This window comes from Carassius carassius, chromosome 40, assembly GCF_963082965.1.
Source record: "Carassius carassius chromosome 40, fCarCar2.1, whole genome shotgun sequence".
Lineage (NCBI taxonomy): Eukaryota > Metazoa > Chordata > Actinopteri > Cypriniformes > Cyprinidae > Carassius > Carassius carassius.
Window position 1 is genome coordinate 22,367,250 of NC_081794.1, and position 72,089 is coordinate 22,439,338.

The following is a 72,089-nucleotide window of genomic DNA, read 5'->3' on the forward strand; positions in this document are numbered from 1 at the left end:
AAGAACAGGGCATTTACTTTTTCACTGAAATAAAGTGTTATTATGGTATTTTGGTGATGGATTAAAGAAAAAACACTTGATGGATTTGTTACATTTCTCTAAATCTATTTGGATAATGAAACAAACTTGTCTACATCTTGGATGGCTAAAGGGTGAATGTATTTCAGTACTTGAGTCTCCAAATAATTTCTGTAAAACAAGGTTGCTATGCTTTACTGATACAAGTCTTTATAAGCTTCTGCTTCAGTTGTTGAATGCCAGTAACATTTTTTGCAATTGTGCTAAATTGCCTGGATCCAGGGATTTTATTCTCACTCATTCGAGCTCATATTTTACTAATAAAGCTCCCAAATTAATGTTTGCATTATGTAAGTGATTTATTTTAATAAACCCATATTTTTATAAAATATTTTGAGCTGCCAAAAATGACTCGCCTTTTTCTGTAATCATCTGAACCAGAGCTGAACGATGCTCTCGCTGAACATCTCCCTAAACGATGCTCTTACTGTAAGCGCAGAGCCATAAACACACATGACTAGTCTATCACATCTGCTCTCAGAATTGAGAGAAGCATCAGCAATATAAACAGGGAGGAAGTCAAACTAGCTTCCTGTGGCACCCTGCAGTGCCTGATGATTTCAAGACGAGAACCATTATTACCAAATCTTCATTAAAACAGAATGTGCTGATGTGGATAAACAGCAGCAGAAATCACATCTAATTAAACACTGACAAAATGAGAATGGATTTCCATATCAGCCATAATATGCACATAAAATTAAGAGCCAATAAACAGAGAGTGTAAGACAGTTTCTAATTAGCATGGCCAAGAGTCTAGACGGGAACAAACTGACTTTTTTTTTATCTTACATTTGTCGGTTGATTTAGAACAAACAGTCTGTACTATCCAGGAAGGAACTACTTATTATTTTATACAGCACTGTGTGAGCAACAAATCACAGCCTGGTGAATAGATGCACTGATATTCTGAAAGTATTCTGAGTAGTTTCCTAATCTTACTTATCAGCTTGTTTGGACTCTCATTATTAATTTTTAATTTCTTTATTGTTGGGTGAATGATTACTTTAAAAGCACCATCTTATGAGAGAAAGAATGAAGTACAGTCCATGTGAAATTCTAATATTCCTTCAACATTGCATCCATATTTGTCTGTGATAACCAATCCAAAAAATAGAGGACATGCCAAAACATAAAAGACAATACAAGTAAGTAACAAGGCAGATGCCACAATTTTAACCGTGCATTTACATTCCAAACTTCACTGTGTTAAAACACTTGCCATGCGCTCCTTATTACCACAGTGACAAATGCTGGGGTTCATTAGCTGATTCCTTTAAGGAAACCTTTATTCAAGTCATATGTCTTCAGGCTACATAGTGAGAGGACACTCTCAGATACAGGCTTTGAGATGCATTTTGGTGTCGGGGTAAAGAGCAAGCCAGCTATGTCTCAAAAATGACTGTGTGTGTATTTTTGAAGATCAAAGCAAAATTATCCTGCCTGTGATACTTAAGTTGCTTTGGGATTTCTTGCAGGGGTCTCAGGAAATGAGCTCTGGTTGTACTCAGCATTATTATTCTGTTTTATTATTTTTTTTCTGCTCATGCATGTGTTCATAGAAGAACAAAAGAAATAAAATCCCATTTAAATGAGAGACTGATGCATGGTCAGAATTACTGAGCGCTGTATTATTCTTACATAAATCTATCCAGATTTCTTTTTTTTTTTTTCACCTTATCCTTTTACCTTAAGATTGCCCATTTTAATCACAGAAATAGCTGGGGGGAAGTTCTCTATTATCCTATCAATTTCATGGGAGGAAAATGGTGAAGCGCAATAACTTCAGTCCCATAAGACTCTGACATTACAATTATTCCAGGTGAGTAATGCCTTCAGTCTTCCAGTTTTTGAATGTCATTCAGAGAACTGCAGAGCCAACTGTTTGAACTTGAACTTTGTTTATCTGTATTGTAACCCATCAGTCTGCAGACAAAAGCTGAAATTGCCTGAGATTAGGTACACGCAATTAAAAAAAAAAAAAAAAAAAAAAATAATAATATATATATATATATATATATATATATATATATATATATATATATATATATATATATATACACACACACAAATGTAAAATATTTTGTTAAATTTAACAAAAATAACTTACAGAATTTGACTTCTCTCTTGCTCACCTAATTCCTCCCTAAGGTAGATTGCTAATTGTCTGTCAGTGCTTGAGGCTATTGGGTTTATGAATATTAATCACGTTGTCAGAGTTTGCTAAAAGTGATATGCTGAAATCAAAACACATACAGTGAAAGGTGAGCACTAACCAATGAGATTAGTGCATGTGCATTAGTCCCGCCCACTGCCGAAGCAATCAGCATGTGGAGGCTTCTACTGCTTACTCTTCTTTGAAAGTGAACAGCTATAGTTATTTCCTTTGTGCTGTGTGGTAATTATTGTAAAAATTGTGCTTGTATGAGCAAGGTTACTTTTATCTCAATTTCGTCAATTCCTTTTTCCACAGACAATTTAACTTTAATTATAACACAAAATTCAGTATACACCTTACTGATGATGCATACTTTGTACAGGCAAGCAGATGAACCCAGAATATAAACACAACGTTTATACATTAAATGGTTTCCCATAGAAAACCATGTAGTGCATTATGATCATATTATGGGCTTATCTGCTTGCCTGTATAAATTAACCATAATCAATAAGGTGTGTACTGAAATTGTTTTTTAATATCACTGTTTTGAATACATTAAGGCACTTTAAGGGTTTTTCACTACGTTTTGCTGCGCTGTTTAGTGATTAAAATATTGCAGCATTGCATATAATATGGTTTGCAAATGGCCAAAACTTGCAATTTATTCACATATCTTTGTTTTTTTCTTTTGAGGGGTGATTTAAATATTTGGGGCTTGGAAACAGATGGAAAACTGAGAGCCTTATGCTCGTTCTAGGGATGTTTTGCCCTCTGTGTATTTGAGTCAGTCACGTGACTGAAAGCAATGAATTGTAGGCTACTGTATGTTCATCAATGAATGCATTTCAGAAGTTTCTGTTGACTTTTTTTTTCTCTCTTTCTGCGGGAAATACATTAACTGATATGTTTGATTTTATAACAGCAGAGGTTTACTGAGTTAACCATTGCATTCATTGGGTCAAACTTACTGCACAGGAGGAAATATGAAGCGGATCCGATCAGAAGTGTCCGGCTTCTGGCCAGGGAACTGACGAGACCACAGATACCTCCAAACACCAGCATCACCAGACTCAAGGGCAGCAAGATGGCAATCACGCTATGCATGACTTAATGAAGTAAATCATAGCTGTTAAGCTACACAGAAATGGCTTATAAAAAACCACCTAACATCTTATCCATACAAATGTACAAAACGATGTCTCAGAGAAACATTTATAGACAGATGTATTTCATAATTAAACACGTCAGCACAATAAGCTGTTTTTTATAGGGAGTTAAGGTTGTTGTATTTATGAAAAGGGTTTACAACACTCACTTTCCATCTGCCTTTCTGATTCTGAATATCCAGTGTCTTCTGTGTGACTTTGGACATCTACAAAAACACAAGCAAATCACCAGGGTGTAAATTATGACTGCACTTCTTTTTAACCTCGAACCCTTGTTTTCAAATACGTTTCCGTGACCAAGAATAAGGTCGAGCCAAAATTAAATTTCTGCGCAGAACTCACAAAATTCGATTTAGCGTGAGGAGATAACTAGCCTATAGCAACAGCTGCTCGATCAGTGACTGGTACATCGATAAAAAAAAATGCTCACATATAAATGAAAAGTAGATAGTGTGTTGCCTAAAAGGTGTTTCAGATAGCTGAGGCGCCAAATTACAATTTGGGATGCACTTGCATAAGACGACGAACCTTCAGTGCGCCAAGAAAGTTTTAGAGATTTAAATACAGAATTTATTTTCTATGTAATTTAAATGGTCAGTTTTTAACGTATTAGTGGGCTAGATGTTGTACTGTGGGTGCAACCTCTATTAAATTATTTGTAATACTTATCCAACTAGCCTATGCCAAGAAAAGTCCTGGTAATCCATTGGTCAAACGAACAGTAGGCTACGCACACCAGTAAAAGCTCAAGATATTACCAATGAATGAAATGATAGGACTATATGATCAGAGGCAACTCACAGATCCTCACGAGTAAAGACTTAAAATTAAAGACTTAATTAAAGAATTAAAATTAAGCGTCTTACCTTCTGTAACTCCCCAAAGTCCAGAGTTAGTGCGCCCCGGGTCGGTGTGATTCATGCGCTTGTCTTCGATGATGTACCAGTATTCGGTTCCAATGGCAAGCGCTAAAGAGATGAAACTGAGAACACCCGTTAACCCCCCGCCGACGACCACGGAACCGAATGTAATTTTCATATCGGTCCAAATATATGCGATTCTGCTTCAGGACAACCCAAAACCTAAGCTGAAAACCATACCATGTGGCTGCGCGACGCGATCAGATACTGAACAGAAGGGGGCCAGGAGCTCAAGGAATAAATCGCGCGCTGCCCAGCAGCTGGAATAAGTGATGCTGGCTGTCCATCCAATATGCATCCAACATGAAAGAGGTTATTACTAGAAAACTTTGTGCTGTTAAGAAAAAAGATTGGTTGCTTGGACATTTATTCCTCACCGGTGTGTGCAGTCCGTGTCCAACCAGCACTGAGCGCAAGATTACGCATGACTGGTACAGAGGAAACATGACGTATAGTGTATAACCAACACCCTTCATGGCATTATTCAATCATCCATCCTTTTTGTAATAATAAAAAAAAAATACATGAAAATATGAAAAGCAACTGCAACAAAACATATCAAAGTATGTATCTATTTGTAAATACAAGTCATTTCACACTGATTTCCCAAGATTTGTAGTCTCACAAAGAGCAATTTAGACAATGTAATATTTTAGAGCTGAGCTGCGATTATCTTAATAACTACTATTGACTTCTCCTGACCTGAAAAGGTTGTTACAGCTACAAGATCTTTTTATATTTTTTTTTTATTTCAGCTTTTATAATTAACAGACAAACAAAGAAAAAGACATAAGTCACAAGACTTTTAACGTCCCTTAAACACTTTAAAGGGGCCATAGGAGAGTATTGAATTAAGATAATTTTCAAATAAATAGTATAAAGAATGTGTATATGGTCAATTTCAACAGGTGGCTTGACATACAAATTTCATCAAGGTAACATTTATAAAACATACAACATTGCATGACGTACAAAAGAAAGAAAAGCAGGGAGCTCCACAAAAAAATCAGACCACAGCAAAATTAAACTCTTTACTCGTCCCCCATCGCTGTCTGGATGATCTGAGCCCTCTTGACCTTCACCGCCTCTTCAAATTTATCAGTCGCCTGTTTACATGATTTTTTCTGAAAGAATACAAAATATGTTACTTCATTCATACTCTTAGTCAAGTCAAGTCACCTTTATTTATATAGCACTTTTAACAATACAGATTGTGACAAAGCAACTGAACAGCATTAAATAGGAAAATAGTGTCAATAATGCAAAAATTGAGCTCATCATTTAGTTCAGTGAATTCTCTAAGCATGTAAATGACAAAATTAAGTAAAATATACTAATATTTAGCAATGGAAATTTGGAAGATGCAGTTTTATTGCAAAAAAATAAGACTTGAGACTCCAAATAAGATATATTTCATCAAAAAAAAGAAAATCTCAAACACAATTATCTATTTTACTCGTTCATTTACTATAGAGGAAAATTAAGAGATATGTTGAGTGGCATTTAAAACAATTTCTAAAAACTATTTACAACTGTTAATAATCAAGGAAATACAGGGAAATATAAAATTTTAAAGTATAATAAATTAAGTGTCCTGTAAGAGGGGTACGTTTATAAAACTAAAGCATAGAATATAAATAAGTAAATATATATATAAACACAAATACATATAAAATATTGTCCACTACCATCACCTGATAGATGACAGACTTTATTCATTGCCCATGTCACGTTTGGCGTGCTGAGTTGTGGTTTTAAGATAAATTAATATTAATTGATTTAACTGCACTGATATTACCTGATGATAACAACATTTGAACTGGATAATTACACTAACATTGAAATACTGAATTGAATTAACATTGAGATGAATGACAATTATTGCCCTGCAAATGACACCATTGCTTTCTGTAAAGCTGCTTATAGCTGAATTTAACTAGTTTCAATTGATGAATTTTGCAAAATTGGCACAGGGTTATTTTAGTAGAATTTAAATACCATAATAGTTTTATTGATATTTTGAATTAGTTTTATTAATTTTGTTGTGTGATTGTCAATTTCTTATTTAGTGTATAGTCTAAGACCTATTAAATATTATTTTAGTACATCAAGAAAAACTTAAAAATGAGAAATGTTGCCTTGACAACTTTAATTTCAGTTAAAACATATTTAAATTTCAAGTAACACATTTTTTATGATTATAGTTTTCTATAAAAACCTTAACCTGAAACATGTTGAACTGAAACAATGAATAATGCCAGTATTATTATTATTAATTTTTTTTTGTAGAGCTGCTAAAATTTTTATTTGTTTCATAGCTGGTGAATTTTAGAAGATGAACTTGTGTTGCTGTTTACTATGAAGCTGCTTTGAAACTGAATGTACTGCATAAAGCTCTATATAAATTAAAGTGACTACATTATCTGTCAGTGAGCCCCTACTTACGATGATAAACTTCTGTCTCTCTTTCTGAAGTTTAAGAAACTCCTCCACAGTCAGACTATCCACAGTCTTCTTCAGCAAGATAAAATCACAAGTAGGAGAATGTGTCTTATGCTCTTTCCTGATAATGCAAGAAAACCACAGCGCATTAGGAACAAAATACATAATAACAAGAGAACTGATGACATTTAATAAATCTAATATCCCTGACTTTAAATCCGAGTCTTATTCCATTAAGTTACATAGACAAAGCCTCTCTCAGCTCTCTAATGCAATAGAAAGCTGAAGAGACACGGACTCACTCAGGGTCATCCTCGGGTTCCCATCCTTCCAGCTCTTTCAGACAGAAGAAACACTGCGCTGTATCTGGACTATTCTCCCACGGGGTGTGAATAAATCCAGCTTTGGCCATCTAAAGAACAATAACAACAACAACAAAAAATAAACCGTGAAAGGTGTAAACACTGTATTGCACCACCTACAAAACCAGTTTTTCCATTTTGACGGATCAAAGGGTTTCCTCACGTTTTGTGGAGTGCAAATGCAGCCCTCTTCAAACGGCCATCCAACGAATGTTTGAAGTCTGTTCTCATAAAAGTACATTTTAGTCTGGTCGTCACAACTAAGATACATTTTCTGAATATGGAGAGTAAAATAATAAGACAGAGGACCGAGACACACGCTTGGCTCGCCTGTTGTTGTTGTTGTCTGTGTTCTACCGGTAGTTTGAAATTTAGAGCGCGCGTTTTGATTGGCTACAGCGTGGTGCTTCCACGCATGCGCAGAACTAAAATATCATACATAACTGCATATACATTAGAACTATTATATGTAGGCCTAACATTATAATGTTATAAAAAATTAACTTTCAGTAACTTTAAAATGAAAAGTAACTTTCATTTTATGGAACACGTAATTTACTCTCTCTCTTTTTTACACAGAGACTGTACTGTGGTTTATTAGATCTCTTTGGTGAATTGTTTTTGTCTCGCTCATAAGTGTTAAATGTTTATAAGGCACATGAGACCTTTTCGTGTTTATTTTTTAGTAACTTTTCACAATAATGAATAGATTTTCAGTAGGATTATGTTGTATCTTTACCAAAACCGTCATTGTATATAGTCACATAGAGAACATTGAACTGTTGCAAACTTTGAGAAAACTTAACAGCTATATGGATGACATGTCAGTCACATTATTTAAATTTAAACTAATGTGTTCTCAGTAAGGCTGCTGTTCTGAAACTAGTTGACAATAGTATACAAGCAGTGTTGGGGAGTAACTAGTTACATTTAACGGCGTTACGTAATTTAATTACAAAATAAATGTAACAGTAATCAGTTACAGTTACTAAGAAAAAATGAGTAATTAAATTACAGTTACTTATGAAAATTGTAACGATTACAAAGAGGATTACATTTGAATATTTACACACATCCACATACAGCTTATTTCTTTCCCAAATTGCACTAAGACATATGGCCCATAATCTCCGAGACGCGGAAAACACATTCGTAGAATCCAGTCATAAAAATGGAATTCAGCCAAACGCGGAAGCAATATGCCACATTTTGGACGAATAAATCAAAAGTAGGTCAGTACACTTGAATCAAAACCCGATATGGACTGATGTCTGTGAATATTAAGCCGCAAAAAGACTGAATATGAATCCTGCAAGTTCTGCGTGTCTGTGGAAATCAGGCGCTGACTGGACACCGGGAGAACCAGGACTATTCCCGGTGGCCTGACAGACGATTTGGACTTCTACTTTTATATTGTTATTGTATAAATGCAGGCCGAATATACTAAAGCGATTATTTCCGAATCCGCGATTCGATAATTAAATCTCTAATAAATCATGAATCGGTTAGTCGTGACTGGCAATGGTTGGGCTCGCGCCCTCCGCGCCTCCGCCGAACGGTTTGGATCAGACTCCGAGTAATCAATGCGAGAGAGAGAGACCGGAGTGAACTGTGTAAGCGCACAGCTGGAGCAGAGAAGCGACACTTCTGTTCAGGGTTTCAGGTGCAGGTCAGTTTCATCTGTAAATATGCTAATGTAGTTTTGTCTTTGTTTACTTAGTCAAGCAGCAGCAACAGCACATTGCTCACACTCACTCAAAATACTGTATAAACGACGTCTTTATTATCTATTGTAATGTTACAGTAGTAAGTTAGCAGACAAATCATCATATTTTATCATAGGTTTAGGGGGAGCTAGTGCATACAAAAACACAACCCTGAGGAAAATTTATATAGCCCATGGTATGGCACTAACAGTGGTTTAACTATGGAATTTGTAGTAAAAATAAATACAAGTGGTAATTCATTTGCCAAAAAAAAAAAAAATTGCACTTACAAAACATGGTAAAAGTCAAATAAAAATCTTCAGTATTAAAGTCATGAGAGAGATGGGTGGATAATGGAAGTGAAGGGGCAGTTCAGGAGAGAACTCTTAATTACGTTGCAAGTCCCCCAACCTAAGGATTCAAATCTTTTTCATGTCAGGTCCAAAAAAAAAAATAGGGTTGTCCATGTTTCAGAATGGGTTGTGGGTGTATGAGTGTGAGATTTCCCAGCCTATTTTTTTCCCCATTTCTCATGGAAATTAATCTCTAGAACAGTCACTTCATGAGCATTTTTTACTTATTTTGAGAAACTATCATCATATCATATACAAAGAGACAGCATTGTTTCAAAAAGACACCAATGTTTCAGGAGTTTAGTACACAAAATAGGACACATGCTTATTAGATAACCGTATTTGAGTTGATGTATATGCTTTTATTTTTTTATTAACTATTTCTCCCCAAACCATTGTTAGAAGCAGTTAGATGCCGGTAGTTATGCAAAGATTTGGTTTCAAAAACAGTATCTATAAACTGTTTCTTTTGATTTTAAATCTGCATTGAACTTCAGATCAATCTCTAAGTAAAAGGCAGTACTAAAGTCTGATTGTGTGGTGGATGTGTTCAAATGTGATCATCTTAATTCAGGTGATGAAGAATGATGAAAGTCTGACAGTATTGAGCACTACTGTAAGGTTAAACCTGCATGGTGTAAAATGGTTGAAGATGATTAACAGTTGCAAATTAACATTCATTAGAAATTTATAAAAGTAATCAAAATGTACTCAAAAGTAATTAGTTACATTACTTTATTAAAGTAATTAAAAAAGTTACACTACTATTACATTTTAAATAGGGTAACTTGTAATCTGTAACCTATTACATTTCCAAAGTAACCTTCCCAACACTGTATACAAGTAGCCTATATAGAGAATAATTGGGTTTCAAATGGTTATCTTATTGACTAGCAACCAGCAGTTTATTTCTATAGCAAGACAGGCAAGTCTTTACAAACAATGCTGGTTCTCTCTGTCGGTAGTAATGCAAACTGTGCACACAGCAACAGCAAATGCTGCTTGCCAAGGACTCAGTTCTGATGCCTCGGCGGCCAGTTAAATACAAAACAGAACCAATCCATTTGTTTCACCTAAAACCAGGTTACAGTAAATGAGATTCATTCCTCCAAAATTAAGAGACAGGATTTTATTGTAATAACTGTAAAACCTTTCCAAATGGTCTTAAGAAAGAGAAAGCAAATAAATAAATAAATAAAGGGAATAAAATGAATTTAATCCTAGTACCTTTCATTTCGGTGAGACAGAGTAATTACTGTGTATCCTGCTCTATTCTAGGTTGCTTGGCTTTCCTGTCAGTGGCTAGTTAGCTTAAAGAAACAACAAGAAGAGTTAATTTACCCAGCCTAAATATATTTAAATGCCATGTATGTCCACATATGACAAACACAGCAGTCTGTAACCCCAGATAATGAAACAAACTTCACTGGAACTGACAAACAATAACACGGTAATAAATAATAGCATGAAAGACAAGACAATAATGGGTCGTTAAAAAAAGAAGAAGTAATAAACAAAAACAGCAGTAATGAAATGTGTCAATTTGAAAATCAACAGAGATAATAAAAGTGATTTGACACAGTTATAGCATGCTTTGCAAGTTTTATGTTAACATTATTAACTCACACATTTTTCCTTACAGTGTGCAATACTGAGCTGATATAATAAAGGTTCTTGACATGTTTGTATTCTGTTTATACAGGCTCATTTTGTATAGGAGTATAAACCAGAAATGGTAAATAATACATGTGTACTGCTGAATACTGACTCTACATTAAATGCTGACTGATAGGAAAACAGATATTAAACCGTAATTGTACCCATTTATTTTCTCACATGTGTAAATCCAAGAGTTTAACACAAGTAAGTGACAGTTCCTTATATGTCCACATGGTGTCAGTATTCCCAGAGGGAAGAGCTGTCTGCATTCTCTCCATCTCCTTTCAGATTGCCTCCTTGGTCTCCACGCAGATATTTGCCATTTTTGCCTCTTATAGCTATCCGTCCATGCTCTAAGAACTCAAAGCAGAAATCTTCAGGTGTGTCTCCATCAGTGCACACCAAGCCACTGTTGGACGCATACCAGAATTTTCCACCAACACCTATAGGAAATCAATACCAGTCAGCTTCATAACATAAATGTCTCCAACTCTGGTTAATTTCATTAGCACAAGAAAAAATGACAAAGTGCTAAAAATTATAGGTGCTGGTCATATAATTAGAATATCATCAAAAAGTTGATTTATTTCACTAATTCCATTCAAAAAGTGAAACTTGTATATTATATTCGTTCATTACACACAGACTGATATATTTCAAATGTATTTTCTTTTAATTTTGATGTTTATAACTGACAACTAAGGAAAATCCCAAATTCAGTATCTCAGAAAATTAGAATATTGTGAAAAGGTTCAAAACTGAAGACACCTGGTGCCACACTCTAATCAGCTAATTAACTCAAAACAACTGCAAAGGCCTTTAAATGGTCTCTCAGTCTAGTTCTGTAGGCTACACAATCATTGGGAACACTGCTGACTTGACAGTTGTCCAAAAGACAACCATTGACACCTTGCACAAGGAGGGCAAGACACAAAAGGTCATTGCAAAAGAGGCTGGCTGTTTACAGAGCTCTGTGTCCGAGCACATTAATAGAGAGGCGAAGGGAAGGAAAAGATGTGGTAGAAAAAAAGTGTACAAACAATAGGGATAACCACACCCTGAGGAGGATTGTGAAATAAAACCCATTCAAAAATGTGGGGGAGATTCACAAAGAGTGGACTGCAGCTGGAGTCAGTGCTTCAAGAACCACTACACACAGACGTATGCAAGACATAGGTTTCAGCTGTCGCATTCCTTGTGTCAAGCCACTCTTGAACAACAGACAGCATCAGAAGCGTCTTGCTTCAAAAAGGACTGGACTGCTGCTGAGTGGTCCAAAGTTATATTCTCTGATGCAAATAAATTTTGCATTTCCATTGGAAATCAGGGTCCCAGAGTCTGGAGGAAGAGAGGAGAGGCACACAATCCACATTGACTGAAGTCCAGTGTAAAGTTTCCACAGTCAGTGATGGTTTGGGGTGCCATGTCATCTGCTGGTGTTGGTCCACTGTGTTTTCTGAGGTCCAAGGTCAACGCAGCGTATACCAGGAAGTTTTAGAGCACTTCATGCTTCCTGCAGCTGACCAACTTTATGGAGATGCAGGTTTCATTTTCCAAAAAGGACTTGGCACCTGCACAAAGTGCTAAAGCTTCCAGTTCCGTGGTTTAAGGACCATGGTATCCCTGTTCATTATTGGCCAGCAAACTCGCCTGACCTTAACCCCATAGAAAATCTATGGGGTATTGTGAAGAGGAAGATGCGATATGCCAGACCCAACAATGCAGAAGAGCTGAAGGCCACTATCAGAGCAACCTGGGCTCTCATAACACCGGAGCAGTGTCACAGACTGATCGACTCCATGCCACGCCGCATTGCTGCAGTAATTCAGGCAAAGGGAGCTCCAACTAAGTATTGAGTGCTGTACATGCTCATACTTTTCATTTTCATACTTTTTATTTGGTCAAGATTTCTAAAAATCCTTTCTTTGTATTGGTCTTAGGGGTGCTCCGATCACGATCGGCAGATCGTTAATGCGCATCTCGTCAGTAACGCCGGTTCTCTAATCAGCGGTAAATTCCATCAGGTGCTTGATTTCACATAGAGCAGCTGTTACTACACAGAGCCGTTGTTAACTGAGAAAATGCGCAAATAAACGCTGAAAATGAACGTGGATTTGCGCAGCTTCTCAGTTAACAATGGCTCTGTGTAGTTACAGCTAGAACACTTGAATCCTTAAAGCAAATGTAATCAACAAGCTTTCGGTCAAACGACCATCCTCAGGGCGTTGTTTGACCGAAAGCTTGGTGATTAAATTTGCTTTAAGGATTCAAGTGTGCAGACAGTCTATTTTTTTAGATTTTCAGTCTTGTTTGTCTGGCACCTTGGTGATCATGAGTGCGGTGTAACTCCTACTAAATATGAAAAAAAAAAAAAAAAAAAAAAAATATATATATATATATATATATATATATTCACTTTTTTGTCACCTAAAATTTCGTATATAATATTGTATTATTCTTTTATGGCTATAAACAAAATACTGCATGTAGATAAATCGGTTCACACAAAAACCATTTCCATCTGGTAAATTAATTAAATACATTTAGACATTTCTGACACAGATTATATTTAATAATAACTTTATTTGAGCCATATTTAATTAAGCTAACCTTCACAATCATTGTATAGCTATCAAATTGCCTGAAAAAGCTCTATATTCCTATTTTTCCATCATCTAACATTTGGTGTATTTCATGATGTTGTATTTGAAGGGTGTAAAACCTTTTTTGTCTATGATCTAACATTTGGAGTAGCTCCTAATGTATTCCAAAATAGGCCTACTGTATGCCCTCTTACAACTAGTCTTCTTGAAAATCAATTTCAGCAGATTAATTGTTTTGACACTTCTGACAACCGATTACAACATAAATCAATTCCACGTAATAAAAGCTGTTATTTGCTTTCCAGAAACCTGCTTTAGGATTTATTACAGGGCATACAGAATAAAAATGATTGACAGTGTGATCAGATTAAAACTCACCTTTAATGTGGTATGTGCCGTCATTGAACTGCAGTGTAAATATGTCATAGACTGAACGATTGGCGTCGAGTGTATTAGAGTTCTTGTGGTGGCAAACATAACCATTCTCTCCCCTCAGGATCAAAATGGGCCTATTAATCAGCTTCAGAATCAACTGCTCGTCCTCACCTGGATGAAAAAAAACAGGGTGACTTATTGTATTCTTGTACGTTTCTCAAATAGATTTGATTTAGATATTTTGATTTTGTTTGTGGGTAGTATCAGTATGAACTCACCCAAAGAGTCACTGACTGCAGCAAGCTGGCCATTTTTCTTAGTGCATATGTATTTTCCATTGCTAGCTCGCAGTGCCACCCGTCGACCGAGCCACACTATGTCAAACATGGTGTTGGCACCACTGCACACAGAGGGAGATTGTATATATAAGCGTTAATAAAACATAAACAGAGAACAGGACTAAATGAAATGGCTTTGCAGTTTCTGTTATATTACTGCTGTGTTATGGATGTTGTGTATGAATTTAATCATAGTTACATAATAGTAACGTTGCTTGTCCTCATGTCATATCTTATATAAGTGTAAAATATTGATTTGTTTTGACATTTTTGAAAGTAAAGCTAAACCTTACGCTTCTTTGGCTGTTGATTGGATGCCTCCGTGAGCGACAAGCGTCCAGTAATTCCCTTCATTAGTTCTGAATTTGCACTTTCTTGTGTCTTTATCAATTTCCATTTGAAATGTCTCCATGTCTGTCTCATCATCCTGATTGGCAGAGACACTTACTCCTTTTGAAAAAAAAAAAAAAAAAAAAGACATAAGACAAAACTGTTATTCATTGCTTTTAATTTAAAACAGGCATATAAGGGAGATTTTTTATTTATTTATTTAAATAATGTTCAGAATAAAGCTTGTACCTCGAAATTGTACCTCGAAAATATTAACAGTCTTATTAGATATTTTATAAGTTTCACAATTAATTTAAAAAATAACTTAAGTCAGATTCAATTTAACTACAAGTTCATGAAGACTGTATAACGATAATCAACACCTGAAAAAGACCTTCGAATTATATATTTTATCTGAACAATCACTACTGTTCAATAGTCTGGTCCCAGTAAGATTTTTAAAAGATTTTTAATGATTTTGAAAGAACCTCACTGATGCTACATTTATATTAAAAACAGTAATATTATGAAACATCACAATAATAAAAAAAAAAAGATTTCTATTGAATATATTTTAAAATGTATTTTATTCCTGTGATGGTATAGCTGAATTTTTATCAATCATTTTTCCAGTCTTCAGTGTCACATTCAAAAATCAATATAATATGCTGGAAAAACAAAAACAAATATATATATATAATTTGTACACTTTTTAAGACTCTTTGATGAATAAAATGTTCAAAACAACAGCATATAATGGAACCCAGCCTTAACAGTGACATTATGTGAATACACAGAAGAAGGGGACAAAAATTATTATATATATATATATATATATATATATATATATATATATATATATATATATATATATATATATATATATATATATATATTTTTTTTTTTTATTATTATTATTATTATTTTAATCTCTAAGATAATAAAGTTTAAACCCACCTAAAATTGCTAAAGTCACTTATTACTATGCCCCAATACAATTGACACTGACTGTTAGAACAATATGTAACATGCTTTTCTGAGGACGCTTCAAATGCATCTGCTTAAACAAGATAGCGTGTGTTTGTCCTGAACTCTTCCCTAGTTTGGAATATTGAAGGGAGACAAAGCACCAGCATGATTAACTTCACTGCCACGCACGACAGGCATCAACCTGACTCTGAGCCCTATTCTGGCACAATGTCTACAGCGGACCGTGTTTATTTAAGACTCACATCTATAGTTAATGGAGCCCAAACATTTCACTCTGCTGTCTATAAACATCCTTTATTTCAATGCAAGATCACTGATGTTTTGAAATGAGGAGGTTTACTCATTCAGTCACAATGACAGATTCATTCCAAATCACTGTATTATTTGTAACATTAACATTTACACAACAAGACCACTGGCTGCGGTCTGAAACATTATTTATATCCTAACCATTCATCTTGATTAAACTATTGTGTTGTTTAACAGATGTAGACTTTGTGTGCTTCTATAAAAAACAAAAAAACTTGTGTATTTTTCTCTATGCATCTACATTACCATTCAGTGCAGTAGGGCAAAACCACTTGTGATTGTATCTTTCCCACTGCACGATAAAACCTTGGCATATAAAATGCAACCTTGGCAGGGTCAGAGGCCTCGCTGCATCCCGCTGGGTTTCTATGCCAATTAGTTCTGGGACTTTGTCATGGCATTCATTAGTCCAGAATTTAAGACATAGCTAGCTGTGTTCAAGAAACATCTAAAAAACAGGACACAATCGAACCAAGAAAGTGCTTTACTTGCAAGTGGCAAAAGTACGGTCAATCAATTCAAAATTTTGTTTAGGTTTAGAGAGTGTTTAATAGATTTAAGTTGAGTTTTCAAATGTTATTTGCTATTTATTAAAATTATTATTTAAAACGAAGCATGTATTTACATTACTATTCAAATGTTTGGAATAATTATGATTTTATAATGTTTTTGAAATAAGAAATGTAAAAAGTACTATTCTTAAATATTTTTAGAATTTTCTATTTGAATATACTTGAAAATGTAATTTATTCCTGTGATGTAAAGCTAAATGTTCAGCATCATAACTCGTCTTCAGTGTCAAATAATCCTTCAGAAATCTTTCTAATATGCTGATTTGGTGTTCAAAAAAACATCTTATACTTATTACCAATGTTTAAACAACTTTTGCTTTATATTTGTTTCGTGATACACTACCATTCAAATGTTTGAGGCAAGTAAGAGTTTAAAAAAGAAGAGATTAATAATTTTGTACACTAAGGACGCATTGAGTTGATCAAAATGGCAGTAAAACGTTTATAATATATCTTTTTTAAATAAATGCTGTTATTTTGAACATTCAAAGAATCCTGAAAAATGTGTCATGGTTACCACAAAATTATTAAGCTGCAAAAAACAGTTTTTAACCAATGCAATATATTGGTTTAATATGGTACAATTTAATATTCTGGTTTAATTTCAAAATATTACTTTAATCTATTTTTGATCAAATAAATGTAGTCTTGCTGAGAATAAGAGACTTCTTTCAAAAACATTTAGAAAGCGTAATTATTTAAAACTTCTGGTAGTGCTTTTAGTCCTTTTAAAATTATAAGGCATATTTAAAAATATCTAAATTACCTTAAAAGTGGTAAATAAATTAATAAAACTAATGTATATTTGAGCTTTTTCAAAGGACCTTTATGAGGTCTTCAAATGCTTTTGTATATTAAAAGAAACATAATTTCAGTCAAGTATGTCCAAACTTTTGGGCAAAAAAATGATTGAACTGCATAATCAAACAAAACCAACAGCATAGTGCAAGATGCATCAAACAGATTGTCGTGACTAAGGCTCAAAGTGGATGTATCCGAAAATATCCCTTGGTCATTTTCTTAAGCCTTTAACAGGCCAGATCCTGCACCTTACCCTCTTCTCCCTTCTCCCTCCACGCTGTCAGCCTTCCTACCCCTCCTCTTCTAATGCTGTAACCTCTCCTAATTCTCAGCATGCAAAGAGACACAAAGCTGCACCGTGGGGCCTGGTAAGCAGCTTTTTGGAGTAGCGTTTGTACAATCCTCCAGCTTCGAGGAAAACCAGTCGGGAGGCTGAAGTAATACTATTGTTTCAACGGGACTCTGCAGGGTGTCTGAGACATGCTGGGAAAGAAACCAGGCCTATCAGCAGAATCTGCTGCCATCGATCACTCCATGGTGGAATTTTTTTTTTTTTTTTAGGTTATCTGTGTGCTTTGTGTTTCTCCCTCTGCCTTTCATTTTCTCTCACACTGCATTGGACTATTTTTACAAATCATCTTGGCCTATAAATAGACACTACCTGGTCTTAATTTGGAATTGGGCTCTATAATCTGATTCCTAATTGCTTTAAGTAATAGAAACATGGTATGCAGGGTTAAGACAACACAGTGTTTAATGCATTGTTTTTGTTGGAACCAGAGTACAACTACCAGCCAAAGTCGCCAAAAACAAAGTCTTGTTTCTAATCAAGACAAAATCAGCGATAACAGAAAAGAAACAGCTTCAGATGTTTCTCTTTCTCAGATCAGACATCACTCTGCTGCAGCGGTTTTCATTTCTGCAGCCCGTTACACTTTATTTTCCAATTTCACGTCTGACTCTGCTTTAGTTTTGCACCAAAGATAGAAGAAGGGAGGCCAGCTGGGGCAGGACACTCTATCTCCTCTGTTGATCATTCCTCATCCACGGCATTGTGATTACTGAGCTCAATCCTGGACTCCTGCGAATGACCTCACTCCCATCACAGAATGCTCCCTCTCAATTTACCAACCCATTTCTGTGGTATGGTAACAGTACCCAGAGACAGAGACAGTGAGAGGGCCTTCTCAAAACTGGGGCAAGTAGATCGCTGCATGCGTACCAGGTCAAATACCTATCGGAGAACACAAGCAGTATATGGGAGAACAATACAAAAGGTGACTACAGTATGCATTTAGGTTTTGGTTTAACATGCATGTAATCCATGGGGTTTAAAAGTCTGGGGCTCCATTGGAAATCTGGAAAAATAAATAAAAGAAAAACATTTGGAGTGCATGCTGCTTGAGTGCTTCTGTCAACAAAGCAGAAAGGGGACAAAGACATTCTGAAACTCATTTAAATTTTTCAATTCAGCTTTCACTTATGTTGATATTACAATTTGTCATTAAAAAACTGATTAAATTATAAAAATGCTAAGTATAAGCATTTCCACTTGTGGTCTTGGAAGTTTGGATCCCATTCTATTTGAAGATGTCTACTTAAAGCTGTGTCTACTTAAAGACAGTCTGAGATCAATTTTGGTAAAGTGATGCCACAATCTACTGTCTCTCATTTTGTTAGCTTTCTTTCTTTTCTTTTCTTTCTGTCTCTCTATATCTCTTCCTTTGTGCTCATCTCCTTTTCACCTTCCGGGCCAGATTAGAATGCTCCAGGGAACACTGTGGAGGTGATGAGGAACATGGTAACAGATCCACATGTCTGAGTGCATGCCTTTCCGACTCAGTATGTGTGCCACACAACATGCGCCATAGTTGCTGCAGAAAATTACACCACAACAAAAGCAAGCAAATAAACGTCATATCTCAGCCAATAATAGCGATATTTCTGAAAAACGACCATGCAGTGTCACTACTCATTATTGATTAAAAGATCTTCTGTGAGTTTGTGTTGCATCCTGGGGCGAGAGGCCTGGGGCTTAATGAACGTCAGACCTGCAGAGCTGATTGGCAGTCCTGTCTGAAGTCATCTCTGGTTCCCTTCGTCATGAAGAGACTATCTAAAAGAAATGAATTGCTTAATCCATTAGCAAAATTACTTTACCTAATTGCTTTTTGCACAGAATGAATGTGCAATAGATGGGGAGAGATGCTTCTCGTTCATTAAGAACAAATGTTCCATCTGGTCTGTGTCATTTTCCCTGTCTTTTTTCACCCATAATGAAATGCCTTGATTTTTTTGGTAATATGTTGATACTTGATATTTCCTAATGTTGAATCGACACTGAACCATTTGAAGTAAGAGGAAAAACACCATGTAGGAGTCATAATGTGTGACTGAAACATCTCGCATCTTAATTTTGATTACAATCCAGAGCTTTCGACTATGGCTTCAGCTGCTAGCATTGAAGGCTTCCCAATTTATTGGAGGATTTGTATAATATCTGCCCTGCAACCTACTTAGCTGGTCAAATTAACTCAAATTCTTTGTGCTGGTGCACATGCTTTTCTACCACAAACTAACTTTTTGAATGGCATTAAATGACTTTATCCCATGAGTAAACTAAATTTACAATACAACATCATGTCCTCCTAAGGGAACTGCTGCTAACGTCTTTGATTTATGATCTTTTAACAGTGACAATGAAAAAAAAAAGCCATACCATCCACCTGTCCACACCTATAATGCATTATGTCTCTATTCATTGTGAACTTGTGCCTGATCTTTCCTTTTCATCTTGCCTGTCTTGTTCTCTTTTCAGCTGTATACTTTCACACTTTCCATTGTCTCTTTTCCCCCAGTTTTTTTTTTTTTTTTTGCCTGTCGGGCCAAAACCCAACTGCTCCCGAAGGACTCTCTGATTTGTGTCCCCATTGTAGCCCAGCACATTGCATGGTCCCCAGATAAAGAAATGTGGCGGCAGGCTTGTGTTTCTGAAAGCAGACTCCACCATCATTGAAATGCCCCGTCCACTCAATTATTTATCACACCTTGCCAGTGCCACTAGTGTGTGCATGCATGTAGACATGTGCATGTGAGTATATCAGAGCATATTTTGTTATATAAAAATACTAACTATAAGTGTATCACTGCGAAATATTCTTCACAGATACGTGCACATCTGTGAGAATGACTGAGAGAGAGGGAGATAGAGATGGATGAGTGTACTGGAGAGGACAGGATCTGTTACTGACCCAGCTTCCTATGGCGGATATTCAAAGCCATTCAGTTTCTCCAGTAATTTATCTATTGCAGGTGGCTCAAAATGCTTACCAAGAGCTCTGCACTGGAGATAATGGATAATGTTACAGCATGCAAGATTTACATTATAGAACTTAGTAGCTCAGTCAAGACAGGAAGCTACAATTTTGCAGTGTGTTTGTTAGCAGAGCACATGGCCAGCGAATAAAAATCGGCCACGTCTGGCAGATTAATATTGGCCTATTCAGCTGAAAAGGCAGCTGCTGTATATTATTTCTGTGAGGTCATGCTCATGGGCGTGACTCAGTGTTCACCTGCTCTCCATGCTAGTTTTCATAGATTTGACTATGTATGCATAGTTTGCAATGCAGCTGCAATTTTGCATGAAGGCTATTTTCATGCACTGGTGTGCTTGCGTATAGAAACACTAATGAGAACCGAAATGGACAACAAAACAGTGCAAATTATTCTCAGACTAAAATCATATTGTTAAGCATATTATTCAGTCTGAAAATTAAATATCCATTACAATCAACATTTACATGCTTTAATTCCATACTTTAGATTTCTGGTTTTAGATCTGGTTACCCAACAGGCATTAGAGGTACATAATAGATCTAATGAGGACTAACATCTGTTACACAAGATGCCACAGGAGCGCTAAGGCACAGAGACAAACCGTCTTTTTAGGGGTTCCCTTGAATCTTCTTCTAAGGGATAGGTCAGTCAAAAAATTAGAATTCTGCCATGAATAGCCCCACTTACCTTGTCGGATGGAAACAAATCTGTTGTTGGCGGCCTGAAACACCACTTGCGGATGGCTTTCCTCAAGATCAAACAGCTCGTCTTTGCCAGGTTTGGAGCAGCGTCCAGAGCGCAGAGTTCCAGTGGGCCCCATGGGGGTCAAGTACTTCCCCTCACAGTCCTTGAAGGCCAACTTGCCTGATTTCAGTTCCAAAGTGTAGCCTGTCCCACGGCCATTTTCAGAGGACAGTTTCCCATCATTGCTCAGAAAGCGGCTGTCACTAGTTTTAAGACAATATTTGCCATCCATGTACACAAGAGTTAGAAGAGCATCCACACCCCAAGGGATGTTACTGTCCACAGCAATCTCTCCCTCTGGAGATGCTAGGTGGGCGTAGCGTTTGCGGGCCACGCTAAGCAGATTGGCCTGTGGATGCAGTGCCAGGTGCATGGCCCATAGTTCTGCCTCGCCAATGGTCTGAGCAAAGCAGGATAAGTAGTCCTCTGAACCACCGAAGAAGCGCAGATATGGCTCGGACTGCATGGCCCAGCGCCCGTCTGACTGTGCCACAATCAGAAACCGGCAGTCATTCTCTTTGGTTTCAGCTTCACAGCTTACCTTGCCATCTTTATCAGAAGCCAGGTAGCGCCCCAGGTGACTGCGGAGATAAACCACCTGACCGTCCTGCTCATCTTGCTCCAGTGTCCAGATCTGCTTCTTCTTTAGACTCTGAGCTGAAGCGTTCAACTTGAAGCCAAAGGCCTCCGCTGTTAGATAGCGATTCTCATAATTAATAAGCCCGAATTGTAGCTTGAGGGCTTTACTGCCATTGGAGGGCATCCTGGCTTACAACCCAGATGGAAACCAGAGAGTAGCCTGCAGACTTACAATGTTAGCTCCACTACTTTGCCTGATTAATTTGCTTCCTATTGGAGAAGAGCAAAGTGAAGTCCACTTAGTGTAGCTGGCTCTTTTCAGATACAGGCCTTAACTTTCTTTAGCAGACTGCTCCTAAGTTCTTATTTTGGTTTTGTTCTTGGTCCTTGGCCTTTCTGCTTGGTACAAACGGCGCCTTGCTCCCCGGAGAGCTTGCAGAGGCTCTGGAGATTTTTTTTTCTCCCTGTGTTTCCTAATCAGATCAGATTATAATCAGGAGGACTCAACACCTCAATCCAGAGAGCCGCTGACGTCACCCTGATCCCAACGGTTCATTTTCCTCTGTGCCTCTTTCACTCTCTCCCCGTCTCATTCCCTTTCCTTCTCAATTTACCTGTGTTTTTCTGTCCTCTCCAGTGGCTGCCTTTGGGATTGTGGGACTGTTGGTCTCTAAAAGAGATGCTCAAGACTGAGTCGCACTGTTTTGCTTCTCAATGCTTTACTCGTCTCAATCCTTTAGGTTTACATCTCATTAGCTTGTCACCTCCTTGTCCTCTTCTAAGTCACTTTACTTGAGTCACATCCTCAGAACTTGTGTGTCCCTTAAACAGACCAAACTTTCTCCTTCGAGAACTCGAGAAATAGCAGCATTTCACTGTGCAAGGTGCCCACTATTTGCCAGACCAGCTTGTGCCATGTCAACAAATGCCACCTGAAGTACAGTGCAGCTTTTCAGCTGTACTTCAACACCTTTTCTACTTCCCTTTCACCTGTTGTCCTATCCTCTTATCTTTCTTTTTCTACGTCCTTTCTCTCGTCTCGCTATACTGGACGTATTCTTACACTAGAGACCCTTTATGGAGGCCCAGTAATCCACCTGTTCTATAGTGCTCCTGCTTTTGTCCTCCTCCCCAGTCTCTAACTCGTTGCTGATGGTGATTTGACACAAAACTGGGTAACCAGAGCCCTCCCCCAGCACCCGTGGTAGTGGCCTGAGAGGGGGATCGGCTTTCCAGTGTACACTCAGGATACAGTTACATGACTTCTCTGATTCCGAGCTCGGTGGGTCATCTTTATTACGGCAATGTGTGCATGGGTGTGAGAGTGTACTTGGAGGTAACAAACAGATGCTTATTCAAAGATGCCTGACATGTAGCCATTGAGGACCAATTTACTGTGACTGAAAAACATCTCTCTAGCTCATTTCCAGTCACATAAGTTGTTTGCTTAGCATTTCACCGGCCATGTTGCTTCATGTTTGCATAATGCTACACATATTGTCGATCAATTTCAAATTCCAAGCATGTTTGTTCGAAAAACCGTCTCCTCCACAGGCCCCTAATCTGCCTTTCAATGATCCAACTCTTTTATTGGACCAATCTAATCCACAGCAGCACCAAACCCCTCCTCCTCTCCTTGGGCGCGTCTTGGACACAGAACCTTCCATCTGTCGGGGGCTGACCGCGTGTGGGACGGGTAAGCCTGAACCACACACACACATATACACAACTCTTCTAAGCACAGGAACAATAAGACATCCATTAACCGTTATTGGCTTTCACAAATCTTTTCTTTGTTTACATTCGTTCAAGATCCTCTAAGCAGAGATGTTAACCTTAGACATGCACTATGACCCTTAAATTTTAATTTACACTTTTACATTGTTGTTAGATGCTTTGACATGATAAAACAAAAAGTAGAAGAAATTTTATGTTACAGTGAGTAGCTAGGGATTTAACTGCAAAATCCAGTCAAGCAGATCACAGTACCTCGTTGCAACTGATGTGCCGTCAATGGAGTACTACAAAGACTGAGTCAAAAATAACATCCCATTGGGTTCAGAATAAAAGCTAAATTATCACACACTAAAACAAGTGTTTCTATATTATCAAAATTCAGTAATGGTGGGAAGCCTCTTTAACCTTGTCACCATAATTAAATCTCTCTTCACTTAGGCTTTCTTCAGTGGGCTGAGAGGTTGTCAATAGCAAGCAATCCCCTTAACAGCCTGACTGACATTTGGGAGCTTTGCACTTTCAAAGAGAAAAGCTATCATGACCTGTGAGCCAGGTTAATTCTCCTGACTGCAAATACAGTGACGCAGAAACTCCCATTGCATCACTGACGATATCTTTTTCCATTTCTAAATGAATGTATGAAATATGGCTGAAGAGATAGGAGATTTCCAGATATATTAACTTTTCTTCGGTGGAATAAAAATACAAATGAATGGTTGACAATATGCCTAATATGGAAAGCACGTTCCAGAGTATCTATCCCAAATTTTCAGAATGAAAGGAAAGTACTAGAGTGTGCCACCAGAGGGAGGCAGAGTAGCAGAAATTTCCCAGAGACATGAGGAAAGTTTAACATAATAGAGTTTTATACATTAAAAAAAAATTATTTTTCAAACAATATGAACAGGAAGTAAACAACATTAAAGGTAAATTACACATCACAGACACTGTCTGGTTACCAATACCCTGAAGTCATTGTTTGGGCCCCTTAATGTCATTTTTATATTTAATTACTACAAAATTTGTCTGACAGTATTATTTCAGCCCCCAGTCCCCATTCAAAACATCAACTCTAAGCACAACCACACAATTACCACCTTTTATTTTTGTTGGTATTCAGCTCACAAGTGTATTCCCGTGGTCCATTACCCAAGTCAGGCATGACTATGCAACACAGTATTGTGCATGTCCACGCATGAGTGTGTGCATGAGTGTGCTTACGTGTGTGTAGTGTCTGGTGCGGTGGTACCTCTTGATAGGCAAGCAGATGTTTTTGGGAGGCCAGTGCTGCCAGGTTGAGTCTGAAATGGTTCTTTAGAGACCATTACCCAGCTCCTCTGATGGCAGTCAAATAGCTATCATTACTACGCAGCCTGGGGAGGGAGCACGATTGTCAGAGAGAGAGACAGAGAAAGAGAGAGAGAGAAAGAAAAGGAGGGGAGGGGGTGGAAGAAGAAAAAAGCTTGAGTTTAAAAATGAACATTTCAGAGTTAACAGCCCCCCAGCTTTTTCTACCCTATTAACCGCAATGCTGCTATTCCCCTTCTCTGTCGGGAGCAACCCTGCCATCCCCAATCCCACCAATATATGTAACACCCTTCTTTCTTGCTCTCCTTCTTCTTTTCTCTCACTCTACCCCGGCCTCTTCATCATCCCTTTCATTTTTATCCCATCTCCCGCACTCCCCTTAACCTGTGATCTTCTCTTCCCCTTCTTCTCTCCTCCATCGCACCCTTTCCACACCCCATGCTCAATTTTTTCTCACCCTCAAATGCTCAACTCTGAATTCTGCGCCTTTGGCTCTGTAGCCTTGTTTTATCCTGTCATCAGAGCAACAATACCATGTTTTAGTTCAAATGTGGCTGAGGTTGTTTGTTCCCTTTTATTTATTTTTTTAGTTCTCCCTTGAAATGAGGTATTTTAGAATGACTTGCATTTGTTTTTCCTCAATTGAATTAATTGCTTCTGCTTATATTACTGTTATGCTTTTGATAAAAAAAAATCTCTTAAATGAATAAATGTAAATTTAATGTCATTATTCTTTATCTACACTAGTGTAGCGTTATTTCAATTGTTTTATTGTATCTACTTAAATTAGTTTTCTCTCTTGCATTAAGCTCTTCTGTTTTATTATTCTCTTTTATAATTCGCCTTGGATAAAATGTGTGCTAAACGGATAAATGTAAATTTAATGTATTTTATTTCTTCTTTTAGCAAGAGTCATCTGAACAAAGATGGAGAAATCCAGACCAGATCAGCACAAGGTGGATGGCTGAAAATGCCACCAGAGCTTTAGTGTACAGCTGCAGTAGCCATGCGTCTGTGGGTGACCTCCTTGTCCACCACGGGAGCAGCTAAATTGTATGTCTGCTGCATAATTCATAAGGGGTAAACGGGAAAGAGCACCTTCCATCAAACACAGTCCTCGAGCTGGCCTCTAGGTGTCACTATTGTTTTACACGTTGATTTGAAGTGCTCACCATAGTCCCTTTTTAAGAAAATAAGAGATTAATGCTTGGTTTGTCAGACTTGGTGCCTCTGTGACTGTGAGCCTAATGGAATTATACTCACTTGACTATTTTTAATCTTTGTTCTATAGCCCCCTCTCCAAACGGGACCTCCCAGTCAAAGAAAGGCGTGAAACCAGAGTCAAGCAGTTTATACGTCTTAACAGCAATTAAAGTTGCACTAAGTTTTACATATAAATAAATACCATTAAAATGATGCACACCCATATGTGAAGACTTCAGTCATGTCAGTCATTTAGAAAAAAGCTGTTTTATTCTGCATGGAGTGGGTTGCTTCTTCATGGGCGCCACACCACCATACTGTGTCAAACAAACTTTATGCATCCAGGCCAGTAGGTGTCAGTATAAAGTTCTGAAGCTCTCAATATTTTTTAATTTTTGGGTGTGATGCTAAAAGTTAATCTTAACTAACTGAATGCACCTTTAAACGTCATCAGTGTAGGCTACTACACGATTATTATCAATGGTCATCTTCCCACGACTCTGTTGAATTTATAGTCAAAAACGCTAGGGAGGCTTGGCGCTAAATATTGCCCTCAACAATTTGGTCTGTTGCCTTATTATTGCAACCTAGAATAGACCTATGCTTCCCCCTCAGTAGTGAGGTATTTTTAGATCTCACATCCGTCTATTCAATCAGACAGTTTATTTAAGAACATTTCATTTTGTGCGTGGGCTAATTGACACATCCATATCAACAGGACCCATGTAAATTTCATCCTAATGTAATCAAGCTAATGGTTTATGGCCTAATGGATGCAGATTATAAAAAGAGGATGGATGTTTTATATACAATTTGCACCTAAACTTCGGGCCATTTATTTTGCTGACAAGAAAATGCTTCCCAAAAAGGGACTTGGATGAGAAATGCTTCACGGGGCAGTCATAGCAAAAAAAAAAGGGAAAAAAGTGTGGCAGGAATGAGTTAACAACTGAGATGAATAAAGAACTGTTAGAAACTGCCAGCCAATCCGTATTGAGATTAACACTTCGGACGCATATGATTGGCTAGAGCGGATTCAATGCATGTTCGTTGATAAGTACAAGATTCTAGGCCCACGTGGGTCGCATTACCATTGAGTAGATGCCATTGGCTGAGGACTTCGCGTAGCCCCTCCCCCGCCACGTGATTGGCTTCACACTTCTCTCCCTCTCTCATTCTCCGTCTGCGGAAATAACCCTGCGCGAGTTGAGAGTCAGCGCGAGCGCCTTCGGCTCGTCGCTTCGCATCTATCAGAGAGCGCGTGAAACTAACACGGTTCTGACATTTGGTGCCGCACCTCTTAACAACCTTAATATGATTTTCTTTAAAAACATGATTATTAGATATGATATTTAACTCTATATTTTCAGCCTTTGCCTGTCTGGAAACACCATACGTGTAGCCCGGGGTGTTTTATTTCATTCTGCTTGTGCGGCACGGAATTACTGGAGTCAGATTCTCTCTCTGTGTTGCTCTTCTGCATCCAGTTCATTCTCGGCCAGTTACAGCCAGGTTATATTTTGCTGGCAACATACAAATTAGATGGGACATTGTAGAATGCATCAAACAGACGTGCGCCTGCAATTACACTTTGGCCATATAAAATAGCTTGATCAGACCAGAAACAGAAAAGTGCATAACTCTAGGGAGTATTTATAAATGGTTACCGCATGCGGTTTTTACTGACTTGACAAACCAGAGTAAATCCCCTAAAATGCACTGGATACTGATAGCAATCTGATCACTGATCAATTTGAGACAAAATAATAATAATAATAACCGCCAAGTGTAATTATGCATTTAGACTTAGACTTTCAGTAGAAAACCTATCATTTGATATTCCCGTGCATCTCAATGGCACTTGCTCGACTGGTGCAAGACTCTGTGAGCATGCAATTCTTTTGAGAATTATTTTTTTTTTTTTTACATAAATCATCTGAATTTGCCATGTGACTAACAAATACAGAGCAAAAACATTGGATGATGGCACTGTCCAAAAGCAACAAACAAGAAAAATGTAATTTCACATTTCAATTCATTAAAAAACAAAACATACATGGACATATTTGAATTACTTTTTCCGGTGGTACAAGAGGATGAACCTCAAAAGGTTTTAGACCTGTATTTATTTTTATTCCATTTCTAAGAGATGCAAACAAGGCCTTAGGTTTTTAACGACATGCCTGTCCATTATAGTGTCCACTTAAGCTTCCAGAAAAATTAGAATATTATACTTACATTGCTGGTGGGATGCATGACCTAAGGTCCACAGTCCTGCGATGGTTACTGTGGTGATTGTGTTCTTTTCTCACCAGTTTTTACTTGGTACCAGGCTTTACATCATGTCCGCACAGTGGAAATGGACCTTGCTGCATGCAGATGCAGAACACTTGATTATATCAAATACTCATAGCATTGATGCATTCTCTTTCTCAGTTTGCCCACTGTCCTATGCAAGTATACAAGCAATAAGGGATGGTTTTGCTATTCATCATAGTCGAATGTCCTGAATTGTATTCTTTTTCACTCACATGCATGATCCTGTGACTTGCACAGCGTAACACACTGGTGTAATTTACATTTAAACACACCGATTAAGAGATACACATGACTTAAGATGCTTGGTCTTCCTCATTCTGAGTCAGACTAGTGCATGCACACACACACACACACACACACACACACATAAACACATACACAGTCTTTGCCCATGCATTATCCATATCCTGGCTCAGACACTCTCATCACACACACACTCGCGCACACACTCCCAGATGCTGCCCTGCTGTGATGCCTGAAGCTAAGCAAGCCAGCAAGATTAATAACGACCCCTGCCTCCCGAAAGGCAGGGCAAAAAATACACTGTTTGCAGAGGGTTGAGAAGGAGAGGGAGAGAGAACGAGAGAGAGAGAGACTCTTTTTGTTGGCAGGTTAGTGCCATTCACTACCTCTAACACTCACAGACCCTCCCCCTGGGGCCGCCGACATGGATTAATGTGTTTAGTACAATTATTTCATTTATTACTGTCTGGGGCTTTTTTCAGATAAGAACATTTTTCAGGTTGCTAACCATTATTACCTCTAGGACTTGCCAAGCGCAGGGGCTCGCGGTCAGAAGCTCCGCTCTTTTGTTAATGCTTCTACTAGCATCTGTTCCACAGCTTCGCTACTAGATTGAGAGGATGAGAGCTCCATCTTTCTCCTCGTACATTTCTTCCTCTTGCATTTGCTTTATGCCAAATCTTTACAATTTTGGTGTTTGTTAAATGTCATACATAATTCTCTGGACGTTCCATTTCGTCTGACAAACTCTTTCTGCTATTCTCCATGTATTTTATTCTTTTCTTTGGCTGTTTTAGCGGTGTAATGAAGATTATGATTATGTGGAGCAGCTGTATTACTGCAGGATCCTCAGCAGGTAGTCCTATAGTGCTCACCGAACGGCTGCCACTCTGAATGATGATACCTGCTTCAAAGGGTGGCACAGTGCTTAATCTATCACCATATCTAGTCAGCGCTAGCCCACAAATATTCTCCTTCTCCTATGCCTGTTTGTGTGTGTTTTCTGCCTCAAACCATTTCCACTATTTGGCCCTTGTTCCACTTATTGTACACTGCTAATATAAGCTCCCTTAATATTAATTTATGTTTAGCCAAGCGAAAAGTTCTCTAGAAAAATCTGACTATGAATCAACTGCCTATCAGCGTTAATGTGCCCGATTGAGGCTGGTGATGACATCTGAGAAGGTCTCTGGCCTGCTACCCTTCCTCCATCAACATTTGTCTCATCCTCATCTTGGTTTATTAAAACAGGGGTTTTCAAGCTTTTTGGTGCCAGGACATATACACACACACACACACACACACACACACAGAGAGAGAGAGAGAGAGAGAGAGAGAGAGAGAGAGAGAGAGAGAGAGAAAGAGTGAGTAATTATATACCTATTTATCTTCTGTCTGAGATAAATGTTAAGCATGATATAAGGATCCTTATTAAATAGTTGGCTTTTATGTTGTCACTGTTCTGTAGCCAAAGCAAACATTGTATCCATATTAACATATTATCTGGAGAATATTTATTTTGTATTAAGCTGACAGTGTAATTTTTCTACCAACTGTAAGAGTAATGTTACATGTATTCACCTTAATTTTTTTTTTGTCAGTAGAATAATTGTAAGGATAATAATGAAAAGTTTTTTTGCAAGCAGAGTCTTCAAAAAGCTATATAATAATAATAATAGACAAAATATCTTATTATTATTACTACTATAATTTTCTATTAAATTAATATACATATATATCTTAAATATAATCCATCTTGCAGTCCCCTGCAAAAAAAAAAAAATTATATGATCAATTAGTAACAAGGTTTTCCATAACTTTAACTCATCAATTTAATTTAACCAATTTCATTTTTTAAAGTTATATGAGAATTCACTTGATATTTTAAGTCTGTTTAATATAATTTTAAATAATTTGTACAGCCAATTAGATTCTACTTTAAAATATAAGGCTGCAACTGAAATTTTTTCACAGTGCATTCTTAAAGCACAGTACAGTAAAAGTATTGTTACATATGCTGTAAGGGGCTTGATTATGTATAAAAGTTGTAAAAAAAAATGTAAATACGGTAGGAATTAAAGCAATAGGAATTATTTTGAATGCTAATGGAAAGAGGCAGCTGGTGATTATGGGAAAACTGGTGGGATGCTCCTCCCACCGGGTTAATGACATCACCAGCATCATCGTTCATGAGACTCGACCTGCCACGACAGTGTTACCATGGCACCTGCATGGATGGCGCCCTTTCTTTGGGTCCTGAGGGGTAAGAGGGCACATCCAGTCTGGGGTCAGAACCCTCACATCTCATCAATGTGTGTGGGGTCGTTTGAGGGGTAGAGGCGAGTGTTTGAGAAGATATATCTGTGTGTGCGCGTATGTGTTAAGAGAGGGGGACTTGAGTGATGATGGGATGATACTTTGTCCTGTAGCCCAGTTCTCTGGACTGTGGCCGTCTTTCTCTGGCGTTGATTGAACAGCGGGTCACTGATAATGAAAGACACACACTGCCACCATCTATCTGCCAGTGTTGTTTTGAAGAACCCCCAAACGATTTGTCACGATCACCCTTCCCCCATTCCCTCACCTTCTATCTCTCCATCTCTTGTCCTCCCCATCCTTTTCATTAATCACCCTGAAAAAGCCTCATCATGTAACATTAGCCACTAAAGGGTCATTCTGGGCCTGTAGAAACAGTTCCACTCCTGTGCCAGGGGTATCATGGTCATTGGCATACTGTAGTATAATCACAATGCTATAATTAGAGTTCTTGTTTTCATGCTCGAAAACAATAAAAACTGCTTACCCAGATGGCAGGAAGTCATGGCTTTTGCTCTGAATGAGGAAAACGGATTGCAGAACATGAAAAACAGGTATTTCCCAACAATGGAAACAATGACATGACACTCTTTCACCATCCTCCCTGCATGATTAATATTCTTTTGCAACACACATTGCAAGAGCTGACTTGCTCAGAATGTAGCATGACTTCCAATGCTGTCCTGTTGACAAAGCATCAAAACTCAAGGAACGTTCCGGGTACAGTACAAGTTACAAGTGACAGCCATTGTGGCATGATGTTGATTACCACAAAAATTCAATTCCTTTTCTTTAACACATGAATACATTAAACTATTTGCTCTTTCAAAAGTATATTCACAAGATATGAACAATATGTGTGGTAACGTTATTTTAATATGACAAATTGCTTACTACCTATCTTTTGTAAAGATACAGTATACAATTGTAATTTTATCTGCAATTCCCCGACAAGGTAATGCCCTAAAATCACTGTAAAAATTTGGTACTAAATCGTTTTGCAGCTCAAATAAAACTCAAGTTTTAACAAAAGTAAGTCCTTTTATAAAATTGCAATACTTCACATTCATGCTTTTAAATCCTCTAAATGACTGGTGCCATTTACTTCGTTTATAAGTACCTCAATGTAACCTTGATTTTTGGTTTAAAAAAAAGAAAACATTTGAGCAGAATCTATTTTTTGATAACCAACATTATACCATGTATGCTGTTGACTGAACCTAGCCTGAAAAATTCTTAATTCAACCCGAAATTCTTAATAAAGAAAGTGATGTACAAGTTGAAACGATTTTTTTGTGATACTGAACATTATACTTTAGGCATGTGTGTTGCAAAATCACATCTGTGCTCCCTGATTTCCAGAATGTATAAGTGTTCACTAATCCATTTAACAGGATTTCAAATCCAACTCAAATACGGTTTCAAAACAAGGAAAGGCTAAGATTACATGGCAATGGAAAAAAGGGCATTCTTATTGTCACTAGCCCGTTTGCGTACTCCCACATGTACATCTGGCTCGCTGTGCAACAGCAGCTTGGGATAATGACAAGAAAACAAGCGTGCCTTCAGCAGGACAACACATTTGTTTGGACCTACTAGGGTTTTTCTGCTTTCCCCCTCCTCCGTTTTCATCCTTTCCGACTTGCTTCCTTTTTTCTTTTCCTCTCTCTCCAGGCTCAACGTCTGTCACCGTGAGGTAGATAGACTGCACTCGTATCTTCTCGGGGGTCTAAATGCCACCTGGCATCATCCACGGATGGGCCAATCTATTCTCATTTTCCCGGCATATGTAGGGGGGCAGGTGGGTACAGCAGGAGGGACGCTCCCTAAGAATTCAACAGATAATAGTGAGGAAAAAGGGTGATAAAAGATGAAATAATGCACAGAAATGAACAGCTGTTTTTTTCTTCTTCATGTGCACACATGAGTTTTTAACATCACTGGAAAAGATTTTATTGGTTAAAGAAACTTGTAATTATATCAGAAAAAAGTAATTGTAGCTCTATTTCTCATAACTGTGACTTAATATCTCTCAAATGTAAGTTAATGTCTAATTTTAAACTCACTATTATTCTGAGACAGCTTACATAGCATATGACTGTACATAATGTACATGCTGTTTTTTATAAATACACTTTTTTAGATTTTCTCAAATTCTTACGATTTATTATCTCACATCTTTATATGTTTTACAAAAACATCTGCTCATTGGATACGCATCTCAGGTGCTCTGTGTGGAAATCAGACATTCAATATTTTATTAAAAAGAACTGAAATTTTAAGGATTTAGAACCACCTTTTAGCAAAATGACAGGAATCAGAGAATTGCATGCATGCAATTTCCATACTTAGACATTTTCCATCTGTTGTCCAGCGCAAGATGCGTGAATGCGGAGAAGCTTGAATGAATTCCAGCACTTGCCACAGCTGACATGCTCGTGCCATTCAAGACCACAAGCATATGGGTGATGATAGCCTATGAACACGCTTAAAATGTTCTCCATGCTTTTGGCTCTGGCACAAAAAATAGTGGAGGCGAGATCCACTCCACTTCCATTGAAAACAGAACTACAGTGCTGAAAAGCAGCATCTACAGAAAGTTTACTGACAGCGAATAGCCGCCAGCTACAGTCCCTCAATAGGCACCACCACCATGCAAAAACAAACGCTCTTACACACACTCAGCATTCATGCACCTTTCAAGGGGCTCCCTGCTCCTTACCCAAATATTTGTCTTTCTTTCTTCCTATGTACATGTATTTATTTTGCTGATCAATGCCTATATACATTCATCTTTGTAGAACACCACCCAACCCAACACACACACATACACTTCCAGCTTTAAAAGATTTATCACATGGTGTAATGGGGTACCTGGTGAACAGCGTGAGCTGGTAATTAAATACAGGTCTGTAAATGTCACCGTTTTTAATACCATGGCAGCAGTGACGCTATTTTTATTTTTGTTTGGTCTTAATTGTCACCCTCGTTCCACTCGTTACGGCCATCCCTACATTACACCGCCTTGTCCTCACTGGCTTTGAATGACGGAGTATTTCACATTTAAGAACCTCGTTCAAAGGCCTTTGTCACTCCGACACACAAGACGGTGGGAAAGCGCAAGAGAAAAAGAGCGGAAATTAGGAGTCAGAAGACTGACTGAATTAGAATGTTGGATGGCCATTAAAAGCGGGACGTTTTGACAGGGCTGGAGCACACTAGACTACCTGGTGGGGAAGGCGAACAGGTTGTGGTGGCGGCTGCTTGTAGCTGTGTATGGTACACTGAGGTTTGTTTGTTTTTAGCTGTGGACCTAGGAGAGAGCTGGCTATGTGCCCAGGATCAAATAGAGATGGAAACCTGCAGCATGTGCTGTATGTAAAACACACACACACACACACACACACACATACACACACACACACACACACACACACACACAGATTAAATAAATAATGCTAAAAATGTTTGTTTAAGGGTGTTTTGGCTTCCTTACCATTTTGAACAAACTTTCAGGAACACAGGTACTTCCATCTCCATGCATTCAATTACAATTAATTTTAAGTCAAATAAACAAACATAACAGGTGAGTTGAATTAATGTTCAAATAAGCCTATAAAAATAGGTTGAACAACAACAAAAAATACATGAAAATGTAACAAACTGATTCTATGAATACTGGGAACACACACACATACACACACACACACACACATATATATACAGTATTTATATATTTTTTATGTATGCAACTAAAAAGTCAGTTCACAAGTTAATTTAAATGGGTTATTGGCACAGTATAATGATTGAAGAATTTAAGTCCTGGCAATTTAACATTTCAGTATTATCAAGAAATTTAACCCAAATTGTTTTAAATTAATGAATTTAAAAGTAATTATTTAAAATAATACAAAAGGCCTTCCCTTGTAGTTATAAGGTGGATGTACATTTTTAAGTATTTCATTTCTAAAAGTATATTTCACAAATGTGAGAGCTACTAACAAAAAATAGCTAACTACTTTGAAGACAATATTTAAAATATGTAACTAATTACATCATAGAATTATTATTATTTTTTAAACCAGAACAGCATTTTTCTGGCTCCAAAACTAAAATTATTTAAAATCTTAATTCTAAACAGATTAATTACTTTTAAAAGCTACAAACGCAGTGATATTTTAGAAACACAATTATAATATTTACTAATATGATTAATAGGAACCTAAATATCTAAAATTGCAGAAAATAATTACAAATAAAACCTTTATATATAAAAAGTACTACATATTTTATTCTAAAAATGCTGTGCAGGGACTTTTTAAAATCTTATTTACAACCCGAATTCCGGAAAAGTTGGGAAATTTTTTAAATTTGAATAAAATGAAAACTAAAAGACTTTCAAATCACATGAGCCAATATTTTATTCACAATAGAACATAGATAACATAGCAAATGTTTAAACTGAGAAAGTTTACAATTTTATGCACAAAATGACCTCATTTCAATTTTGATTTCTGCTACAGGTCTCAAAATAGTTGGGACGGGGCATGTTTACCATGGTGTAGCATCTCCTTTTCTTTTCAAAACAGTTTGAAGACGTCTGGGCATTGAGGCTATGAGTTGCTGGAGGTTTGCTGTTGGAATTTGGTCCCATTCTTGCCTTATATAGATTTCCATCTGCTGAAGAGTTTGTGGTCGTCTTTGACGTATTTTTCGTTTAATGATGCGCCAAATGTTCTCTATAGGTGAAAGATCTGGACTGCAGGCAGGCCAGGTTAGCACCCGGACTCTTCTACGATGAAGCCATGCTGTTGTTATAGCTGCAGTATGTGGTTTTGCATTGTCCTGCTGAAATAAACAAGGCCTTCCCTGAAATAGACGTAGTTTGGAGGGAAGCATATGTTGCTCTAAAACCTTTATATACCTTTCAGCATTCACAGAGCCTTCCAAAACATGCAAGCTGCCCATACCGTATGCACTTATGCACCCCCATACCATCAGAGATGCTGGCTTTTGAACTGAACGCTGATAACATGCTGGAAGGTCTCCCTCCTCTTTAGCCCGGAGGACACGGCGTCCGTGATTTCCAACAAGAATGTCAAATTTGGACTCGTCTGACCATAAAACACTATTCCACTTTGAAATAGTCCATTTTAAATGAGCCTTGGCCCACAGGACACGACGGCGCTTCTGGACCATGTTCACATATGGCTTCTTTTTTGCATGATAGAGCTTTAGTTGGCATCTGCTGATGGCACGGCGGATTGTGTTTACCGACAGTGGTTTCTGAAAGTATTCCTGGGCCCATTTAGTAATGTCATTGACACAATCATGCCGATGAGTGATGCAGTGTCGTCTGAGAGCCCGAAGACCACGGGCATCCAATAAAGGTCTCCGGCCTTGTCCCTTACGCACAGAGATTTCTCCAGTTTCTCTGAATCTTCTGATGATGTTATGCACTGTAGATGATGAGATTTGCAAAGCCTTTGCAATTTGACGTTGAGGAACATTGTTTTTAAAGTTTTCCACAATTTTTTTACGCAGTCTTTCACAGATTGGAGAGCCTCTGCCCATCTTTACTTCTGAGAGACTCTGCTTCTCTAAGACAAAGCTTTTATAGCTAATCATGTTACAGACCTGATATCAATTAACTTAATTAATCACTAGATGTTCTCCCAGCTGAATCTTTTCAAAACTGCTTGCTTTTTTAGCCATTTGTTGCCCCCGTGCCAACTTTTTTGAGACCTGTAGCAGGCATTAAATTTTAAATGAGCTAATTAAGTGGATAAAAGTGTAAAATTTCTCAGTTTAAACATTTGCTACGTTATCTATGTTCTATTGTGAATAAAATATTGGCTCATGTGATTTGAAATTCCTTTAGTTTTCATTTTATTAAATTTTAAAAAAAGTCCCAACTTTTCCGGAATTCGGGTTGTAAGATTTAATTGATTTATTGATGCAACTGCTGAAACATATTTTTTAACATCATCCCACCAGCTGTTTATATTATTGTCCTGTGTGTCTTTGTCCGTCGCCTAATGACAATACGAAACATTGCAAGAGCATTGCTGTGTTCCACCATCTCAAACCGGTGAAAAGACAAGATTGCTTTTGTCCGCTGTAACGCTTCCCCCCTGACTCAAGCCTGAGCCCCCACCCTCTGCCAATTAACTGTGTGACCATAATGGATGTTGTTTGGCATGTTTTGCTGTGGGCAGATTGAATTAGCAGCCGGGTGGGGTTCGACTCTGAGCGATTTGAATGATTATCTTAACGTCTCTTACAGCGGTAATGAAACACAGTTATACGTTCCCTCAGTTCTGTTAAAAAACACACACACACCTGAGAGACAATTTTTGATGAATCAGGCCTACGTGGGGCAAATGGGAGGTGAAGGAGGAAAAGAGAAAGAGGAGGGAGCTGTGAGGGGGAAATCAGACGATGCACAGAACAGATGGATCCTGCGTTCAAGCACTTGAGTTCCTGATGAAGTGAATCTATTATGAGACACCCACTTTCTTCAAGCTTTGTGAAATATTGAATTGAATAAATGTATCATTTGGGGTGGATTTACCTCTCTCTCCCTTTGTATCCATCCAGCCTTTCCCCTTCTCCATCCGCTCTGTCCCTCGTCCAGAATCTTGAACATTTCCTTCCCTCTCTCTCTGGAAAAGTGAGAAAGTGAAGGCTCAGAATTGAGGGTAACAGAGCACCAGACACAGCCCAACAGCTTTTAACTTAATTCTGTTTGCATATGAGATCAATTAGCTTTTCAACAGAGTTGTTTCACTGATTATTCACCCCTGTTTTCAATTACACCACACTGCCGCGGGATTTGTGGAAAACGGGGCAAATCCTATCAGACTAAGTATGACTTTTCCTCCCGCTATGATTGGAGGCAGTGTCAGGGTTTCTTTGCATTGACGAGTGTCTGCTCCTGATACTACTTCCTTCTGTTTGTCATCTACGGTGCTGCTGAAGGAGAATAGTCGCCTTGAGCAAGAGCCCAGTGCCGCATTCTAATTTAAATTCAGTTTACTCGGAACAGTACGCAGTTGTCCCGCGGGACAACCTTTACACTTGTTATTTGATTCCATCAGGTTGCCAATATTAAATAAACATTATTTGTTGTTGTTTTATTACTTTGAATATCCATTATCAGTTGTCCATGGCTAATTTTTTTTAATTTGTGAGATCTTCCAAGATGCTCATAAATCATCACCTCTAATGGATCTATAAAGAAATCAATCAGCCAAGTTGGCACATTTCCATATGAAATTCGGAGTTTCATAAATTTTTCGTAATACAGTAAGTGCCTCGGTTCAGAGTAGTCTCACAGCTCATTCCCTGGGTTATAAAACACACCATGTTGCAGATTTAGAAACCCCAAACATACTGCAAATCAATCGTTATGAGCACTGCCCCCCACATAAACGGAGCACATAGAGACCTTTCACAGCCTCCTGTGCATATCATCTCTCACATTACCCCGCAGGCCAAAACGGCATTGGGAAAGAATTCATGTAGCCATTTGCAAGAATCATTTTCTTCTGATATCTAACTCGCGCATATATCGGCTAAGTTAGTGCTTTTCACATGCCTATTTGCATAGGTTCAGGGTTCAGGCTTCTTATTTTACGAAAAAACATATGACTTCCATGGAAATTTGTGTATGGTGGGTGTATATGTACATATTCAACAAACCATGGCAAGAGTCAATAACTGAAAGTTTTGATTCTCGCCAGCATGGTTTTGGCTGAAACTCAAGGGGGAGGTGTGGGGGGCTATCGTATTAGTTTCTGAATCCGCAAAACGGCTGCTCTGGGCTTTGCTGCCAGCCTCGTTCAGCATGCCCGCCGTTCCAGACTGATTGTTTGATTGTGGGGGGGGGGGGGGGGGGGTGCAGTTCTTCAGAACAGTTTACAGCCCTCTGGCTCCACTGTCATTTTTCAAAAACAGCTGTAAATCAAAGCGCTGTTTACTCAAGAATTCAGGTCATCAATTAAAAGAGCCGAAATTTTGTAGAATGCGTCTTTCCAAAGGTGTTCTCGCTAGGTCCTTCAGAAGGCTGTTTTTTTTTCCATTGGAAATTCACACCAACCCGACTCCACAATATGTGTGTGTTTATCCCTAGGGGTCTGTACTAGTTGATAACATAAGGTGTGTGTGGTCAGTGCATGTGTGTGCATACCTGCTGATGTCTACTACTACAAAACCACCACCTAAAGGGGCTATCAAGATGTAATTCTCCATTGAAGACACCTGCCCAATGCTGGATCTTTGTGCAAAGCAAAGACGAGAAAAGAAAATACCCACCACCCTTATTGCGATAACGTTACTTTTGGAAGAAAGAGCTGGAGAAATAGACTAGATCAGGTCACCCAGCCCACATCGCAGGTTTGTTCTAAACAGGTGTAATGATCCAGTGCTTTCCACACTGTTGACGAGCGGAACAGGATTAGAATTTCTCAATACAGAGTGGGAATAAACAGACCAAGCTGTAACCGGCTGGGACATGGAGGCTCAGAATGACAGTAACAAGTGGTGGCGTGGACAGTTGGTGTTATAATTACATCACGAACGGGTCGTTAGTGGAAGGTCAGCACGTTCTGACACCACACCTGGTGACGGACCCGTCAAAAATGGCTCGGGAGGATTAGTGCGTGCTGAACACACCTTGTTCAAATCCATTATGACTCTCAGCACGCTAAAATTGGAAAACGGGTTCTAGAAAATCATTAAGAGCAAAATTAAAATAGTGAAGAAAATAATGGATCAGGCAATATGACGAAGGCTTCTAAAGGTGCCTTTATTATGGGCCAAAGCAACCCACGCAGTCCCCTCCGTCGTTTCTAAATTACCAGATGCCCATTTTAGAGGATGCCACATGCCATTAAAGCCACAGCAGTCCTGACTGCAGTCATAAAGGTTTATTGCCACCAGTAAATGAAGAAATAGAGGCAAAGCTCACATGCAAAGACATTCACCGGGGAGCCCACATCTGGATCTTAAATTGTTCCTCATTTGAATCGAATTTGCCATTCGATTCATGCCGAGAGATAACGGTCATTGATTTAGACTTACAGCGTAACGGGGTTTTCACTCTGACTTGGCTTGGAGCAAACAGAACCGATACTGACAGCCTGAAAGAGGAAAAGCATAAAAGCTAGTTAACTCGTTCACATTCCTAATTTATTTGTGTGCACAAAAAGGACACCAAAAATACATTTAAAAAAGCACAGCCATGAAACATTCTTATTATTTAATTTATATATATTCAATCTATATATATACTTATTAATTAATTATTATTAATTAATAATTTTTTAATATAATTAACATATACTTGGTCGTCAAACTGTGAAGAGCAAGCTCATGAATCTGGATTCTGGAAAATATTAAATGCATCAAATCTTGACTTTTTTTTTCAGTTCAATCTTTCACATATGAGTGGATTTGTCCTCTTTGTTTTATGGGAAATGGGGGTTAAAATGTATTTACATCAACAAAGCCCTTTAACCTGAACAGTCCCTTCAGCATTTGAGGGAAGTGTTTCCATGGAGACACAGTGAAGCCACAGGAGATTCCTCAATCGTGATGGTGCTAATAAAACAGTAACATTCCCAAATGGTTACATTTCCACTTTGCAAAGGTTATGATTGTTTAATTTGTATCTCCTTTGATAGACTGCAGTATGATCTGCTGTATTCTGTGTTTATAACTGTGTTATAAAACTGTTTGCACACGATTCACTGAACCTTATGTTATGTGTGATGATAACATATATGCTGCTACTTGTCTAATTTTTGACTGGTGGATGATAAAATAAGTGGCAGAAAAAAAAATCCCATTAACTTTCATTTACGAATGGAGTAGAATATCAGACTTTGATTGTTTGGGTTCTTGCATGGGTGTGAGCAAGCACTACTTATAATTAATATCAAAAAAGGTATAAATCTAGCAGCACTAAGCAAATACTGTACTACATAAGCTAACAGGACACTCCTTCTGTGCAGTTTTGCCACTGATCTCCTGAAGCAGACATACTAAAGGCCTCTATAAACTCCTACAGAAGTCAGATGGTGGGCCGTACCGTGTTGGTTATACAGGAGATAATGACAGCACAGCGGCAAACTGGTTTAGTGTGTCTGTCAGTCAGTCAGTGCTGCCTCAGGCCCCGACACACCTGTGTTATGGTTAAACGTAAAGCCTGTTTTCGCAGTGTGTGTGTGTATGCGGGGATTTGCTTAAGGGGGTTGGGGAGTCGGTTGAGCGGGAACTGCTGAAGTGGCAGGTGGAAGCTTTCAGTGACAAAACAAACTCAGTCAACATTTTTCTTCTCAGCAGTGCACTCAATCTTTTTTCACTCTTTCTCCACCTTTCACTATCCGTCTTTATTTCTTTAAGTCCCCACTCCTTTATTTACTTTTCTTTATCTTTGTATAAGTGAGTAAACAAGTAAAAGCAACACTAACAACTTATCAGGGTGGTTCTTCAACTTTAACCACTTTTATGACCCAAGAGCTGATTTTTATTAACAAACTGATTTCAACTATTTTCTTTTAGTTTAATGAAGGTCCTAAAAATTTATGATATTTTTGTTATTATAATACTGATTATTGGTTATTAATACAATGCATTATTTCCAAGAAGTATGCAAAAAGTGTGAAAATATTGTGTAAATTGTTTAAGACACACTAGCACACAAAAAAGTCTGGTGTCAGTAGGATTTTTTATAAATTCTTATTTTTATTCATATATATATATATGGAGAGAGTACAGTGTAAAAGTCTTTACAGTTACTTTGGTGCATTTGCTGAATAAAAATGTATATATAAAAAAATTATTTTGTGCTCAAGAAACATTTCTTATATATATATGGATCTATGGATCTTATATAAAATGTCACTGTGGCAGAAATGACAATGTGGTAGAAATGAAATGTCAACTAACACAGCTGTACATGCCAGTATGCCAGTAGACAAATGAATAAACATTAAAAGAGTGAAATTCAGTTTGCCATAGGGCAAAAAGTACACTAACAATAAAATAACAGCAATAAAGATACTTTTTCTAAAGGACAGCTTGACTCTAGTGACTTTAAATTCAGAGTATCGTGGCAAACTACAGTTTCAAAGTAGCTTTCCCAACACCGTTTCTTCTTTAACTCCCTCAGTCTCTGTTTTCTCCCCAGTGACTGTCCGTATCTTTCACCCTTCTACGTTTGTCACTTATTCTTTGGCTTCATCGGTTTTAACAGTTTTTTCTCCATTTATCTCTCTCTCTCTCTCTCCCTCTTTATCTCTTTTATTCCATCCTTTCTCTCCATCTCCCGCTCTCTGAGAGTGCTTATTGTAGTGCCTGAGGAGGACATAGACAAAGAGCGTTTACGCTTCCCTACCACCTCCTCTCGGTCTGTGCTTCCCTGAGGCGGTCTCCTCCACTATCACCCCCTCCCCTTCTCTCTCCATTTTCCACCACTCCCCCTGCCACTCTCACCAGGGTCCTGTCTCGCTCCTTCCCCATTTTCTCTTGTTCATCGAACTCCGCTCTCTCCATGCGCCCCCTCCCTCCCGCAGGTCTGTTGTTCTCACCATGTCACTCCCTCCGTATCTATCGTCTCTCTCTCCGTTCCTCTCCCTGTGTCACCGACACCTCTGCTCCCTTGGCTCCCACAGTCACATGAACACACAGACACAACACACTGTAGGGAGGGTGAAACATATATGTTGCTTTAATGACAGCTCTTTATACATAAAATCAACATGAAAGCAAAATTGAGCCTTATTACTTTAATAGATGTTCTTATATTATTGTGCAAAATTCATCAGAGCATATTAAATAAAAAAAATCTTTGTCTTCATGATACATTATCATAAATCGGGTTATGGGTTGCAAATAAGCCGATAATTAATTTTATCTCATGTCTGATAATGGTAAAAAGCCCACATTAAAATTAAAATATAAATTAGAATATAATATACTAACATGATACACTTAGGCCTGGTTTCACAGACAGGGCTTAGACTAAGCCAGGATTAAGCCATAGTTCAATTAGGACATTTAATTATTTTTTATAAATGTGCCTTACAAAAAACGTTACTGGTGTCTGTCTTGAGACAAAACAAAGGCAGTGATATTTTATAAGATCAATCAGTGCAAGTTTCTTTCAATTGAAACAGCTCAGACTTACATTTTAGTCTGGGACTAGGCTTAAGCCTTGTCTGTCAAATTGGGGGTTAAAGTATGTAAAAAAAAAAACAAAACAAAACATTAAGCAGTCCATTTAAATGCTACAAATGAAGTAATAATGTCAACATCATGATGTACAGCATGAAAAAACGATATTCATTTTGAGATTTGATAAAGATTCTACTACTGCTACAGTAGGATTGCACTTTGTTAAATTATTTGTAAATATAATCATAAATATAATTGATAATATAATAATTCATAAATATAATACAATATATAAATATAATGATATTATTAAATATAATCATAATACAATCTATATAAATTACAGTACATACATATACATTCTAATATAGTTTAGTATATTAGGCAAATATAATATATGTAAATATATGCAGATAAGCACACACAATTAAATTTCCAATATCGAATATATATATATATACACATAAATACATACATACATACATACATACATATATACTGTATATATATATAACTTCACTAAAATATCAATATATGTGTATACACACACACACACACAATTACATTTCCAATATCGAATATACTGTATATCACTTCACTAAAATATCAATATGTACACACACACACACACACACTCTGTGTGTATGTATATATATATATATATATACATACAGTACAGACCAAAAGTTTGGACACACCTCATTCAAAGAGTTTTCTTTATTTTCATGACTATGAAAATTGTAGAGTCACACTGAATGCATCAAAACTATGAATTAACACATGTTGAATTATATATGGAATTATATAAATAACAAAAAAAGTGTGAAACAACTAAAAATATGTCATATTCTAGGTTCTTCAAAGTAGCCACCTTTTGCTTTGATTACTGCTTTGCACACTCTTGGCATTCTCTTGATGAGCTTCAAGAGGTAGTCACCTGAAATGGTTTTCACTTCACAGGTGTGCCCTGTCAGGTTTAATAAGTGTGATTTCTTGCCTTATAAATGGGGTTGGGACCATCAGTTGTGTTGTGCAGAAGTCAGGTGGGTACACAGCTGATAGTCCTTCTGAATAGACTGTTAGAATTTGTATTATGGCAAGAAAAAAAACAGCTAAGTACAGGAAAATGAGTGGCCATCATTACTTTAAGAAATTAAGGTCAGTCAGTCCGAAAAATTGGGAAAACTTTGAAAGTGGAGGATAAGTTCATCCGAGTCACCAGTCTCAGAAATCGCAGGTTAACAGCAGCTCAGATTAGAGACCAGGTCAATGGCACACGGAGTTCAAGCAGCAGAAACATCTCTAGAAAAACTGTTAAGAGGAGACTGTGTGAATCAGGCCTTCATGGTAGAATATCTGCTAGGAAACCACTGCTAAAGAAAGGCAACAAGCAGAAGAGACTTGTTTTGGCTAAAGAACACAAGGAATGGACATTAGACCAGTGGAAATCTGTGCTTTGGTCTGGTGAGTCCAAATTTGAGATCTTTGGTTCCAACCACCATGTCTTTGTGTGACGCAGAAAAGGGGGTGCTTTGCTGGTGACACTGTTGGGGATTTATTCAAAATTGAAGGCATACTGAACCAGCATGGCTACCACAGCATCTTGCAGCGGCATGCTATTCCATCCGGTTTGCGTTTAGTTGGACCATTTATTTTTCAACAGGACAATGACCCCAAACACACCTCCAGGCTGTGTAAGGGCTATTTGACCAAGAAGGAGAGTGATGGGGTGCTGCGCCAGATGATGGCCTCCACAGTCACCGGGCCTGAACCCAATCGAGATGGTTTAGGGGTGAGCTGGACCACAGACAGAAGGCAAAAGGGCCAACAAGTGCTAAGCATCTCTCGGGGAACTCCTTCAAGACTGTTGGAAGACCATTTCAGGTGACTACCTCTTGAAGCTTATCAAGAGAATGCCAAGAGTGTGCAAAGCAGTAATCAAAGCAAAAGGTGGCTACTTTGAAGAACCTAGAATGACATATTTTCAGTTGTTTCACACTTATGTATATAATTCCACATGTGTTAATTCATAGTTTTGATGCCTTCAGTGTGAATCTACAATTTTCATAGTCATGAAAATAAAGAAAACCCTTTGAATGAGAAGGTGTGTCCAAACTTTTGGTCTGTACTGTATATATATATAGTGTGTGTGTAGTATACTGGTATGTGTATTATATATAACATTGTCAAATATAATTTAAATGTAACATTTTGCAGTAATGAGCATGCACAATTAAAAACATTATATCAACCAATCCTGATAAATAAAATCTCTAATATCGGCCAATAGCCAATATTGTACTGATACATTGTTCATCTCTAAGTGATGTAAAGACAATTTCACAAAATACTATTCACAGCCCAATGTGTCACACTGATATTTCTCAATGTGTCATTTCACACCAGGTGTGTCATTAAGCATATTGCACTGATTTACAGATCGTTGAGTAGTGGCATATACTGCGCGTGATGTTGTGCATCAGTCTTATGGCCCTGTATCCAAGCAGAAGTGATATTTTAAAATCTGCCATATAAAGTTTAATTTAGACATGTCTCAGGCAAAGGGATTGCCTGAGATGGACTGCACTAGGCCCGGACAGCACTGAGACGGGACGGGAGATCAGCAGGTGGTGGGAAGGGGGATCTTGGTTACACCCCCTTGGGAGTGAGTGACTGACAGCTTAACGTACTCCCATTAAAAAAGCTGTATGACATGTTCCACATGCTTGCTGTGGAGGGGATGGGAGCCAGCGTTTGTAAGCGACAGGAGAGCTGAACCCTAGGGAAGGCCGTATGGTTTCAAAAAAGATGAGACAGATCGACTGAAACCAGTAACAGTCATCGCAATGAACCCTATTACTCAATCCCAAAAAAAAAGACAAAACTGAGACAACTGACTGCTGTGTTCAGAAAAAACCTGGAAAAAAAAAAGAGCATTTAAAGCCCGCACAGACAGAGTTTCTATTGTTTACAATGTGCAACCACTGGCATGTTCTTAACTTTAGATTGTACAATCATGTATAAAGTTCAGTAAATATGAAATAGGAACATTAAACCCACATTCATTTTCAGACCTTTGCTAAAGTTACCATTTATTTGAAATATAAGAACTTAATGTGAGTAATAATTTTGATACACATTGTTGCAGACTCCTGTTTTGCAACTCTCTGGAGAGAAATAATGATCTTTTTAAGTGTAACAATTATTTCCAATACCCCCTGTTTTGACATTTTATATTTGTCTCTTAGTTGTGAAATTTTATTTTCGTGTTTTTTCTTTTCTTTTTTTTTTGTTAAAGTATAGAGTGAGAAGACTATTCTCAAGGAATGGTGCCCTTTGAGAATCCATGGATTATTCAATATTTAATTTATCGTTAACAGGTAAAACATTTAAAAGTTATTTATTTCTATTGTAGATTTAGTGGTGTAATGTCAAAAATATTTTATAATAAAACTTTTCTTTTCATTGCAATATTAGCCAATTTAATATATTTTATTTAGTTAAAAAAGTTAATTTAAATGTAAAAAAAAAATCCCGCTTTTTTTAAATATCTGAGAAAATACAGAATTTGAAATTCTATTCAGTTTATAATGTGACACTTTTTAACACTATTTAAGCATCAAAATCTGAATTTGTGACACACCACATGCTTCAAAAAGATTCTCTCTGTAATTATCAATATTTATATTTACATTAATTGGCTTGTATTGCCCCCATACCTTTGTTATAACTGAAATTTTTTTTTTTTTGGCAAAACGCACAACAATTGTATTAATTATATTCAGTCATAAAACTAATACTACCAGAACACACTCATTACATAATTACTTAATACCAGAGCATCTATTATCTGTTCACAGTTCACAAACTGTGATGAGTTTAAGTTATACTTTAGGGTTAGTAGTGACAGTGGTACTTTATAAGGCTACAACCACACATTTTAGCATTTTAGGCTATAGCTACACACTTGATGATAATAGATTAAGTATCAGCCATTTAAAAAACTAAGTCGGTTGACCACTAATCTGAACACTGCGGGGAAATTTTCCCCTCAATGAGCTGGTTACAACCATGGTACTTTGGGCCTGAGGTAAGAAAACACGAATACATAAAATTTAAGTATTTATTTCCTGTAGCTTTTAGGCACCGTTTCCTAAGAATGGTCTGGGAACATTGTCAGACTAATAAAAAATACATTTTCAAAGTCTGAGATGTGACTGCAAGCTTCTGAAGCACTATTGCATTGGGTTCTTCATAATTTTTGACTAGTGTAGGTCTGAAATCCACGGCCTGACAAACTGCAAGCTTGAAGTTTACGATATCTCTGGAATCCACCAACTGAGTCCACCTGCAGAGAGGAAGTGACTCATGAGTTCATGGTAAACTATTTGCGTGAGAGATATGACACTCCAGCCTTCCATCAAGAACGGCCTCACACTCTCTCATCATGAAAGAACTAGCCGTGATATACGAGAAGGTTACGCAGATTACGATGATGACAGAGATGCTGTTTGTTTAAAGGGTGACAACGGCTCAAATCAACCTCACAGAGTTTAGTTTTACTGAAGAGTGGAGCTCTTACTGAAATCTAACTGCGGAGGCTTGTAACTCAAGCTTAGTGGGACAGATGTCGTCAAAGTGTAGTCTCAGCACTAAAGCAATTGTGCAGACAGTATGTCATTAGTCTCACTTGCTCCTTGAAAGTCAGTTAACAGATTCTTTGTGATATAAATCCATCAAATGTACTCATATAAAACCAAGCTGCACAATATAGCACAACGGCCTCAGAAAGGACACTTAAAGGAACTGTTCACCCAAAAATGATCATTTACTCACCTCATTTTTCTCTTCTGCAAAACACAAAAGCAGATATTTTGAGCAATTTTTTAACTGTTCTTGATTATGCATTCAATCACACTGATTTTCATTGTGATAAAAATAAATAAATAAATAAATAAAAAAAGAGACATTTTAAAAAAAAATCTCTGGTTTTTCACAGAAGAAAGAAAGTCATACAGGTTTGAAACAATGCGAGGGTGAATAAAAGAGTAGATTATAAAACAACACATATGTACAATTTAAACATTTTAAGTTGGTAAAACATTTAAATGTTTTGAAAGTCTCTTATGCTCAGAAAAGCTGCAATTATTTTATGAAAAATACAGTCAAAAAAGTAATATTGTTAAATATTATTAACATTTATAACAACTGTTTCTACTTCAATATATATATATATATATATATATATATAAAAGTTTTTTTTTTTTTTTTTTTTTTTTTTAAGCTACATTTTAGCACTCTTTACTCCAGTCTTCAGTGTCACATGATCCTTCAGAAATCATTATTTCACAATTATTTTTTATAATTAATTTAGTGCTCAGAAAAAAAAAACTAAAAACCTTTATTATTCTCAGTGTTGAAAACAATTTGTTGATGAACAGAAAGTTCTCAGCTGTGAGAACTGACAAAGCAAAATATTAGAAAAATTCTTTAAAAACAATACTGTATCTTAAGTTCTGAGAAACGGTCTATCATCATGTGTTTGCAGATGACACTTCCTAATGCAATGACATTCAGATAGTTTAAGTGAGGCTCAAGCATCCAAATACTTTTTAAGGCCACTGTATAATACGTCACATTTATTTTACTTAAAAAGAAATGGCATCATATAATTCTTCTATGGGGAGGTTAAAAACTTTAGATGCCAGTTCTGGTCACACCTCTATTACAGTAGAAAGGGAAAGTCTTCCTCTGTTCCTCTTCGAAAGTAAATGGCCAAAGCCCCGTGAGGGATCTTTTTTTGTCTGCCATCGGTGTTTGCTGGTATGTTGCCATGGAAACTGCTCATGGTGATGGCCACTGCTGAGTGGGAGTTTAATGAAGGGGATGGGGGGGGGGGGGGGGGGGGTTGGTTTCTCCCATACATTAGAATGCAGGCATCATAACAACTCCAGAACATAGAGTCTTACACCATCAAGAACTTGTAGGTGTGTGTCCGTGCTTGTATGTGTGTGTTTGGTGGCAGCGCGTTTGTTCTTTGTGTGTGTCATGTTATAGAGGCTTATGTGAGTGTGGACAGATCTTATCATTCAAAGCTGGACCCTTTGTTGATGAGAAGACGTCAGAGGGAGTGATTGATGTAGCTGTGAGTGATTCAGTGAGATGAAAGGATGGAGAGTCCTCGCTCAGCGCACACACACACATACACACACACACACACACACACACACACACGTTATGACTGAAACATTCAAACCTGTGACCTGCCACAGCTCATAGTACGAGTAATTGTATGCAATGCACTACCCATCAAAAGTTTGGAATAATTACGTTTAAAAAAAAAAATTGTCGGATGTCTCTTTTGCTCACCAAGGCTGCAATTATTTAATCACTAGACAGTAAAAACAGTAATATTGTAAAATATTATTACAAATTGAAAATAGCTTATATTTGAATATAATTTAACGATTTAAATTATATTTAGCTATTATCAAATGATTCTATTTAGAAATCACTTTAATAATCTGATTGGCTGCTCAAATATTACTGGTACTCAATTATTATTAATGGTTCTTGTTGTTGTTGAAAATTTTTTTACTGCTTAATATTTTATTGGAAATCATGATTTTTAGGATCTCTGCTTTTTTGATGAATCGAAAGAACGACATTTGTTTGAAATAGAAATCTTTTGTAACATTATGTCTTTACTGTCTGTCTCTTTGATCAATTTACTGCAGCCTTGCTGAATAAAAGTATTTATTTATTTAAATCTCACCTCAAACTTTTAAAATGGCAGTGTATTACAGTTTAAATAAAAATATTAACCAGCAAAAACTGACTGCAATTGTGATAATAAGAAACGTTTCTTATGCACCAAATCAGTACGTTATGATTCTGAAGGATCATGTGACACTGAAGACTGAAGAAATGGCTGCAAAAAATTCAGCATTATAATCACAGGAATAGATTACATTTTTAAATATACTAATGTCTGTGTTTACAGTATTTTTGATCAAATAAATCCAATCTTGGTGTGCAAAGGAGACTTATTTTAACAACATTAAAAACTATAAGTACTCCATTTTGACTGGAGTATATTGATCAATTTTTTTTTCAAAAACATGTCTAGAATTAAAAATGCTGCAGAAAAGCAGCTTGGATGACATGCTAAATACCTACAACATCGGAGTGAGCAAACAATGACAGACTTTAAATTTTTGGTTGAACTATCCCTTTAATGGTCTCTAATCATGTCACAGTGCACATAGACACATATATGCACACCACGTGACAACCAAGCACACAAACTCGTACACATCTGTCATGCTGATAGTGATTGATCGTATGGCCCCGAGAGTGAGTCTGCCGACACCAAAGAATGAAAATGGAGTAGAATGGCTGAGGGCTTTACGCTCTCTGTACTGACTCAGCATGCAGACAGAGTCACACACACACATACACAGCCAACCCCCCGTCAGCTGAGAGCACAGCAGACCGCTGAGGGCTGGAGGCTTTTCTTGCCACGCTGATGCTGCTGCCACATTCTTCACTGGCTCAGTGTCAGCTGCACACACACACACACAAACAATCCAGACAATGCACTTTCTCTCTGTATGCTCTCTCTCAGTGTCATTGTCACACTCACATGGACTGTGTATTTGTGTGCATCTGTGAAAGCATGTGCTATATAAGCTATATTCTGTGTGTGTACTGTATGTGTCAAAGTCCTCCTGATACACTCATGCTGATGTAGATATGGCATATACCAACACTACCTAACTTCTGAAGCTAACCAGCCAAACCTTGACCATACTTGTGTGTGTGTGTGTGCCTGACATAATTCGGTGGAGCACTCATGATACACTCATGCTGATAAAAGCCTTTTTGAAAGTGCCAGAGAACATGCTTCCTTTCCTTTTCGAGCTACACTTTTAATAGAGGCAAATGTGACCCAGAACGCATCTCTTCCCAAATGTCCAATATTGCCATGGTTTCCTGGCCACACCTCTTCTGAATAATGACAAGACTTCTAAGACAAGAAGACTGTTGCACCAAACGATCGCCTCATACCGCTGGTATGCTCAATTATATTAAAACCATCAGTGTCTTTGTAAAAAAAAAAAAAAAAAAAAGAGAGAGAAAAAGAGATCTGAAAGTCAATGTTAAATCGCTTTGAAGAGATGCCTATTGCTTTCAATCAACACTCTCTTAACACCTACTCATTATTCCGGTCCAGATGTTCTACGTATTTGTTCTATGTTTGCATACATTTCTCTCTCTTTCTTTTCTACATGTCCATCACCATCAGCCATCTGTCTCTCATAAGGGGGCTAGCAGGTCCATTTCTCTTCTCCATCACACACGTCACACACCCCGTCCTGAAGAATGCGGTGAGTGGAACGGGATAGCAACAGCTGGATACACAGGAGAGAGACAGCGAGATAGATAAACATGTGGAACAGTAAACAGAATATACAAATCCTTTTATGGCTTACAAACACAGGGACTGTAAACAAAGCTGAGATGACTGTGGTTCATTAGCCTCGGCTGCAATGTGGAAATCTTTAGCATGACCAGACTCTGATCATCACTGTAATTAATTATCCAGAAACTGATTGCTAGTCTGGATTTGGTCTGTGTTGTTGTGACAGGTGATCTGTCCACTCGGTTTTCTTAACTTAATTACACTGACAGAGCAGTCTATCGAGATGAAATTTCTGACTGTTACACCAACAACCTAGAGACTTTAAGCTACATGAACCGAACTCTGCACAGTCCATGCATTTAAAATGCATTTTTATAAATCATTTCAGCTAACTTTTCTTCTTTTACAGAAAGCTTTTCTTTTTTATTTGCCTATAGAGTGGGAAATATACTGGACAAGAAAAACAAAGTTGGAGCATAATTCTTATGTAAGTGACATCATTAAAAAAAAGCTACTTTAGATAAAGTGACTTTTTTACCTATTTATTTTTGAATCAAGTCTGATCCATCGCACGTATCGCATATTTGGAAATTAAGCAAATTAAGCCCCATTAAACAGTCACTGAAGACACCTAATACTCAAATTACATGTGCCATGACAGAAACTAGGAATGTGCTAAAAAAATTAGGTTTTTATATGTCTGAAACTTCAGCCTGACAGATTTCAAAATGTTAGAAGGCAACAGGGCTTCTCAGTACAGTGATCTGATTGGCTGTTTGGGCGGTCACTCATTCATCTGTTGTAAGGTCATACTGTAATTTAGGTCATTTATTTTTCATTGGCAGTCCTAGTCCTCTATATACACGGTCCAAAAATTTGAATAAACAAATAAGTATACAATGTTATCACAGACTTGACTGCAGAATGGATTACTGTTAACTGTGTGTAAGTATATTACTTAATTATATTGATAAAACAACAATATATTCATTTAACCCCCCCCCCCCCCCTTAATGTCTATTCAAAGCTTAACTCATCCACCATAATAAATGTAATTTTCTTCATTTCGGGGCTCAGCCAATATTTATGTATGCAATTAATTGTAATTAATTTGATTAATTAACTGGCATATCGTGTAACGAATTCAGTTAAAATTTTAATAGTTTTAGTCCTATTTTTTTAACTTTCAGACAAGGTTTTATCAAGCCAACATCAAAGTTTTTCTTGACGAACTTTCCTTTTCTAGTTTGATTTTGAAGCTCTCTTCTGATGTGAAGTGGGGCATCGGCAGCAATGCACGGCAGGCAGGAGAGGCCTTGCTTGCTTTGGAGAGGCAGATGTCTGGGAAAGCTTATTTGGGCCAGTTTGCGAGATACTGCAGTTGTGAGATGCTTCTACCCCCATGGTGCATCAGCATGGCACTGCAGGGGGAGCTTCAGGCATGTACTGTATGACTACACTGTACCAACATGTGTAAGTGGTTACAAAGATCAGCTACCACCAGATGAGCTTAGCATGGGCAATATCGATGCCAGAGGCAAAAGCTTATGTACACAAACATAGATCCCTCATCACAAGTGCTAACAGATTTGTACTCATCATACACTTTTTTTCCCCTCCAACCCTCAAACAAACAAATTCACTTTCACTTGTCTATGTATCAACACAGATAAGACACTGCTGCACATAAATGACATTTAAAACAAACAATATCAAATATACTAAAAAAATACAGCTTTATACTTTACATTATTGCGTAGGCGATTGCGTAGGGGTAGGCGATGTACCGGTAGACACGATTAACCAGTAGACATTTGTTAGGTGGATATTTTGGACTATTGTCTATAGCAGTTACACGCTCACGTGACGTTGCTGTTCTACCTGGTCATGAAAAAGTATTCTTTTTTACATGTTTTTAAGCATTGCGGTTTAAAAACAAGATATTTTAAGCCGTTGAAATGTAATCAGCAGCGAAAGTCATTTCGCTATATTTACATTTACATTTACATTTATTCATTTAGCAGACGCTTTTATCCAAAGCGACTTACAGATGAGGACAGTGGAAGCAATCAAAAACAACAAAAAGAGCAATGATATATAAGTGATATATGATATATAAGATATATAACAAGTCTCAGTTAGGTTTACACAGTACACCTAGCATGGGATTTTAAATAATATAATATAAATAAAAACAGATAGAATAAAAAAATAATAGAGCAAGCTAGTGTTAGAGGTCTTTACACATACACACACACACACACACACACACACACACACACATACAATTGCATAATAATGAAAAGAAAATAGAATATAAAAAGATTAGAAAGGTAGTTAGATTTTTTTAAAGAATAGAATTAGAATAGTGAGTGTTAAAGTTAGAGGGTCAAATAAAGATGGAAGAGATGTGTTTTAAGCCGATTCTTGAAGATGGCTAAGGACTCAGCTGTCCAGATAGAGTTGGGGAGGTCATTCCACCAGGAGGGAACATTTAATTTAAAAGTCCGTAAAAGTGACTTTGTGCTTCTTTGGGATGGCACAATCAAGCGACGTTCACTTGCTGAACGCAAGCTTCTAGAGGGCACATAAGTCTGAAGTAACAAATTTAGGTAAATGGGTGCAGAGCCAGTGGTAGTTTTGTAGGCAAACATCAATGCCTTGAATTTTATACGAGCAGCTATTGGAAGCCAGTGCAAATTGATGAACAGAGGTGTGACGTATTCTTTTTGGCTCATTAAAAATTAATCTTGCTGCCGCGTTCTGAATTAATTGTAAAGGTTTGATAGAGTTGGCTGGAAGACCTGCCAAGAGGGCATTGCAATAGTCCAGCCTGGACAGAACAAGAGCTTGAACAAGGAGTTGTGCAGCATGTTCCGAAAGAAAGAGCTTGATCTTCTTGATGGAGAATAAGGATTGTGCATTTCAGATTGTGCATTCTTCTGCACAATCTGACTTTGCTGCAGCCTGGAATTGAACTACTGGTTTCGTCTGGTCAGAGGAGAACTGGCCCCCCAACTGAGCCTGGTTTCTCCCAAGGTTTTTTTCTCCATTCTGTCACCGATGGAGTTTCGGTTCCTTGCCGCTGTCGCCTCTGGCTTGCTTAGTTGGGGACACTTCATCTACAGCGATATCGTTGACTTGATTGCAAATAAATGCACAGACACTATTTAACTGAACAGAGATGACATAACTGAATCCAATGATGAACTGCCTTTAACTATCATTTTTGCATTATTGACACTGTTTTCCTAATGAATGTTGTTCAGTTGCTTTGATGCAATGTATTTTGTTTAAAGCGCTATATAAATAAAGGTGAGAATAAAGCAAATCTGCAGGATCGGACAGTTTTAGCAATGTGGTCTGAGAAAGTCAGCTGATCATCAATCATAACTCCAAGGCTTCTAGCTGTTTTTGAAGGAGTTATGCTTGATGTGCCTAACTTGATGGTGAAATTGTGATGAAACGATGGGTTTGCTGGTATCACAAGAAGTTCTGTCTTGGCAAGGTTGAGTTGAAGGTGATGGTCCATCATCCAGGAAGAAATGTCTGTTAGACAAGCTATGATGCGAAAGCTACCGTCGGATCATCAGGATGGAATGAGAGGTAGAGTTGAGTGTCATCAGCATAGCAGTGGTATGAAAAGCCATGTTTCTGAATGACAGAACCTAATGATGCCATGTAGACAGAGAAGTGGTCCAAGAACTGAGCCCTGAGTCACCCCAGTAGTTAGATGTTGTGACTTGGACACCTCACCTCTCCAAGATACTTTGAAGGACCTATCTGATAGGTAAGACTTAAACCCTTGAAGTGTGGTTCCTGAGATGCCTTTTGCCAGTAGGGTTGATAGGAGGATCCGGTGGTTTACCGTGTCAAAAGCAGTGGACAGATCAAGCAGGATAAGTACTGAAGATTTGGACTCCGCTCTTGCCAGTCTTAGAGCTTCAACAACTGAGAGCAAGGCAGTCTCAGTTGAATGTCCACTTCTGAAGCCAGATTGGTTGCTGTCAAGGAGGTTGTTGTGTGTGAGAAATGTAGAGACTTGGTTGAACACAGCTCATTCAAGTGTTTTTGCAATGAAAGGAAGAAGGGAAACTGGTCTGTTGTTCTCTAAAAGAGATGGATTGAGGTTGGGTTTTTTAAGTAGTGGAGTTATACGTGCCTGTCTAAATGATGAGGGAAAAACACCAGTGTGGAGGGATGTGTTGATGATGTGAGTGAGTGCAGGTACAACTGCAGGAGAAATGGCTTGAAGGAGATGAGATGGAATAGGATCAAGCGGGCAAGTAGTAGGGTGATTAGAAAGGATGAGTTTTGAGACTTCTGCCTCAGAGAGTGAAGAGAAGGATGTAAATGAGTGTAAGTTTGCTGGTGATATGAGCTTGACTGATTGTGGTGTGGAAAATTGTGCACTAATGTGTTTAATTTTATTAATGAAAAGCCTTGCAAAGTCGTCAGCTATTAGAGATGAAGCAGGAGGGGGAGGAGGAGGACAAAGATGTGAGGAAAATGTTTTAAAAAGCATGCGAGAGTTAGACGAATTGTTAATTTTGTTATGGTAGTATGTCATTTTAGCAGTGGAGACATTAGCAGAGAAAGAATATAGGAGTGACTGATACATATTAAGGTCAGTAGTATTTCAGGATTTGCGCCACACCCTTTCAGCAGCTCTAAGCTTAGAATGGTGTTCGCGTAGAACATCAGATAACCAAGGGGCAGAAGGGGTGTTACGGGCTGGCCTGGAAGATTAGGGGCAAACAGTGTCTAAACAAGATGTAAGAGTGGAGCAGAAAGTATCAGTAGCACTGTTAGCATCCAAAGATGCAAACAGTTTAGGGGAAGGAAGTGAAGATGAAACCATTGCAGAAAGCCGGGAGGGTGAAAGTGTGCGTAGGTTACGTCGAAAGATGACATGTGGAGGGGTAAGTGAAGTGTCAGGGACCATGTTGAGGTTAAGAGTGAGGAGGAAGTGATCCAACGTGTGCAGTGGAGTAACCAGAACATGATCAGTAGAGCAGTGTCGTGTATAAATAAGGTCCAGTTGGATGCTTGATTTGTAAGTAGCAGTAGACACTCGGTTGAGATCAAAAGAGGCAAGCAGAGTGTGGAAATCAGCATACAGAGGTTTATCTAGATGGATGTTGAAAACTCCAAGCTTAACTAGGTTATGCTATTTTACGCTATATGCTTATTTTTGCCACTCTATAGGCCTTGAACAGTTAAATATACACACTTTTACTTCATGTCAAATTGCCTGTCTTTGCAAATTTCCTCCTAAAGTGACAGCAGTCATTCATGTTAATTCCACAACACAAAATGTCTTTAGTTTTCCACAAAGCAAGAAAGTTATAAGGGTAGGAAACTTATTAAATTATGACAAATATTTATTTGTGGATGAACTATCCCTTTACATGTTATCACAAAAATAAGCAGCTGGATATATATAAAAAATGATCACTTCCATGATGTCATATGCATTGTTTGTGGCTTCCTGTAGGGTGTGGATTTCCAGTCTAAGTTTACGATAAATTTATTTTTAGTTTCACAGATCAGGGAAGAGGGAGACGAAAGGAGCACAGAGCTAAGGTGTGTTGATGGAGCTGCAATCCTGACCATCCCCTGGGCATCACGCAGAGTTACAGTTACATGGACGAGGAGTGTGTGCGAGATCAAATATTCACTTGTGAAAAGTCCGCAGAGGCTGCAGCCTCCTCCCATTAATATCAGCTTCCGTCTGGATTTTGTCAGCCAAACCCAGTGGGAGGAAATCGTCTGTCATCAGAAGCATACACGTGTGCGTTCACATATACAATCACACACACATGCTGTTGCAATGCAATGCAAGGAGAGGCATGCAGAGCAAAATGTCGATTTCAGAATTTTGTGCTGTCAGAATTTTATACGTGATTTCATGCAGCCTACAAGTGTAGGAGACCGTGAGAAAATTCTGAGTGGTGTGAGATTGAAGCCTTGCCCTGTCCCCTCCTGTCCCTGTATCAGTGGATCAAGGGTTGGCTTGTAAGCTTTAAAGTCGCCATTTAATAAAAACTGACAATTCTTATGTTCTTATTCTTGTGTTTGTTATAAATTATTTGTCATGTGCTCTCATAATCTTTAATAATATCACAAAAAAGAAGTTCCCATTGTCCTGACTACAACACCTCTTCTCTGATGACGTGTGCACTGGCATGAGGGTGAGACAATAATTCTTCCTCTCGAGCAAACTGCCACTAACATGACTTAGAAAACAACACTGATCCACCAATCCAAATGGATACAATGAACAGTCAAGTTATGGCCTACATTTTTTCCTCATTCAAGAAGTCATCTCACTCCAATACTTATCACCAGGGGCGTAGTTTGTGGGCGGTTTTGATCAGGGTTGGAGCCAAACTCTGCACCGCATTGGCCCTCCTAGGGCAAGATTTGAATAACCCTGATGTATTTGATGCCTTTTACAGTTAGTCCCTGCTGGTAGATGCTGTGACTACAGAATCATGTGACTAGAGAGCATATTTCTCTATTGAGGGGTTTTCAAAAAGTAGAGTCATGTATCTGATGGAATCCAAAATTTGCAAAAACAAAACATGTATTTTACCAGAGCCAGATTTTTAAATAGGTCAAGATTACATTAAATCCTGTTTTAGACCATATGATCTTTTGTGAGATAAAAAAATTTTAAACAAAAATTTTCCAATGCGGGAAGAAAAATGAACAAGTTTTCCCTTTGGTTAATGTTTATTTTTCTTATCCCACTGACAAATAGTTTTTTTTTTTGTTGTTGTTCATGTTTTAGAGAGCTGACCTCACCAAACTTTTAAAATCCTTACATTTTTACTTTCTTAATTTCAGATTTATAAAAAAAATAATAATTATGTATATATATGTATATACAGTACATAAAATATGTCAATGACTGCACACAACACACTGCACTCTATGCACCAGCGGAGCAACTACCATTAAGATGAATAGGAATGCTAACAGATATTTGAAGAATACAATGCTAATGGTGTGAAACAGTTAAAAAAAACTGTTTGTTTCAAAAATATGCATGTGCACATAGATCAACATAAAGAGCAAACTTTTCTGCGTGTTTATATATATATCTCGCAATTATGTCTTAAGTAAAAGCAATTATGCCAATCCCAATGCTGGGCATTTCAGACTTTGATTGTGGCATACAGTCCTGTTCATCTTCTTCAGCATGGAGAGATGGGAGAAGAATAAAAAGGAAAAAAGCAGAGAAATCTCTTAACCACTCAACAGCTTTGTTGTGTTTGTATTCCTCCACTTCCTTTCTTCTGTTCATCCATGATGACTACCTTGCTTTTACCAGCAGTCCTGTACACATGCAAACACACATTCACACATGTACAAGGACTCACTATATAGTGGAGGGCAGGCAAAGGGGTGTATTGGGTTTCACCTGTCTGATAAATAGCCTGTTTACTTATAAAAACACGTCAGACAAAGACAATGATGGATGAGAAAGACAGTAGCCTCCCCTAACACATACAGTACTGTCCATAAGACACACACCTGCCAGACATACAGAACACACACATTATTTCATAGTGCTTACTCACACTCCAGTCTCCATAACTTTGACTAAACTGCAAGGTTTCTGAACTATACTGCAGATTACACTGGCCAAAACCCACCCACTTAGACAGGAAGAGACTGTCTGACCAAAATGTAAAGCAACCAACCACAGTTCAGTTTTTGCATGCTATTAACGGAATGGGTTTAACTGAAATAGATAATACTGCAATAACAGAAAGGCACTGTAAAATTTCTTTAAATAATAATAAAATATAAATATAGCAACTACATTAAAATGAATCAAAAACAGTAACAAAACAAAATAAGTAAATAATACAAAATATAGTTAAAAATAAATAAAATATAATAACACAAAACAAAACAAAACATCTTTGAATGAAATAAAACAATCTGTGTGATGTAAATGCTGTTTTATATAGTATGGGCCTCATTTATCAATCTAACGTAGAAACGAGCACAGATCCATGTGCACAAATCAACTTAGGAGAGAGTTCACGTGTAGTTCATGAAACATTCATATGCCGCCAATCTCATCGTACGAATGATCGCACATTGATAAATGTGGCGGCAGAAAACAATTGTCATTTGAATATCACGCACCTAAAAACACCCTGGTTTAGAAGCCTCACCCCTAGAGTTTACCACATGTTTGTGTTGAAACGACCATGCGTCCAATTTTCTGTCGTACGTTCATTTCGTAATTGAGGCCCTGTCTTTTACGAGGTAATATTCAGAAGTCCACCGCACACCACTGCTGCGGATCATATCCACTGCTCACATGCACGAAAGCACACCTGCATATATATGCATAGGAAATCCCCCTGCCAAGTAGGAAACTCGGACTTCTCCTTTTCCCTTTCTGTCCCGCTCACATTCTTCCACAATCCGAGAACACACACAAAGACAAAAGAGAAATAGAGAGAGAGAGATTTATGACTTTGTTTGTGCATCTCACCCAAATGGAGGCTTTTAAAACGCAGAGTGGTGAGTAAGCGGAGTGAGGTTTCATGGTCACACTCACATTATCACAGAGACAAAATACAGCCAGTGCATGCTGATCCATCTGACGCCCCCAGTTACTGCTTGAGCGAGTGAACACATCAGCAGAGAGACTAAAAGATGAGACGTGATTAGACAAGATGGAGAGATTGCGCTGGACGGTTGCTGGCTGCGTATTCATAATTTCAAGAGGAAAAAACTCAACTGCACTGTGGGAATGTCTCCATGAACTTTAATATAATATAATATAATATAATATAATATAATATAATATAATATAATATAATATAATATAATATAATATAATATAATATAATATAATATAATATAATATAATATAATATAATATAATATAATATAATATAATATAATATAATATAATATAATAAATATAATAATATATAATATATAGCCAATTTTGTTACCTTATTCTTTAATGGAACACAAAAAGAGTAGCTATCCAGGATGTTCATGCTGCTCTATTCCTTACAATGAAAATTAATGGGGACGAACAGTGTCAAATACCAAAAAAGGAACCATATCATTAAAGTTGTCTATATGACTCATGCTTTATATTTCAAGTGTTCGGCAGCTATAATTTGTGTATATATCTGTGATGAACAGAGCAAAATTTAAGTCCTATGAAATATTCTGTAAAATGTCATTTGTTCTTCTACATTATTCCAACCTGAAAAAAATTGATGTCAATGATGCCAAATTTGTACTTGGTGGTTTATCAAAGCTATTAAATAGGAAAATAGTACTGCTTTTGTTTAGCATCTTTGTATTTTTTGAAGCATGACATGTTTTTTACAGGTATTAAAAAAAAAAAAAAAAAAAGAATATATATACATAATATATATATATATACATAATATATATATATATATATATATATATATATATATATATTAAAATAAATTATTTTTTCATTAAAACAGTGCCAAAATAAGACTAAATATTACAAATGATTAAATCAATTATTTTTCTTAAGTTACACTGTCAAACAGTAACACCAGTAGTAAAGTTTCAGGAGGCAGCATCACATTTTGCCTCAAGCTTGGTGTATTCTTGAAAAGAAAAGAAAAGAAATAGCTTGACAGCCCCTGCTCACTAACCATTGCTTACATTGTTTAAAAATCAGCAATATGAAATTCCTCATAACATGAAAATTAAACAACAAAAAACATGAACATTTTTATTTCTATAATCATTTGCTCATGATATTCAAATCTTACATTCTTTTTTGTGGAACCCTAAAAGCACATTTAAAAAAAACAGTTTTTGTCAACTGTCAATGGGCTCTGCAAAATTTCTTCTGTGTTCCACAGAAGAACGAAAGTCATACAGGTATGTAATGGCACGATTAAATGAAAACTGAATGTTCATATGTAGGTGACCTATCCCTTTAAGAATAATAAGCTGATGCATTATGCTTATGCGGTTGCTTCTCTAAGCAGAGCTCCCAGTGTCTCTCCAGGCGTCTGCCCCAGTTCCCATAGTGAGAGCCCCTTCCCCCTTGTCTCCACTGCGCTGTCTCTGCGGGCCTTGGACCGCCTGCCTGAGGGACATGGGTAAATCTGCATAGCTGGCTTGTCTGACAGACGGTGATGTGTGTTGTTTGGCCGAAAGAGGTATGCGCGAGAGTGAGCGTTCTGTGCCATGGCTGCGCTATTGCTGCCCAACTCTGCCAGTTCTTCCCTTCCTGCGTGACATCCGCCTGATTTACAGCACCCTGCGGGGGTCCCCAGCTGCCTGACACCCACCCTGATACCAACATGCCTGCCCGGGTTCCATATGTTGGGGCAACGCACCTGCTTACATAAAGTCAATGTAAAGATGCAGTAGGCATGATGTGTACAGCAGGTGGATGTATATATTTATATATGCTTTTTATTATCAGAGTTGTTGGCAGCAGGAGTTATGATGGAAAACATACTGGGTGCAGGCCATTTAGAGGGGGACAGTCTCAGGTTCCTGATGGATACTGTGCAGGTGAAACAGTATCAAACAGTAAGGTGGTTTGAGCACACGCATACGCACACATACTGATAAATTAGAGTTAGTGGGTGGGTTACAGAAGTGCTCTTGTCAAGAGTCTTGCTTTGCCTTGGATACAGCAGATGAATATTTATATACACCGATCGCAAAAACTATCACTGATGCATTCACCTGCTACAGTCACTCTCTTTTTTTTAAAGTGATAAAATATAACTTAATTCACACCATATTTCTGATATTATCGATCAATCTTATCAGATTAATTTTGATAGTTCACTTTCATTTTATATCCGTGAGTGCAGTACACCTGCAAAGCGTTAGCACTCGTTAGCTTGTCATTAGCGTTTTCATTCGAACCTATCGCTGTTTTCTTTTCTCCTCTCCTCTCTCCCGCTCCAGTTTTTCACAAGTTCATCAAACAACCGCAGTAAGAATATTTCATCAAGCACGGTGAGTAATGGCTTCTCCTGCTATTGTTATTTGCACCTCTTGCCACATGTACAGTTTATCTATCTCTGTCGCAGATGAGGGATTCACATGTGATAAATGCAGGGAAATAGTTAGGCTGACAGAGAAGATTTCAGAATTAGAGACACGCATCCAAACTTTAATTGAGGACAGTAAGAATGTTAGGGCTCTAGATACGGCTTTGGATGCGTCTAGCTCAGGGATTCCTGTACATTGTTCGGTTCCGGCAACAGAGCCCCTGCAGCAGGGCAACTGGGTGACAGTGAGGCAGTGTAGTCGTGGGTCAAAATACTGCTCTTCTGTTCTGATCAAAACATTAAACAGGTTCTCCCCACTCAGTGATGCACCCACTGAGAAACCTGATGAAAGTGCTCTAGTTATTGGTTATTCTATTGTACGGAACGTGAATATAGAGACACCAGCCACCATAGTCAATTATTTACCGGGAGCCAGAGCGCCTGACATCCTGGCAAATTCAAAAGTGCTGGCTAATGCTAAACGTAAATACAGTAAGATTGTTATTCATGCCGGCGCTAATGATGTTCGACTTCGCCAGTCGGAGATCACTAAAAATAACATTAAAGAGGTGTGTGAACTTGCAAGCACAATGTCAGACACTGTAATATGCTCTGGTCTCCTCCCTGCTTACCGTGGTGACGAGATGCATAGCAGATTGTCATCACTCAATGGCTGGATGTCTAAGTGGTGCCCACCGAATAACATAGGTTTCATAGACAATTGGACGAGCTTTTGGGGCAGACCTGACCTGTTGAAAAGAGATGGTCTTCATCCCTCCTGGGGTGGCACCACTCTTCTCTCTAGAAATATGACAAATAGTCTTAGTGTTTATACTTTACTAACTGGGGCCCAGGTCAGGAAGCAGACAGACTGGCTAAGCCGACCGCCTGCTAGCTGCCTCACGTCACAGAGGTCAGCTAATTCTCAGCACATAGAGACTCTTTCACCTAGATATCACACTATAGAGACTGTGTCTGTTCCCCGAACTAGAAAATACAAAAAACGTCCAAACCAAGTTAAGATTAACAATTTAATTGAGGTTCAACAAATAAAAAACAGATGCAATATGGATAAACAAATGATAAAGCTTGGCTTATTGAATATCAGATCCCTTTCTACGAAAACACTTTTTGTAAATAATATGATCACTGATCATAATATGGATGCGCTCTGTTTGACAGAAACCTGGCTAAAACCTGATGATTACATTATTTTAAATGAGTCCACCCCCCAAGATTACTGTTATAAACATGAGCCGCGTCTAAAAGGCAAAGGGGGAGGTGTTGCTTCAATTTATAACAACGTTTTCAGGATTTCTCAGAGGGCAGGCTTCAAATATAACTCGTTTGAAGTAATGGTGCTTCATATAACATTATCCAGAGAAACAAATGTTAATGATAAATCCCCTGTTATGTTTGTACTGGCTACTGTATACAGGCCACCAGGGCACCATACAGACTTTATTAAAGAGTTTGGTGATTTTACATCCGAGTTAGTTCTGGCTGCAGATAAAGTTTTAATAGTTGGTGATTTTAATATCCATGTTGATAATGAAAAAGATGCATTGGGATCAGCATTTATAGACATTCTGAACTCTATTGGGGTTAGACAAGACGTTTCAGGACCTACTCATTGTCGAAATCATACTCTAGATTTAATACGGTCACATGGAATTGATGTTGATAGTGTTGAAATTATGCAGCCAAGTGATGATATCTCAGATCATTATTTAGTTTTGTGCAAATTTCATATAGCCAAAATTGTAAATTCTACTTCTTGTTACAAGTATGGAAGAACCATCACTTCTACCACAAAAGACTGCTTTTTAAGTTATCTTCCTGATGTATACAAATTCCTTAGCATATCCAAAACCTCAGAACAACTTGATGATGTAACAGAAACTATGGACTCTCTCTTTTCTAGCACTTTAAATACAGTTGCTCCTCTACGCTTAAGGAAGGTTAAGGAAAACAGTTTGACACCATGGTATAATGAGCATACTCGCACCCTAAAGAGAGCAGCCCGAAAAATGGAGCGCAGCTGGAGGAAAACAAAACTAGAGGTATTTCGTATTGCTTGGCGGGAAAGTAACCTATCCTACAGAAAAGCATTAAAAACTGCTAGATCTGATTAGTTTTCTTCTCTTTTAGAAGAAAACAAACATAACCCCAGGTATTTATTCAATACAATGGCTAAATTAACGAAGAATAAAGCCTCAACAAGTGTTGACATTTCCCAACACCACAGCAGTAATGACTTTATGAACTACTTTACTTCTAAAATCGATACTATTAGAGATACAATTGCAACCATTCAGCTGTCAGCTACAGTATCGCATCAGACAGTGCACTATAGACCCCCTGAGGAACAGTTCCACTCATTCTCTACTATAGGAGAGGAACAATTGTATAAACTTGTTAAATCATCTAAACCAACAACATGTATGTTAGACCCTCAACCCTAACCTCAAAAAACCACAACTTGACCCCAAAGAACTAGTTAATTATAGACCAATCTCGAATCTCCCTTTTCTGTCCAAGATACTAGAAAAGGTGGTATCCTCACAATTATATTCCTTCTTAGAGAAAAATGGTATATGTGAGGATTTCCAGTCAGGATTTAGACCGTATCATAGTACTGAGACTGCTCTCCTTATAGTTACAAATTATCTACTCTTATCACCTGATCATGGGTGTATTTCTCTATTAATTTTATTGGATCTTAGTGCTGCGTTTGACACATTTGACCACAACATTCTTTTGCATAGACTTGAACACTTTGTTGGCATTAATGGAAGTGCATTAGCATGGTTTAAATCATAATTATATGACCACCATCAGTTCGTAGCAGTGAATGAAGATGTATCATATCGATCACAAGTGCAGTATGGAGTACCTCAAGGCTCAGTACTAGGGCCGCTACTCTTCACGCTTTATATGTTACCCTTGGGAGATATCCTCAGGAAACATGGTGTTAGCTTTCACTGTTATGCTGATGATACTCAGCTCTATATTTCTTCACGGCCCGGTGAAACACATCAATTTGAAAAACTAATGGAATGCATAGTCGATATAAAAAACTGGATGACGAGTAATTTCTTACTGCTAAATTCTGAAAAAACAGGGGTGTTAATTATAGGACCTAAAAACTCTGCTTGTAATAACCTAGAACACTGTCTAAGACTTGATGGTTGCTCTGACAATTCTTCGTCATCAGTTAGGAACCTAGGTGTGCTATTTGATCGCAATCTTTCCTTAGAAAGCCACGTTTCTAGCATTTGTAAAACTGCATTTTTCCTCCTCAAAAATATATCTAAATTACGGCCTATGCTCTCAATGTCAAATGCAGAAATGTTAATCCATGCATTTATGACCTCAAGGTTAGATTATTGTAATGCTTTATTGGGTGGTTGTTCTGCACGCTTAGTAAACAAACTACAGCTAGTCCAAAATGCAGCAGCAAGAGTTCTTACTAGAACCAGGAAGTATGACCATATTAGCCCGGTCCTGTCAACACTGCACTGGCTCCCTATCAAACATCGTATAGATTTTAAAATATTGCTTATTACTTATAAAGCCCTGAATGGTTTAGCACCTCAGTATTTAAATGAGCTCCTTTTACATTATAATCCTCTACGTCCGCTACGTTCTCAAAACGCAATTTGATAATACCTAGAATATCAAAATCAACTGCGGGTGGCAGATCCTTTTCCTATTTGGCGCCAAAACTCTGGAATAACCTACCCAACATTGTTCGGGAGGCAGACACACTCTTGCAGTTTAAATCTAGATTAAAGACCCATCTCTTTAACCTGGCTTACACATAACTGGGAACACTTCACATAACACCCTATGTATTTGCTACATCATTAGAAGAATGGCATCCACGCTAATATTTGTCTGTTTCTCTCTTATTCCGAGGTCACCGTAGCCACCAGATCCAGTCTGTATCCAGATCAGAGCGTCACTGCAGTCACCCGGATCCAGTACGTATCCAGACCATATGGTGGATCAGCACCTAGAAAGGACCTCTACTGCCCTGAAAGACAGCGGAGACCAGGACAACTAGAGCCCCAGATACAGATCCCCTGTAAAGACCTTGTCTCAGAGGACCACCAGGACAAGACCACAGGAAACAGATGATTCTTCTGCACAATCTGACTTTGCTGCAGCCTGGAATTGAACTACTGGTTTCGTCTGGTCAGAGGAGAACTGGCCCCCCAACTGAGCCTGGTTTCTCCCAAGGTTTTTTTCTCCATTCTGTCACCGATGGAGTTTTGGTTCCTTGCCGCTGTCACCTCTGGCTTGCTTAGTTGGGGTTTAACTGAACAGAGATGACATCACTGAATTCAATGATGAACTGCCTTTAACTATCATTTTTCATTATTGACACACTGTTTTCCTAATGAATGTTGTTCAGTTGCTTTGACGCAATGTATTTTGTTTAAAGCGCTATATAAATAAAGGTGACTTGACTTGACAGTACATCTTAAACAGGATTTACAGGGTGTGGATTCAAATATACCCCCATAAAATGTCCACAGTAAAACTGGTTCCCCTGGAGTCAGGCGGCACTGAAGCATATTTGAAGCAATTTTTTATTATTATTAAATTTTAAAAACATTTTTGTTGCTTAATATTTTTGTATAAACTGTATAGTCCGTAAGTTTTGCCTGTTCTTCTCCACCAATATTTGAAACCTGCAACTGTAGTTATTTGGTGGTTTGTGCTTCATCATAGCTCCAGCAGATGAATCTACTGTTTTGATGTGTGGCTCACATCACCACACCAGTGTGGATACTGTACTTCAGAATGCCAGACTCTATGTCTAGGAAGTAGGACCCAAATAAGAATTTTCACCAGATATTGTCATCTGAACGAGTAAGGTACAAGTCTGCCATTTTTGTTCTGACCAACTGAGGGAAAAAAAACATTACAATAAATCATGCTACCGATGGTAATGAAATCTAATGAATGGTTAGTTCATAACACATCAAGCCATGCAAATTATTAATAGTATTAATAATTTGTTCTCAAATTGTTATTGTTACAATATCAGCATTGCGTGACTGCATTTATGTAGTGTGTGTTAGCATTACATACAACCCGAATTTCCGGAAAAGTTGGGACGTTTTTTAAATTTTAATAAAATGAAAACTAAAGGAATTTCAAATCACATGAGCCAATATTTTATTCACAATAGAACATAGATAACGTAGCAAATGTTTAAACTGAGAAATTTTACACTTTTATCCACTTAATTAGCTCATTTAAAATTTAATGCCTGCTACAGGTCTCAAAAAAGTTGGCACGGGGGCAACAAATGGCTAAAAAAGCAAGCAGTTTTGAAAAGATTCAGCTGGGAGAACATCTAGTGATTAATTAAGTTAATTGATATCAGGTCTGTAACATGATTAGCTATAAAAGCTTTGTCTTAGAGAAGCAGAGTCTCTCAGAAGTAAAGATGGGCAGAGGCTCTCCAATCTGTGAAAGACTGCGTAAAAAAATTGTGGAAAACTTTAAAAACAATGTTCCTCAACGTCAAATTGCAAAGGCTTTGCAAATCTCATCATCTACAGTGCATAACATCATCAAAAGATTCAGAGAAACTGGAGAAATCTCTGTGCGTAAGGGACAAGGCCGGAGACCTTTATTGGATGCCCGTGGTCTTCGGGCTCTCAGACGACACTGCATCACTCATCGGCATGATTGTGTCAATGACATTACTAAATGGGCCCAGGAATACTTTCAGAAACCACTGTCGGTAAACAGGCCGTGCCATCAGCAGATGCCAACTAAAGCTCTATCATGCAAAAAGGAAGCCATATGTGAACATGGTCCAGAAGCGCCGTCGTGTCCTGTGGGCCAAGGCTCATTTAAAATGGACTATTTCAAAGTGGAATAGTGTTTTATGGTCAGACGAGTCCAAATTTGACATTCTTGTTGGAAATCACGGACGCCGTGTCCTCCGGGCTAAAGAGGAGGGAGACCTTCCAGCATGTTATCAGCGTTCAGTTCAAAAGCCAGCATCTCTGATGGTATGGGGGTGCATAAGTGCATATGGTATGGGCAGCTTGCATGTTTTGGAAGGCTCTGTGAATGCTGAAAGGTATATAAAGGTTTTAGAGCAACATATGCTTCCCTCCAAACTAGGGATGCACCGAATATTCGGCCACCGAAGATTTTCGGCCGAAAATGGCCCAAAAGAGCATTTTCGGTTTTTGGCCGAAAGACTTTTATCACCGAAACAACACGGCCGAAATGTTGTGATGATGACGCAAACAGAAACCGCGACCTGAACGTGCACCTGCATAGCGCAGACCACGAGCTCCCCGCGACATTCACTTCACACCAGTGAGAACATTCTCTCTCTTCTTATTCCTTTATTCGCAGCACTAAAGCGTCTCCTAACAAAGAGATTGAGATGGACCACGAAGTGAGAACAAAGAAAGGTACAGTCTTATAGAGTCTGTTAGCACACGTCTCACTGAGATCTTTTCGGATCCTCTGCACTTCATCGCGAATGTGCTTGATCCGCGTTATAAAGATCATTACTTGGATGCGGAAATAAGGCAGCGCGCACGAGAAATGATACAGGCCGCGCTGGATGCGGAGAACCCGCGTGGAGACGGAGAAGCGCCAAGCGCAGGAGACAGATCAGAGCGCGGAAAAAAAGACTCGTCTCTTGGCATTCACCCTCGTTGTCTGATATTTTCAGTGAAATTCTGCAAGAAAGTGCCTCAAATAATAATACATTGGCTATTGTTCTAGTTCTTAGGCTACTATATATGTGACATTTTATTTACAGTAGCCTATATATATATATATATATATACACACACACACACACACATATATATACATACATAATATCAGATTGTAGCCATATTTCTGCTAGATTTTCTGCTAGATTTCTGCTTTAATTTGATAAAACAAATTATTTATGCCCTGCCCCTATTTAAATACACTCTCTCAAATATTTCTCAAATGTCAGGCAGATGACAAGCTCAACTGCTCAACAGCTAGATGGTTATCTGTCTGAAGTCCCCATCCCCAGAAGTGATAACAGTCTTGCCTACTGGAGAAGTAATGCACTTTCTAGTCCTACAGAGAACAATTTCAAATGCACTTGACCTAAATGCACTTTGTTTTTATGAGAGAACAGTTCATTTTAAAACCTTTCTGCAGGCCAGTAGGCCTGTACATTATTATTTAATATTCACATGAGTGGGATACATTTTTAGTTTGAATTTTATTTTATACTGTACATTGTTGCAATGTGCTTAATAAATATTGCATAATTTGTAATTATGTATTTTTATGTTTTTTATAATTTATGTAATTGTAATTATCTTTGAAACTTTAATATTAATTTATGCAATTGCAATGTCTTAATTTTAGTAAAGTTAGTACATGGTCATAGCAATAAATGCAATGGAATAATTGGCATAATTTCTTTCGGTGTTTCGGTTTCGGTTTTCGGCCTTGGTTTTCTCTTTTTCGGTTTTCGGTTTCGGCCAAGAATTTTCATTTCGGTGCATCACTACTCCAAACAACGTCTATTTCAGGGAAGGCCTTGTTTATTTCAGCAGGACAATGCAAAACCACATACTGCAGCTATAACAACAGCATGGCTTCGTCGTAGAAGAGTCCGGGTGCTAACCTGGCCTGCCTGCAGTCCAGATCTTTCACCTATAGAGAACATTTGGCGCATCATTAAACGAAAAATACGTCAAAGACGACCACGAACTCTTCAGCAGCTGGAAATCTATATAAGGCAAGAATGGGACCAAATTCCAACAGCAAAACTCATAGCCTCAATGCCCAGACGTCTTCAAACTGTTTTGTGCATAAAATTGTAAACTTTCTCAGTTTAAACATTTGCTATGTTATCTATGTTCTATTGTGAATAAAATATTGGCTCATGTGATTTGAAAGTCTTTTAGTTTTCATTTTATTAAAATTTAAAAAACCTTTCCGGAATTCGGGTTGTAGATTTCCATTTCTGTACAGTCTAATCTCTAATTGTCATTACATTCGAATTTCAAATAAAGAAATTTTAATCCAAAAAGCAATTTATTCTTCCCTAGAACTGGTTCTCTTTAAAATACAAAACATTTTTAATCCCAGGCTATCTGTAATCAGATGCCCATTTAAAACTGGAATATAATCTAATTTCATTCCCTTTTTGGATTACAGTCCGCCATCATAATGATAAATGTAATTATTCCAGCTGCTGGGAGAAAAGACTAGAAACAATCCACCACCTGCATCATCCTCACAAGTGATATAACCTATTAGCCTGGATGCCTTCTTTATGTTTACAGAAATTACATAATGACGCAGCGGCATGCTCAAATTTCCCACAAATTCCTACCAGTACAACTCAGTTTAGAAAACATTATTATAAGATAACCACTGTGAATGGGGTTTAAGGTTTTTAACAATGGATAGTTATATAATAAAAAAATGATTATATAATTATTCAAAATGATTAGTTTTTTATGCAATAAATGTAATATTCACATATTTAAAATACTAGGAGTTATAGTTTTATATTACTTAAAAACTATTATTTATGTATTATTTTATATTATTTAAAAACTATTATTTATTTTTTTTTTTATATTATTTAACAGTTTTATATTATTTTTGTTTCAGTTTTACTCAAACTGCCTACATCTTTCTGTGTCAGCCACAGAGGTGGGTAGAGTACCCAAAAACTGTACTCAAGTAAAAGTAAAAGTACTTCTAGAAATATTTACTCAAGTAAAAGTAAAAGTACTAGTTTTGAATAGTTACTTGAGTAAGAGTAAAAGAGTATCGGATAAAAAATCTACTCAAGTAGTTAGTTACTAGTTACTTTGGGTCATATATACTGAGCCTATTTTTATTTAGATATATAGATAAAATGTATGTAATGTATGTGTGCGTGTATAAATGTATATATTTCATCAGCCTTTACTCCAATTTATGTAATTTATTATAAAACCCTGTCTGTTTACTTAAGTAACAGATTTAGGTGTCATGCCATAACATATTTTTAATACGACTGACTTTATATTAAATGTGAATTTAACATTGAAAGTTAATGTGATATAAAATTGCTACTAATCTTTCATTGTTCTGAAAGAGAGCAAATAACATTTACATTATTAAAGATCATTTTCACTGACAGTCTAGATTTCAATCACTCTCAGAAACTCCCATTAAAATCACTGAAACTGTTAACACTGTGAAATCAATATCTTAATTAAAGATTCGTACACACATCTGCACTTTGTTGTTTCTGACGAGAGAATTCGCCATTTCGCCAGAAAGAGGTATTCAGTCAGGAGCGAGTGAAGGAAGCACCGGCATTTTAGCGATGACTCATCGGAACACCTCTGATTGGCCAATGCTTTAATAAGCTCAAAAAGAATCATGTGTGATTGGTTATAATGCGCAGCGCTGTATAAACGCATCTAGCTCTGGCTCAGCGCC

At 37.7% G+C, this 72,089-nt stretch overlaps 3 protein-coding genes and 1 long non-coding RNA gene across 5 annotated transcripts in view; all 4 read right to left on the reverse strand.

Moving 5' to 3' along the window:
* Positions 1 to 4,840, reverse strand: part of tmem235b (transmembrane protein 235b) — a 7,099-nt gene extending 2,259 nt beyond the window's left edge. The window contains exons 1-3 of the mRNA XM_059532628.1: positions 4,272 to 4,840; positions 3,555 to 3,611; positions 3,208 to 3,345 (exon numbers count right to left, since the gene is read on the reverse strand). Of these exons, the coding sequence (XP_059388611.1) occupies positions 3,208 to 3,345; positions 3,555 to 3,611; positions 4,272 to 4,443 (367 nt within the window). The 5' untranslated portion in view covers positions 4,444 to 4,840. The remainder of the gene's footprint in view (positions 1 to 3,207; positions 3,346 to 3,554; positions 3,612 to 4,271) is intronic.
* Positions 4,841 to 5,250: 410 nt separating this feature from the next.
* Positions 5,251 to 7,496, reverse strand: birc5a (baculoviral IAP repeat containing 5a). Its single transcript, XM_059532630.1, has 4 exons — positions 7,293 to 7,496; positions 7,070 to 7,179; positions 6,771 to 6,888; positions 5,251 to 5,449 (listed from the first exon to the last, which is right to left on the reverse strand). Exons 1-4 carry the CDS (start codon positions 7,398 to 7,400, stop codon positions 5,357 to 5,359), a joined length of 429 nt encoding a protein of 142 aa, XP_059388613.1. The 5' UTR covers positions 7,401 to 7,496; the 3' UTR covers positions 5,251 to 5,356.
* Positions 7,497 to 10,302: 2,806 nt separating this feature from the next.
* On the reverse strand, positions 10,303 to 22,939 carry fscn2b (fascin actin-bundling protein 2b, retinal). The gene is made up of 5 exons (XM_059532631.1): positions 21,189 to 22,939; positions 14,457 to 14,613; positions 14,104 to 14,225; positions 13,829 to 13,996; positions 10,303 to 11,290 (listed from the first exon to the last, which is right to left on the reverse strand). Exons 1-5 carry the CDS (start codon positions 22,006 to 22,008, stop codon positions 11,085 to 11,087), a joined length of 1,473 nt encoding a protein of 490 aa, XP_059388614.1. The 5' UTR covers positions 22,009 to 22,939; the 3' UTR covers positions 10,303 to 11,084.
* Positions 22,940 to 30,700: 7,761 nt separating this feature from the next.
* On the reverse strand, positions 30,701 to 42,640 carry LOC132122407 (uncharacterized). Of its 2 annotated transcripts, XR_009426374.1 has the most exons (6): positions 42,545 to 42,640; positions 40,035 to 40,093; positions 37,525 to 37,615; positions 32,547 to 32,776; positions 31,438 to 31,466; positions 30,701 to 31,367 (listed from the first exon to the last, which is right to left on the reverse strand). It is a non-coding gene; the product is annotated as an uncharacterized LOC132122407 (long non-coding RNA). The 2 variants fall into 2 exon arrangements; XR_009426373.1 differs by having other exon boundaries at positions 30,701 to 31,466.
* Positions 42,641 to 72,089: the final 29,449 nt, after the last annotated feature.

Bases quoted from the DNA above. Each gene is read 5' to 3' on its own strand.
- birc5a (XM_059532630.1), bottom strand. From the start codon at position 7,400: ATGTATCTTAGTTGTGACGACCAGACTAAAATGTACTTTTATGAGAAC. The intron at 6,889-7,069 runs GTGAGTCCGTGT...TTGCATTATCAG, and splicing joins GAACCCGAGGATGACCCTGA to GAAAGAGCATAAGACACATT. The intron at 5,450-6,770 runs GTAAGTAGGGGC...GTATTCTTTCAG, and splicing joins AGAGACAGAAGTTTATCATC to AAAAAATCATGTAAACAGGC.
- fscn2b (XM_059532631.1), bottom strand. From the start codon at position 22,008: ATGCCCTCCAATGGCAGTAAAGCCCTCAAGCTACAATTCGGGCTTATT. The intron at 14,614-21,188 runs GTAAGTGGGGCT...TTTTTTCAAAAG, and splicing joins ATTTGTTTCCATCCGACAAG to GAGTAAGTGTCTCTGCCAAT. The intron at 11,291-13,828 runs GTGAGTTTTAAT...GATTTCCTATAG, and splicing joins CGGCACATACCACATTAAAG to GTGTTGGTGGAAAATTCTGG.